The sequence below is a fragment of the Pempheris klunzingeri genome, chromosome 12 (assembly GCF_042242105.1).
Source record: "Pempheris klunzingeri isolate RE-2024b chromosome 12, fPemKlu1.hap1, whole genome shotgun sequence".
NCBI lineage: Eukaryota > Metazoa > Chordata > Actinopteri > Acropomatiformes > Pempheridae > Pempheris > Pempheris klunzingeri.
In genome coordinates this window covers 11,430,900-11,502,762 of record NC_092023.1, presented here as the reverse complement: position 1 = coordinate 11,502,762, position 71,863 = coordinate 11,430,900, and the positions used below count along the sequence as shown (strand labels likewise).

The 71,863-nt window shown below is 40.3% G+C and overlaps 3 protein-coding genes and 2 non-coding genes across 5 annotated transcripts; 2 read left to right on the top strand and 3 right to left on the bottom strand.

The window, feature by feature from the left end:
• Positions 1–27,293: 27,293 nt before the first annotated feature.
• Positions 27,294–48,631, top strand: mrps5 (mitochondrial ribosomal protein S5). The gene is made up of 12 exons (XM_070840978.1): positions 27,294–27,350; positions 28,199–28,345; positions 31,040–31,165; positions 31,431–31,544; positions 32,170–32,289; positions 34,121–34,155; positions 43,482–43,572; positions 44,010–44,056; positions 44,887–44,944; positions 47,563–47,625; positions 47,819–47,955; positions 48,155–48,631. Exons 1-12 carry the CDS (start codon positions 27,302–27,304, stop codon positions 48,377–48,379), a joined length of 1,212 nt encoding a protein of 403 aa, XP_070697079.1. The 5' UTR covers positions 27,294–27,301; the 3' UTR covers positions 48,380–48,631.
• Positions 48,632–49,086: 455 nt separating this feature from the next.
• On the bottom strand, positions 49,087–49,180 carry trnai-uau (transfer RNA isoleucine (anticodon UAU)). The gene is made up of 2 exons: positions 49,143–49,180; positions 49,087–49,122 (listed from the first exon to the last, which is right to left on the bottom strand). It is a non-coding gene; the product is annotated as a tRNA-Ile (tRNA).
• Positions 49,181–49,496: 316 nt separating this feature from the next.
• trnai-uau (transfer RNA isoleucine (anticodon UAU)) lies at positions 49,497–49,590 on the top strand. Its single transcript has 2 exons — positions 49,497–49,534; positions 49,555–49,590. It is a non-coding gene; the product is annotated as a tRNA-Ile (tRNA).
• Positions 49,591–50,259: 669 nt separating this feature from the next.
• Positions 50,260–55,078, bottom strand: LOC139211211 (myelin and lymphocyte protein-like). The gene is made up of 4 exons (XM_070841493.1): positions 54,944–55,078; positions 52,169–52,336; positions 51,872–51,994; positions 50,260–51,539 (listed from the first exon to the last, which is right to left on the bottom strand). Exons 1-4 carry the CDS (start codon positions 55,034–55,036, stop codon positions 51,465–51,467), a joined length of 459 nt encoding a protein of 152 aa, XP_070697594.1. The 5' UTR covers positions 55,037–55,078; the 3' UTR covers positions 50,260–51,464.
• Positions 55,079–57,729: 2,651 nt separating this feature from the next.
• Positions 57,730–63,797, bottom strand: LOC139210660 (myelin and lymphocyte protein-like). The gene is made up of 4 exons (XM_070840750.1): positions 63,689–63,797; positions 58,830–58,994; positions 58,214–58,360; positions 57,730–58,013 (listed from the first exon to the last, which is right to left on the bottom strand). The coding sequence occupies exons 1-4, from the start codon at positions 63,773–63,775 to the stop codon at positions 57,939–57,941; spliced, it is 474 nt and encodes a 157-aa protein (XP_070696851.1). The 5' UTR covers positions 63,776–63,797; the 3' UTR covers positions 57,730–57,938.
• Positions 63,798–71,863: the final 8,066 nt, after the last annotated feature.

The following is a 71,863-nucleotide window of genomic DNA, read 5'->3' as shown; positions in this document are numbered from 1 at the left end:
AAAGCACACAGGTTTAACCTAGACCCTAGATCATCTGAGAATGGGTGAGTGTGTGTTGGATAGTCTGGTTTTTCACCTGTGGGACTATGTGTAAGCGTGTCTGTGCGTATCTGCAAGTGTAACTCTTCTGGAGACAGACACCCTGTATCAAACCTGAGTCTGCCTGCTAAATCTGCATGCCATGCACTGAGCCAAGATCGGCCTAATCCTAATCCTCAAATCTTATTTTTGTGGCAATTCCACATTCACCAAGCCGGACAGAGGGTGTGTGTGTGTGTGTGAGAGAGATAGAGAGAGAGAGAGAGTGAGAGAGAGACAGCAAAGACTCCCAACATGCTCCTTATGCACTAATCTCACAACATTAAAAGTAAAACATGCATTCTTCTTAACCTGCAGCATCAGAGGGTACATCACTTAATCCTGATCTTAATCCTGTTCAATTGAACATGGCTGCAGGGAAACATAGACATTTTCTTTACAGCAAATAGACCTCATTTACAACATGACATGTAATTACTTTATATCCATCCTATTAAGGATTTTTGTTGTTGCATTATACAAAGCCTAGAAACATTTAACTGGTTATACTAATCTCTTAATTTCCTGCAGACAACAACACTGACACACACACACACACACACACACACACACACACGTATTAGTTACTTGGCTGACCCTGTAACACCCTTCACATGCTGATTCAGTGATCTTCTTTATGGTTTGCATTTATGGTTGTTTTGATTAATTAAAGCAATGGTTTATGATAAACCACAGCACAGCGTCCATTCAATTTATGGCTTGAACGAGCACACATAAAACCAGTAAAGCAGAAATGCTGGGGAAAAAAAAGACTTTACCTGGCACATCTTGTGTATTATTTTGTGAAGAGGAAAACCATGGAATAGTCTGTGGAAAAGTCAACACACAGAGTTCAGTCCTCATCTCTCTCACAGCGTTTTTCCTCTCCATCAAAACGATGAGGCAATAACGTGGAAGGGGAAAATGAATATTTCACAGCTTATCTTTCTGCAATATATTGAGATTAAATTTTGCTCCCTGCTTCCCTACAGGCACGACTGCTGGATCTGACACAGCGGCAACTGAATTTCCAGAGAAAAACAATACAAAATCAGACATAAAAATACATTTTAAGAACCAAAGCATTAGAACAGTTTGATTTTCTGACATTGTATTAATCACAATGAAGACAAATCTGTTAAAACAGTTGCTTTGTGAAGACTCAACTTGTGTAAAAAAAAAAAACTTCATCAGCTTGTTGATGCGTTATCCAAATACAGAAGGTAGATGTGTGAGATCATTTAATAAGGGGCCAACAGCCATGCTGGAGGCTCTGTGTGGTTGTGCTTAGGTGCTGTGGTGGTGCGGGCTAAACACCAAGAACGAACAATTCACACAATGACAATGCAGACATGCTGATGATTTGCTAGAATGTGCTAAGTCAGTGTTTCTCAACATGGGGTCCCTGAAGAGGTTTCAAGAGGATCCCTAGAAAAGCGGGAGATATTTTAATTACACTATTATTTCATTGACTAGAAGGTGAGCCCAGTGAGGGAATGGATAAGAATGATGGTTCATAGGTTTCACAATAGGGGGGGGTCTTATTAGATGGGGATCTGTGGCCTCATGATAGTGATAGGTGGAAAGTAAAGAAATCACAAAAAGTTATTCCAAATCTTTCATAGCAATCCTTCAGATTGTTCTTGGAATATTTCCTTCAAAACAAGAAAGGCCAGCCTCATAGTGGCACAAGAAGAAAAGCCAGGGGATCACCAAAGTCAGAGAGGATTATCCACCAAACATCAGGGATCTCTGCACCAGATTTCACGGTAGTCAATCCAGTAGCTGTGGAGATATTTCGGTCAAGGCCAAAGTGGAGGACAGATAGACAGACGACATTGCCATGCATGAGCCACGCTGCTAGCAAGGTTTAAAAAAAATCATTTTCATGTAGCACGTTCTTTGTTTTCATTGTCCCTACCCTCAATCTAGCCGTATACTGTATGTCCCTGTCATTTCAAATGAATCAAATTTTTTCTTCCTGCTCTGCTCAATTAATTATCATCTGTTATCCTCACCCACCATCAATGAAGCGTGAGAGTTATTTCAGATTTCATGTATAATTATACTGAACATCTTTTCTCCTGGTCCAACCAGAACATAAACAGCAATAGTGAGCTCACACATACTCCAATGCGTGTGCACACATGAAAATGCACGAGTTGATAAATTCAGACAAAAAAAATACTGGCCCACAGTAACAGAGTAAAGGACTTTATCGATGACAGAATGAGAGCACTTTTCCTGAGCTGTCATGCTTAATAACTACTCAAAATGTCTTGGTTGGCATTGATATCGAAATGGTGGAAAGGCTGTTAGTAATGTACATTAGTCGTACCGAGTACAGATTCCAGCAGGCAGAATCTTTTATCACAAAGTGTGGTGAATGTTCAAAAGTTGACACGCTGTTTCACCTGCCTGACAAAGAGCATATTTTCATGCAAACTAAGATTGACTGATCCCTGAAAGTAGAATGGGAACATCAAATTTTGTGAAATTTCATGAAAGTTCCCTTTAAAGCAGAATATTTTTTGTCAATGTCCAACATAGCCACGCAGATGGATTTGATGATAAACTCTAAAAGAGTCCTATTTTATTTGAACATGAGTGATGATAGACTTTTTTTTTTTTTATTTAGGGAAACGTAATGTATAGAGACCTGTTGTGGCTGTATTTTTGTAGAGACAAATGGTTGATTGGTTTGATAGAGAGTGAACAGATCATTCTGATCTACAATGAAAAGATCATACTTTAACAATACATTACTCAAAAACCTGATGCTGTGCCTCTATACTCTAATAGTTCTGTATAAATGTCACATCGTGTATACTGTGCTGTGCTGCCCACAATAGCTCCACTTATCATTGAGGCGACAGGCACATAATAACATGGCTCTATAGCTAATGGCTCCCACACACTCGGGGCTTAAAATGTATTTCTCTCCGACTATATAACTCCTGCCCCCCCTCCTTCTCAAACATGATGGAATAATACATCTAACAAAGGCAATGATTCATGGGTAATGACTAGCGTCAATGTAGAGAGACTTGCTATTAACGCAGTGTACAAGTACAACACAACCTGATACATTGGCTATACATAGGTGCAAGGGAACAAAATGTAAAGTTAAGGAATAACAGAGGTATCAATCTGGAAAATTAAAAATTATTTACACTGTCGCCCTTTTAAACCACTGGCTATTCTAACAAGGTTAAACAAATGAATCAATGGCTCAATTCCAGCATGCACAATACCACGACCCATGAACTAGATCACCTAAATGGAACTAGATCACTAGAACACGGTCATTTTTAATGTTATCAATTACAACAGTGCATTTCCTGTTGTGACACATTGTCTGCTGTGAAAAAGGTATAAACAACAACACCAGACGGATTTCTACACTTGATCTAAACTGAGTGACTTAACCAAGTTCAACTGTCTGACTAGCTTCCTAAACTGATGAACACTTATAATCTTAGACTTCTAAATGCCTCACAGACTTCTAAATGCCTCACATTCATGTCCAAATATTGTACAGAACAGATTAAGAGTAAACTGTGTAACCTTTGTCATATTGTGGTGGGACACAAAAACCTGACTCATTCCATTCTAAATGCTGAGAATTTGTCATAGTGAAAATCTTCTTTGGCTAAACAAAATATATAAAAAACCAAAAGGCTGAAAACCCTTAACCACATCAACAAGACAAAGAAAGAAGACAAAAGGCAGCACAGTGAATGAATACTTCCTATAACCACAGTTGTGTCAAAGCCTTGATGGTCTGAACGTAAACGATATTCTCACTCTAACATGCTCAAACCACCGTCCGTCCTGCCAGGTAGTTAATGCCATTCACCTGTTGTCCCAGATGGAAATCAGCCTCTGATCAATCAATGAGTAGCTCCACCATTTTGTACCGCTGCATTTTAATGCCAAAAACCCACTAATGAGCTCAGGTAGTGCCAGAACAACAGTTGGCGTTTGGTTATCAGGCAACAATTAGAAGACCATCATGGGTGGCACTGAGCACATGAAAGGATGACACATGACACGATAACACATGACAGAATTACATTTTTAAATCATTTTTAATAATGTAGGCTAAAGCTGTCATTTATTATCCGAATCCCCCACTGATGCATGGCGTCCACTCTGAATGATTGAATTTCAAAAAGCAACTGATTCAGTCTTTTTTGACCCTCCATTCACACAAACACCAACTACCAAGATCTTCTCAAATAGCCAAATTGGACTAATCTAAGAATACCAAATTTTTATGTGTTTGAGCTGATAAAGAACCAAACAGCATCAAAACATTTGGCGTTTTCAAACAGTTTTGAGGTCTCCCTGAGAGGAACTGATCACTGGTGAGCTCCCTCAAGAACTTACATTTATACCGAAAATAAGAATGGTGAAGTGACATAAGCCTGCTGGTGGTCTTTATAGCAACATCACTTCTGTGCAACATACAACAGTAAAGCCTGGGCTTCTCTGTATGTCCATTTGTCTATTTTTTCATTTAATTGTGTTTATTTACAAGCTTTTGTTTGTGTCGTGTTGTCTGTTGTGTGCATGGCAAACGTTTTAAACAGGTTTTTAAAAATGGTGGTTGCCAGTGTTGGCTCATGTGTCCAACTACTCACCAAACACTAATGTTAGAAGGTTTTTCTCATGTAACATGATTCTGTAGGAACTTGTGTCATACATGGTATATATGTTACTCTCAAGTCAGCATACTACTCTTCCGACTCCGCTTTGTCTGGACAACTGGTTGTTCTAAGGAAAGATCAAGTCCATCTTGGGACATGCTCTTATGTTTCTGAAACCAGATACAGTGGGGCAAAAAAGTATTTAGTCAGCCACCAATTGTGCAAGTTCTCCCACTTAAAAAGATGAGAGAGGCCTGTAATTTTCATCATAGGTATACCTCAACTATGAGAGACAAAATGAGAAAAAAAAAATCCAGAAAATCACATTGTCTGATTTTTAAAGAATTTATTTGGAAATTATGGTGGAAAATAAGTATTTGGTCAATAACAAAAGTTCATCTCAATACTTTGTTATATACCCTTTGTTGGCAATGACACAGGTCAAACGTTTTCTGTAAGTCTTCACAAGGTTTTCACACACTGTTGCTGGTATTTTGGCCCATTCCTCCATGCAGATCTCCTCTAGAGCAGTGATGTTTTGGGGCTGTCGCTGGGCAACACGGACTTTCAACTCCCTCCAAAGATTTTCTATGGGGTTGAGATCTGGAGACTGGCTAGGCCACTCCAGGACCTTGAAATGCTTCTTACAAAGCCACTCCTTCGTTGCCCAGGCGGTGTGTTTGGGATCATTGTCATGCTGAAAGACCCAGCCACGTTTCATCTTCAATGCCCTTGCTGATGGAAGGAGGTTTTCACTCAAAATCTCACGATACATGGCCCCATTCATTCTTTCCTTTACATGGATCAGTCGTCCTGGTCCCTTTGCAGAAAAACAGCCCCAAAGCACGATGTTTCCACCCCTATGCTTCACAGTAGGTATGGTGTTCTTTGGATGCAACTCAGCATTCTTTCTCCTCCAAACACAACAAGTTGAGTTTTTACCAAAAAATTCTATTTTGGTTTCATCTGACCATATGACATTCTCCCAATCCTCTTCTGGATCATCCAAATGCTCTCTAGCAAACTTCAGATGGGCCTGGACATGTACTGGCTTAAGCAGGGGGACACATCTGGCACTGCAGGATTTGAGTCCCTGGCGGCGTAGTGTGTTACTGATGGTAGCCTTTGTTACTTTGGTCCCAGCTCTCTGCAGGTCATTCACTAGGTCCCCCCCTGTGGTTCTGGGATTTTTGCTCACCGTTCTTGTGATCATTTTGACCCCATGGGGTGAGATCTTGCGTGGAGCCCCAGATCGAGGGAAATTATCAGTGGTCTTGTATGTTTTCCATTTTCTAATAATTGCTGCCACAGTTGATTTCTTCACACCAAGCTGCTTACCTATTGCAGATTCAGTCTTCCCAGCCTGGTGCAGGTCTACAATTTTGTTTCTGGTGTTCTTTGACAGCTCTTTGGTCTTGGCCATAGTGGAGTTTGGAGTGTGACTGTTTGAGGTTGTGGACAGGTGTCTTTTATACTGATAACGAGTTCAAACAGGTGCCATTAATACAGGTAACGAGTGGAGGACAGAGGAGCCTCTTAAAGAAGAAGTTACAGGTCTGTGAGAGCCAGAAATCTTGCTTGTTTGTAGGTGACCAAATACTTATTTTACCGAGGAATTTAATTAATTCATTAAAAATCCTACGATGTGATTTCCTGGATTCTTTCCCCCCATTCTGTCTCTCATAGTTGAAGTGTACCTATGATGAAAATTACAGGCCTCTCTCATCTTTTTAAGTGGGAGAACTTGCACAATTGGTGGCTGACTAAATACTTTTTTGCCCCACTGTATAGCTTGTAGAATCCTATATTTGTGGTAGCTTTGCTCTGTATTCCTTAGTCTCATCTATGCCTATGATGTTGGACTCCAAGCTCGTACACCTACATAAACTTCTTGAATGAATCTTGGACTCCTCTCTTCATTGCTACAACCACAGAAAAGCATCCCTACAATTAAGATCACTCAAGATTGCTGGGGGGGGGTTCCCATCCTGAAGTGAGAACTACAATCTCGTGTTCGTTCCCAGTTCTTGCAGTGTGGACATAATAAAATGTGGAAGGGAGTGGATTATGAAAATGCTGCTCAGGTCCAAAACTGCCTTTAATCAAATGAAGAGGTTTAACAATTAGGGGCATTTTTCACACCTTAGCTAGAATCAAACAAGCATTAAAAACAAAAATACAACTGTGATTACCACGTGTTTCCACCAAGGATCTCTGCTTGCCAGCCTTTGACCCATTTCATGTGTTTTAATTTATTCATCAAGTACAGTTGTCATATGGTGGTCATAACGCATTACTGAGTAATCTGTTTTAGTAATGTAATTCCCAGTAATGTTGTTTCTTCAATAATAGATCTTTTTCACTGAAGATTTTTTGACATGTCACAGTAGAAAAAGCACAGCTGTAAATAATCAAATTAGTGACAGCTAAATTTAGCTTCTTGTTTCAGGCTCCTGGTATTGTCCACGCTGCTCACCATCACACTGTCATGGACATTTTAATAGAATGCAGCCATCATTCATGTTATTAGTAACACCAGCAGTTTTCCTCCTGTGACAAGTTAAAACTGTACTTACCAAAAAAAGAAATTACTTTTCTTTTTTATGCAGTGATAGTAGCCTCTGTGTTAGTGCTGGTACTGCCTGACAGTGTTGATAGTGCTATTTAATTGGTGTAGATAGTCTGTCTATGAGGGATGGCACTAAAATAGAAATGGCCTACCAGGCAGTTAACCAGCTGGTGGGTGATGTTTCATTGCTTAGCCCCATCCATGACCACAGAACAACAATAGCTACAGGAGCTGTCAATGATTCAGCAGGTTTTAAAATAACATGCATGAAAAATAATGTCTACTGGGACATTTTGCCAGCTTGCTAAGGTTGATAAGGCTTAGATGCCTTTTTCACAAATATGTCCAAAAGTGTTTTTATTGTCTTTTGAACAGTATGTGCAATAGTTGCAGTATCTAGTATTTATTTTCTATATATTAGAAGTGAGAAAAATTCATATTTGAGCTCAGCCTTCAGGCTACTCTGATGGAGCTGGGCCAATGGAAAAAATAATATTATTTTTTGTCTGACAAAAATATTAATTTAGTAATGTAAAAAAGTATTTTCTTTGCAGCAAGACATTGATTTCATTTTTTAAAAGCTTGTCCAATAGTTGTAAAATATTGATTTGATCAAGGGTCTCAATACAGCAGACCAGACGTTACAGTATAACCCTTGATCAAATCACCTAAATAATACTGAGGAACGAAGAAATCGAAGCACTTTTAGCAATTCAGTGTGAGACACTGAAAACATGAATGGCATTTTCAGAATTAATCTGCATTAGTGTGAACACCAACGTATAGGCAGCTTTTATTGACAACATACTGCAGGGCAGAATGGCAAAGAGTTTGATCAATCAGCCAATATCAGCTAAGACAGGCCTGTCCCTGATTGCACGGCTAGAATGAAAACTGCAAATACTGAAACACCGCAGGTCTCTGAACCCTGATCAGCAGAGGAGTGGACACTGAACCGTAGGATTAACAGGGCAACAGGCACTCAAGGTGATTATCAAATCCAATCTTTGATACCTTTTGAAGTGGTGGAGGAAGTTTTGATCTTGCATCTTCCTGTCTTTTGTCTCCCTCATTGTCATTCTTCCCCTCTTTCTGCCGAACATCTCCATATTTTTCGCATTTCATTACTCCGCCTTCATCTGTTCAGGTCTGTCTGTGACAACATAGTGAATGAGTTTGTGTGTGTGTGTGTGATATTAAGTGCAAGGTTTCTAAAAATCAGCCCAATGACGACCTAGTCTCTCCTGCATTATATGGTGTATCTAGAGATAGGAGTGTGTGTGTGTGTGTGTGTGTACACCTTGTGATAGACCTCTTAAATCACTGTCCCAAGTGATGAGTGATCATTCGGCTGTGCTGCTGAGAACTCTGTAAGCCATAAAATCAGGGGGAGAGACCATATTTGCCATGAAATGAACAAGGTATTACAATTTAAAATGAACCATGTCGGTGTACATGAGTGTATATGTGTAAGTGTGTGTGTTTATTGATGTGTCTTTTATAGCCAATGAAGAAGGTTTCATTATAATCCACAAAGTGGATTTAAAGGTGTATGTGCATACATACAATAACTGTGTGTGTAACGGTCCACTAATTCACATCTTGTCATTATTATGGTGTAGTGACCATGAATTTGTAGGTCCTATCATTCTGCATGTAGTGTCTTATCAAAGTATGAGTGTGTGCGTTTGACAGGAGCAAAGGACATCTTGCCATTATCATGCTGCACTGAACTGTGCCAGAGTTGAAAATGGCTCAAAGGTCATATTAGTTCCATCTCAAAAGAAGGAGAAATATGAAAGGCTGTAAGTGTGTGTGTGTGTGTGTGTGTGTGAATGTGAACCGAGAAGGTTTATCACCTTAACGTTAGCTTGACATGTTTTATGGCATCCATAGAGCTTCAGCAGATGGCATGATAGGCGCCTTCCCTGCAGTACGCTGTTTGCTGTCCTGTCGGTTAAAATAGCTCAGACCATAAATGGCCAACTAGAGAAACAGAGAGAGACAGAAAGATCGTTTGTGTGCTACATTTAAAGAAAGAGACAGTCTACTTGACTACGTGTGTGTGCGTGTGTGTGTGTGTGGTGTGTGTGTGTGTGTGTGTGTGTGTGTGTGTGTGTGTGTGTGTGTGTCGAAGTGTGTGGATGTTTACTTAGTTAAGTGAATGAGCTGCTGGGCGCTGTTTCAGCATCATGACATCATTTGCCCTGAGCGGAGTCAAGAACTTCCAAAACAGTTTCCCTTGTCCAACAATGAAATTGTATTTGCAATGTGTTTGTGTGTGTGTGTGTGTGTGTGTGTGTGTGTGTGTGTGTGTGTGTGTGTGTGTGTGTTTGAAGGAACATGTTTTTGTGTACCTGCTAACTATTTAGTCTGGAAGATTGAAAAACTGGACATGACTGCAGACAAATTTCAAGATGTGTGTCTGTGTTTAGGAGAAAGTAAAGTACAGAATGTGCTTAATAGAAGTTATTCAATTGTGGCGGTAGCCAAACCTGCTCCTTAGGAGAAGAGATGGAAACATGTTTTTCAGGCTTTATACTTTTGAGGCCTCAGTTTGAGGCCGCTATTGAAGCTGCTTTCACCCCCTCTCTGATTTACGTTGTTGAATAAAGTCCAAAAAAAGCAAAAGCGGCTCACAGTGTTTCCTTGAGAACAAAGCTATGATTCGGTGTCAGTGAGAGCGCAAAGCAGCAGGTTAGATTTGAAAACGAAAAGAGAAAGACAGTGAATCCAGTGTGGTGATGTCACTGTTTGGTTTAGGGCAGATGATTAATTATCAGGAAACTGAATCAGGGTCATCATTAGAATAATGGGGGGATGATTCAACTTCAGTCTGATTACAGTCGTAGGGATAATAAATATTGCTTTAATTGGCTTGGTAATTCTAGAGTTTGTATTATTTGTAAATAAATATTAGTCTTTTACATAATACAAACCAGCTGGATTAGTGTCTTATTCTGATTGAATTGCCTCATTTTACCTCATTCGTTCAGCCTGACATCATGCTGTCGTTAGTCAAGTCCTGGATGGGAAGTGCACTAACAAATATGTAGCAAGTAGCATGACTTCATTGCTGTGGTAGAGGTTGCAGTTAAGGAGCAGTTCAATTTTTTAACAATGATCTCACAAATATGGTATTTTAAGTGTGTAAGAGCCAATAACTCGATCCAGTACAATATAAAACGTAGCGAAAAGGTCCAATCACACTGGTCCCATTTATCCGTGTCGACTTTGAAGGTTGAGACTGTTGACAAAACTGTTGTTGTTAAAACCACCATGATGGGAAACTTCCAGTATGAGCAAGGCACTGAGGCTTCCAACCCTCAATGTGCCTGCAATGTTCATGACAATATAATGCACAAAATATGGGTTTTCTAATTGAAATATCACTACAAGCCAAATTCAGAATCACAATGTCAGGAGTTGCATGACACGTGCCCTCCCCGGCTTTGACCCTGCCCCAGAGTCTGTTTTAATGATAGGCTGTGAAGCTTTAGCGCCGAGGGAGTGTCAAAGTCCTGCTCAGCTGTCAGAGCTCCTTTGTGAAACTGTAGATGGAGACAGAACATGACTGTAATTACAACACTTGTCATTTATGCAGAAAAAGACCAGAGTCGGAGAATGAGAAGAGGGCTGACATACAGACAGACAGACAGACAGAGAGACCTGAGAGAGGGAAGAGCCACTCAGTTTGTTCGTGTAAAAGACATGGCTGTTTTGGCTTTTGGCGCTGTAATAGAGGTCCATTTAACAATAGCATGAACTGTTATCAGACATGCTGTGGATGAAACTAAGCAGGTGAACCTTAACATTTGTCTGGTTTTAGCCTGACGGCCAGTTTGGGCCATCGTTCATTTCTATGTAGGAACAACTTGGGAACACAGTGACGTCACTAAAAAGAAGTTAGATGAGGCAATGAAAATGAACAATCGCACAGGATGTAAACAAACAACAGTTACAGCCGTAGCAAACATCCATTACAGTTCCAAGACTTTGAAACATTGAAATACTACACTTACTGTAGTTGCATGCTCACATAACCCTTATTCCCCTGTCTACCTTTTTGCAGTGAGGGATTATTACAGACATATGGGGTAGGCTTACTTTTGGTTTCATCCAGGGTCAGACTGGGAACAAACTTCCCTCCCCTATTTCATTCTAGTCTGGCCCCATTTTTCCCCAACATGCACACCATAATATCAGGGTTTTTCTAACATACAGGCTAAGCAATAGATATCAAGTTTGCATTGGTGGGAATGTTTAAGCGGCCGTCAAATCTGGCATCAACGACTCTTAGCCAAGATGCATGTGACTTAGTGTTGTTTCAGAACCACGGACAGCGCTCTGCTGTGTGTAGAGGATGCAACAGCCGTTTCCACATGCCTCACCAACTGCTGAGTTCGTACATTCAAAAATATTTAGCGCTCTGCTGGTGTTATACTCGTGCTCTGATGTGAGTGAATATATTCTCTGATTTTGATTCATTCGTAGGTTGTTGCATGGTTAGACCAATTAATTTTATTTATTGAAAAGATTCCCCTTTGCAATGTAGCCAATAGATTTATTTTAATCTAAATAAAAGTAAGAGGGAGCTAAATAAAGAAATACAAAGTAAATTGCTTGATTGATTAAATAAAAATTAAAAAAAAGAAATCAGTGTTGCTCAGAATCTGTGGCTGAATACTGCTACTCTCAACAAACCCTAGCAGTACAGGAAGCCTATTTCAGACTGTAACTTCCAATTACATGGGCGGTTCCAATGTTAAGTGGGCCATGATCAGCAAATTTTCTTGCAGGTGGCCTTGCAGGCCCATCTGGCACTTGCCAGAGGTTCCAGATTGCCAGTGCGAGCCAGGTTGTTGATGAAAAGGAGCAAAAATGCTCAGTCAACCCTTTCGTTGTAAATAAATGTTTAAAATTATTCTGGCAGAGACAGTGACACTTCCGGCAAAGAGCCATGAATCACATTCAGACTCAGAAGTCACAAGTGCCAATAAGAAAAAAAAGTGATGGAAGATCAGCACTTTTGCAAATTTGACAACAAGATGTGCAGTTTTTCTTCATTATGCTTTTGTAGCTCATAAACAAATGTGTAATTCGCACTGCTTCTTTCCAGCCCCTCTTATTGGTGAAAGCGCATTGTTGGTCTCCGTCGTCTGAAAACATTGCTGGTGGTCCACTGACCTTTAACTGGCTTTGACCTTGAGTGGGGAAAACCAGTGCTTCTAGCCAAGCTAACAGAGAGACAGACAGACAGAGAGAGGATAACAGGATTATTGTATGGTGGTTGTGGTTCACTGATCTTAATTGTAGTGTACATGGTGTGGCTCACAGCTACATCTCTCCATGTCAAAGAGAATTAAAGTTACAGGAGTTCAAAGTAACTTTAATGTTCAGCTGCAATGCCCTCAGCTCTGCATGGTTCCACGCTTATCAGCCTGCAAAATCTCCAGCCTGGTTTCCACTGCGGGCCAGGGCTTACTCATTTCATTGTTTACTATGGGTGGGCTAAGCATATTTAGAAAATGTTTTCAAATACACAGGTGCCTCCAAGCAAAGCTCCGAACTCCCACCTGTTTTACTGAAGATGCTCACTGAAAGAAAAAATATGTAACTAACTATTCATTTTCAACAAGGTTATCGATAACAATGGAGGAAATAAACTGCAACAAATTCATTGAATACAAATGTATGTCAATCTTAAGAAGGATACAGATATCGCAATATCACCTCGTTTCAAGCTGCACAAGGCTGCTGTATTCAGCAACACGCTGTCATAAACCCACTGTACACTACTTGTTCAGCACCAAACTGCTGACAGATAAAGTTAGCAACTAGCCGGAGAGAAAAGTGGAGCCTTTAGCAGCTAAAGAGTCAGTTATATCCCTCAGGAGTTGGTGGAGACCAAAACAAAGCCAGAAGGAGAGTGAACGTGACTCTAAATAAATGCCAGTCTTCCTCTGCGTCTGCTGGATGTGTAAATAGGCAACTTTGTTAACATGTCTGCCATGATAACTATATACAGTAATAACAAGTCAGTATTGTGTTATTAGCTTGTTGTGCTGCCCCCTACTAGCCAAAACTCCAGTAATACTGCTTTAACAAAGTGCTGTGACATCAAAAAGTATAAAAACATTAACAAATGATCATTGGCTATTTCTGCTGGCTCTGGATGAGAGCAGTTTGGCCCCGACTAGCCCAGTTTTGGTCCTTTGGTGCTGAAGCTATTAATGTTTAGGAGAATTTTCATACTTCTGGAGAGAGTTCCATAACAAAAAACTTCTCACTTTATCTGTCTCTGTTTCCATCTTTCCTTTTGTTATCGTTCCTATTCATCTTTTTATTTTCATCCCTCCATTCCCTTTCTTCTTTCCAAAGCCCTCTCCACACAGAGGGAGTATTATCAAGGGCAGTGTTTCCAAATCCTGCTCATGGGGGCCCACTGCCCTGCATGTTTTAGATTCAAATGATCAGCTCGTCATCAAGCTCCGCAGAAGTCTCCATTTGTTTGAATCAGGTGTGTTGGGAGCAGCGAAACATTTAAAACATGCAGAGCAGTGGGCCCCCAGGACCAGGTATGGGAAGCAATGATCTAGGGAATTATCCTATAACCCTGTATAATCAGACATTCAATGAACTTATCAATGACCGTGACACACCAGCGGGCGGTAATGTCATGGTTAAGGTCTTCAAGCAGCAAACCTTGACATTAAGGGCTTTAAAAACTTTCCTCTGTAGATTTCAGGAAGGTGCTTTTAAAAGGAGAAAAATGTGACGAAGATTAATTTTATGTCTGAAATGTAATACTCATGATGATTTGTATAAAAATCAAAGTTATCAAATGAAAACTATGCCTGCTGACTGCCATTCATTTTAGTGAAGACGGAGAGTTATGCTTAAAATGACAGCTTTGCAATTCCTTGGAGGGTTTTTGCAGCTGGCTGAAATAATCAGAGTGTTGAGGAATTGTCTAATGGTTAAAAGCAGTCAAGCTGCAGAGGAGAGAAAATGGAGGGGCAGGGGTGGGGGTGGAGGGCAGGGGAGCATGTTTATGTAATGTGACATCACAAGTACAGCTCTCCTGTGAGGTTAGCCCTAACGGCTATGCTAGAGAGTGTGTGTGTGTGCATGTGCGTGTGTGTGTGTGTGTGTGTGTGTGATATCCCTGATGACATTACAGGATATTGAGGAGTATTACCCTTATGCTGCTGGCCATAGTTAATTCCTATCCTGTTATTGAAGATGCTAACGGTTTAGATAAAGCTGATGCAGAGAGACGGATTTGATAAGTGTTCCCTCTCAGTTCCCACTGCAGTGATATTACCTGAAGACATGAAACAATTTGTAGAAATAATGGAGATCATTTGTGATTTTACTCCTCTCCTGAAAGGTAAACAGCAGTGGCATGAGCTAAATGCTAACATCAACATGCTAGCATGCCCACATTGGCAATGCTAACCTGCTGATGTTTGGCAGTTATAATGTTGATCATGTTAACCATCTTAGTTGGAATCTGATGCAGGTATTTAAAGGGAAACGTGAATGATTTTCAGCTCTGTATCATTTTAACAACAAAATGAACTTCACATCAGGAGCTCTCAATGTCAGTGTCACATTTGCCTTGATAAAACAACCTCCATGTCAATTGAACTTAAAATGACATTTATTACTTCTCCCTCATACCTCTCAAAGATCCAACTTTCCTCCTATCAGACGGAGTCACTAATGGAATCCATGGAGGAAGATTTTAAATGCATTTTCCAAACAGCAGGAAAGGAGAAACAGTAAAATCTTGACCTTATACAAATGCATCTGCAGCAGTGATGAGCTCAGTGAATTTCATTATCCTTCCTGAAATGGAAAAGGTTGCTGGGGATTAAGTGGATTAAACGTCTCTCCAGCATAACATTAGTGTGTTATAAAGAGGTTCAACAGTTTTCCATTTTTCTGAAGGATTCTTTGATACACGGACACCATTCCTCGACTGATGGTTTAAATTTACTTGTTACATCTGTAGAAGTTGCTAGAGGAATCCACGCCCTTAATCCACAGTTAAATTAGTGTAATTTTAATTACCATAATCACAAGCTAAATTCATATGGATGCTGCAGAGAGGGATCACTTTGAACATTTCCTTCCTCAGCTTTGAGCCCTCATTCTTGTACAATACAACATTCAGTCAGCTCAGAAGGACTGTCCTAATTCAAGGAAGGGAGCGTATGTCATCTGAGGGGGGAATGCACTGAGGACGCAGTATCTCTCCCGAGGACAAAGCGCTTCTACTGGACACGGAAAGTGTTTCTGCTAAAGGAAATGATGATGGCTGTAAAACATTCTCTCCTGTAGCTCAGCGACCATTAGCTGTTGGATTTAAGCCATGCATCACAAACAGGATGTTTGCAAAGACTGCTGCTTTATGAGTCATTTGGGATGGATAGAGAAATATGACGTGTTCTCACTGCGTTCGGTATTGATCTGGTTTGGCCATGACCGGATTAAAAATATCGCCTGGTTGCAGTGTTTGTTAGAGCTGTTATGAGTGTTTGAGTGTGTGAAATAATTCCAATTCAAGTGTGTGTGTGTTTCTCTCTATCTCTTTGTGTTCAATGTAAGGACTCACTGCTGGCAGTGTTTTACTGCAGCTGTATCAACTTCCACTGCAGTCCAGTTTGTTAGTCTGAGATTTTCACATTTTTCTGTGCCCTCATCACTTGCATTGCCTCAAACTATTATACTGATTCCTCTGATTTGTTGTCATGGTCATGATACTGTAATTTATAAATAAATGTGAGGGGCTGTGTTAGAGGGGGGCATGCTGCTTCAGGTCCCAGTGACATAAAAAATGGCGCACTACTTATATGAGAGGAAACTCAGGAAAATGACACAGTTAAACATTAGAAATACACCAACCACATTACATTTTTGTGTTGAATGGTGTTTACATTACTTGTTTGAGCACTGCATTTTACGTGCTGAAGTCTGAGGAAGGTTCTGAAATGACCAAACGTATCAAAGAGAGTCTCCAAATCTTCAGATTGTTTTCTTCAATTTTGAAAATATATGTAGGATTTAAGCACTCAAAAGACCTGAATACCTGCGACTGGCACTGGTTTCTCTTTTATGTTACATTTTTAAAGAAATCTTGCACATTTTTCCAAGTTTAATAACATTTTCATATTAATTCCACAGCAAATTAATCTCACGCTCATTCCAATTGCTAATAGAACATTTGAAATGAAATGAGATTCAATTTACAGAAGCCCTGTCAAATATGTACATAGCCCCCTATTAGCAGACAGCACATTCAGGTCACATCATTTTCTCGACAAGACCGTCAAGTGGTGATGTTTCAGAAAACCTGGATGTAGACCAATACATGAGACGCTCAGCCTTGGGCTAATACGTACTTAGATTAAACTTTCCAACAGCAGTAAAATGTCGGTGCTGAACACTTTGACTCTGCACACAGAGTGAGCTGTCAGCTCTGTCTCTTTTTCACATTCACTCATCCAGATTTCCTCTAAAGCTTTCTCTCTTTCACTTTGTCTCTGTCACTGTCATTAAAAACCAACCTTTATCACAACCTTGTTATTTTGCATTGTCAAATCCTTAGTTTGCCTGCTAATTTTTAACAGGTCTCTCTGTCTCTCTCTCTTTTGCTCTCTTCTCTCGCATTGTCTCTCGCTCACTCTCACTTACTCTCGGCTAATTGTGGGCCCGCTGTTAAAACTGGAGCCATTTTTATCTTATAGTAAATTATTTATCAGCTTACATTATTCAGCGAGCGTAATAAGTGCAGAATGCTGGTTAAATGAATAATGGAATGGCAATCATTTAAAAAACACATTTGGCAACAGCTTTTGCATGACTGCGGGGTATTCAGGCTGCCTTCCAGAGCTGTGTTAGCTTATGCTCTAACTTACTGTGTGATGCTGCACAGATGCCTGTCATATACTATAACATTTGGTGTGGGTACTGGCAACGGAAGTTTGACCGATGCAGGTTTTTCTTGTGAACGAGGACTTATGTATACTTTTGGGTTGAAGCTAACAATCATAGCAGGGCAGATACTAAGTATATCTAATTTAACTAATGTTACATTTTCAAATGTTCTCCTTTGAGAAACAAAAACCAGGAATTTATATCTCATATTTTTTGTTTTCATGATGGTGTCCCCTAGTTTTGCGTTAGTACAACAGAATACTTTTTTCATAAAGCCAATCAAATCGCTTCATTTACCATCATGTACCATCAGTGAGGAATTCCTTAGTTGTTTCTGACCTGTCCACAAGAGGATATGTTTCAGCACATGAACGGAAGGAAGCAGGTTAAGAATAATGAATTTCATTCATGTTTACTGAAAGAAAGCTAAAGTTAACTAGACTATGATGTTACTGTAATAAGTAAGAGCTTTCATGTGAGCCCCGGCAGTGTCTCACTGTGTGATCGCAGTATCAGGCGGAGTGAGTAATAAAGAATGAATAATCCCAGTCATGGCCGCCTCATCATCACTGCAGGTGAAAAAGTGATGCTGTCCTCAGGTGTGGCTGCTCGGCATTCCTCCCGCTACCACTGTGAAAGATGACACAGTGGATCTGATACTAAGAGGATTTGGCAGAAAAAGACAAATAGCAGATAATGATCAAATGTCCAGAGGGAAGGCAGGAGGTTGAGGGTTCAGGGGAGGTTAAATGTTAAATGTACTTAAATGTCAAGCTTTATTGTGACTTAAACTCTACCGCTGTGATGAAGATGATTCAGGCTAAATCATCCAGAATGACGCCAAAGCACTAAATTATAAAAGATGATCATCAAAAGGGAACGAAGGCAACTCACCACCAATGACATTTGTATATACCAGTCTTCTGTTATACCTTATTCACCTATAGGTCTCCAAATCTCTCTCCCTTTCCCCACAAGTCGCTTCTTTTCTGCCTCACTGGGTGCCTGTATAACTAAAGTCTCGTCTCACAGGCTGATAAGGCTCGTTTGTTTAGAAAAGGGTGAGTGTCATATGGTTCTCCTTGAGTTAAAACATTGGAAAACAACAACCAAAGCCTTTCATTGACTTTAATTGAAAAAATAACTGACTTGAGATATAATCCTCAATGTTGTTCTTTCTGTAGGACACAATATGATCTAACATTAAACCACTTCTCTCCCGACCTCCTCCTCTGTAGGTTTCTTGCTCTTTTTGTTTCATGTTTTTATCTGTTCTGCGTTAATGATTCTTTCTTTTGCTTTCATCCATCCTTTGTTCTCCGTGGGTGACCATGTATTTATCCCTATGTTTTCACTCTCTCTCAATTTTTCTTCCTTTCTGTCTCATTAGCCTTCGTTTCTGCTGCCTGGCATCCACATACTCACACAAACACACACTCACACACACACACACACACACACACACACACACACACACTTTTTGGTTTTCTGCTTCTTTGTATTTCTTTTCATCATTCTGTCATTCACCCCTCTCTTCTGCTGCTTTCTTTTTTTTTGAGGACTATTTAATTGACATTTAATCTCTGTTTCTCTTTAGGTGGTCGGGTCACCCCTGCCTAATGACACTGCCGGCTCTCTGAAGCTCGGCCTCTGCGACTAACAATATGCTTATGTACTTACAATTCCCTTGTTTCCCCCATGCCCTTTCTCCCTTTTCATCCTCTTCTCTTCTCCTCCTTCATCCCCCTTTCCTCTTAAATTGCTCTAACCCTTTATTTCCCTCTATTTTTTCAACCTCCTATCCTCCTTCATTCTCTTCGTCACTCCTTCATCCTTCCATTCTTTCTCCTCATTTTCTTTTAACCTCACAATCCTTTCCCTTCATCCTCCACTCCCTTCACCCCCCCCCCACTGTGTCCTTCCCTATTTGCTGTCTGCTTTCTTCCTCTTATTCTTACTGTACATGTCCTTGTCGTTGTTGCTCCCTCCTCTCCTCCTTCATGCTTCCTCTCCTCTGTACTTTCCTAATTCTTTTGCTCTTTAAGTTCTTCATTTATCCCACAATCTCCTCCTCCTTCCTTATTTCCCATTCCTTCCCCTCCCTCAAGTTTCTAGCCTCCCATTTCCCTTCTTTTCTTGTCGACTCTCTTTTCTACCTCCTTCACTCTTTTGCTTCCATTCATTTCCACACACCCCCACCCCGACTCTTCTGCCCCACACATTTCCATTTTAAACTCATTTTATCCCCTGCTTTCTTCCCACTTTCTTCCCACCTCCTTTGTTCATGTCAAATAAAGACACATATAGGCCGGTGTGCACACTCATGTACACACACATAGCCCGCACACATCTCTCGCTGACTTTAAGAGCACTTTCTCGCCGCTTTGACTAACTATATATTTTTTTCCTTTCCACTCCCTCAGTTCTCTCCTTTGTGTCTTTGTCTCTCTCCAACTCTTTTCCCCTTCCAATCTCCCTCACTCTATTACAATTTTTGTCTTTCTCTTCACCCCCCCCCCTCACTCCCTCCCTCAAGGCCAAATGTTCAAGTACAACTGAATTTCATCAGATTCCTCCTCCTCCTCTTCCTCCTCCTCCTCCTCCTCCTTCTTTTCCTTATTCCTTTCGCCTACTACTTTTTGGCAGCAGCAATGTTTTTTCTACCCTGGACCAATTCCCTCCTCAATAACAACTTTATCAGATAGCCAGTCATTGTCATATACTTAAAGAGAAAAAAACAACAGTCCTCTTTATCGGTTTTTAATTTGTCTTATCGACTTCTAAATAAGTTGAGGATTGCCTTCATTGACTAAAATGCTTTCTTGTATCTGATATGAGGAAAATGTATCTTTGGGTTACATTGGTTGCAGTATATAAGCCTTCTGTGAAGGTTTTGTGGTTGCGGTGCATTTTCTGACACTTGTGGAAGTAGAAAATGGTCTCTGGACTTTTTGTACAATGAATTTCACCCTTGTGGTTGCTGAATGATGGTGGTGATTTATGAAACGTCAAGTGTTATTGTATCTGTAGGAAGTACCTGCAAAAGATGTCACGTTGTCTAAATTTGGCCAGATAACAGCATGGACCAAACTGGTAGCTGGGCATCACTGAGGAGATTTCTTTTGTTCTTATGTTCAATCTCATGTTAGCAACCGTAACTACATGTAGGAGGCCTGTCAAGCTTTCTCGCTAGTCTTGCTCAGGCCATACGGCAAAAATGCAGAAATGGTGTGCATGTGACCCTTGCAAGTCTGACAGCAGGTATTCTCAATGTTTAGAGGCGAGTGTCATCTTTTTTACTTTTCTGAAGCCAGAGATGCAAGAGTAAAGATGTTGGATATGGATTAAATAGTGTGACCTGATTTACACCTGAATCCATCAACAAACACACCTTTGTTTGCTCCAATATAAGACGATAACTAACATGAGTTAGTAATTTAAACAGGTACCTATCTTGAAGTTAAAACATAGTAGCATCATGTGATCTGAAATTATAATGTTTTCAATTAATTCAATATTGGCAAAGTAAAGTCTAACTTCTTACCTTTCTAACCAAATAATGTTTTAACCAATAAGTATACTTTAGCTCTGCACATAGATTAACATAGCCAGTGAAGAGAGTTTGGACTGGTTTCAGTATCGTTTGTCAGGCCCCCTGCTCAACTAATCCTCTCAAATATCTGCTGAAATAAGGAAATTACAACGATGCCAGGAACAACATGGCGACAATTATTGGTTTCTACAGTTAAAGCAGGTGTGGTGTCACCTCCTCTCGCTGCCTGTCCCGTCCCATCTGTGTGAGGAGAGAAGAGGAGGAGGAAGAGAGGAAGAGGAGGTGTCAGAGAGGGGACAGCAGGGAGTTACAGTATCGACCCACGTCAGGTTAAGATGACCTGGACATCTCCGCTGGGAAAAGCCTTCAAGTCACTCTCTAACTATCTGCCTCTCTGCTTCGCTCACTCTGCAGGTGGATCACAGCTTCATTTCAAGTTGAATTCATGGTGCTTTTGAAATAAAGCACAAGCACATTTGGTTTTAAGCCACCGACAAATGTCATTATAGTGAGGATTATATATATTATTTAATTGCTGATGTTAAAACAATTATAATACTGTTAGTGCATTCTGAAGTGGACTGCATCGGGTATTTGGCCATTTAAGTGAGATTCAAAACCACAGAGAGCAAAAAAAAATTCAGTGAACTGTGTATCAACGAGCCAGACGTAGAAGGATTGGATTTACATGCACAGAAGACAGAAAAGTTGTGGAGAGGCACGTAGCTCTGGAGCTATTGGGGGCTGTTGCAGAATGCAGGAAAAAACATACAATAATAATCAACATCTTCATAGCATTTAGGTTGATAAATAGCGAATATTAGTGCTTAAAAATATATTCTGCAAGTAGTTTGGGTAATTCTAAATGAGTCTTGATAGCCACAAGAGTTTTTTCTTGATGTTTTGCAGGAGCTTAAGCACCCACTAACTGGGTCAGAAGTCGTGTGTGGCGATGTATTGAGTTTATGCCAGGATGATGTCTCTCTGTTTCATATTTAATGCTGGCAACAGGCTTTATGATTTGTGTTATTTAATAGTATATGAGAAAATGCTTATTATTTATATGAACATATTTCTCAGGAATATGTTGTAATTTAAATGTTCTCCGAACTGCAGAGAGACCAACTGCATGTTTAGGTTTTTTGTGTCACCTACAGTACATTATTAGCATGCTGTTGCAGCATATTGTACCTCTGCTCAGGAGCTGAAATTAAGCTGGATAACACCTTTTCTGCCACATGTCCACATCTTCTTTTATGTTTGAACACAGCCTCGTCCATAATAACTCCTACTCCCAGGCAGCCATTGTGGGGCATTGTACAGGCAGTGACCACCTTGGGGACAATCAGGTGATTCAAGTCTGAAGGATGATGGCTCTCAACTGGGCCTCATGCTGCCAACGGAGGTCTCTTTGATGTGCCTTCCTGTTGAATTGTGCCTGCTGAGGCAAGCTTTATTGGCCTCTGGACTGGCTCCCTATAGGGTGTGATGATGGAAATGGGGTTGTCGATGCAAGAATATCCTCCATCACTAAGCAGTAAGTGGTCAGCAAAAAGTGAACTGCAGCGCAGAACCCTGGCATCATGTGTTGACCCAGGTTATGCTCAGAAGACATCTATATATCTGGTCATAGATGACTTGCAGTACATCCATGTCTATACTGATTATTCTTAAGGGGTACGGGGGGGCTGGAGCCAATCCCAGCTGACATTGGGCGAAAGGCCAGTCAATCGCAGGGCCAACACACAGAGACAGACAACCATTCGTGCCTGCGGGCAATTTAAAGTCACCAATTAACCTAACCTGCTTGTCTTTGGACTGTGGGAGGAAGCCGTAGTACCCAAAGAGAACCCACGCAAGCACATGGAAAGGTTCAAGGTTCAAACCTAGAACCTTTTTTGCTGTGAGGCAACAGTGCTAACCACTGCACCGCCACGTGGTACAACAAGAGTAAACAGTTTTCTGTCTAAGTAACAATTGGCATCATTGAGCTTTGATCTGTATGTGACTGCCATCTATTGCTCCTAAAGTCCTCTGCAAAGCACCATGGTTGGCCAAACTGGCGAAACCTTCACTCACTGACTCACAAAAAGGGAAAGGTCCGGAGTCAGATCCCTCAATAGAAAAAAAGTCCAATTGATTAATTTTGCTATAGGCTGAATACTGAATACTGAATGGAAATTTGTATTAATTGAATTGTATGGAATTGTACATTTTAGCGACCAAACACATGATCCTCTCCAAGCTTATGCCTGGCAGAGATCTTAACCCCCACATTTAAAACTGTTTGTCTGATTTGTGTCCATACATGCTACAAAGCGGTTCTTAACTCCATTCCTCAGTATGGAGTTAATGAAACCTGACAGGCTGAATTTGTTTTCAACAACGCAATTTTAACCACTGAGAGCTCTGACTGCTTGAATCAAGTATGTGATTTTCTGCTTACAACAAAAAACCCTTCTTTTGGGGAGCTAGCTAGCAACAAAAACAAACTATAAGTTAAAATTTGCTTGTTCAAGGGTCAAGGCAATCATTGCCAATAGTCTTCTCATAAAAGTTGCTACCTTCAACAGGTTTTTTCATATTGTTGGCGTTATATAAAGAGGTATGCTGGGTTAAAAGCAGTAAGATGGAGTCGAAGCTCCAGAATTTTTGCTTCTCTTATCTTGTAAGTATAAGGCTGACAATGGTAACAACAGGGTGTATGAGCAGACTGGAGGACTTTGCCTTCAAGGCTTCCTGATGGAAATCATTTCTAACAGAAGTCCATGGCTGCGGTCAGGGTTACCCGAGAGGTTTGAAGGCAAACTTCACAGGTGCTGACATTAATTTCATGCACCATTCATAATTATGAACAACATGCATATGTAATAATGACCTGTAATATCAACATATAATATTACATAACATTCTTTAAATATAATCTTTTTAGAAATAGTTGTTGAAAGAGAAACCGTAAAATAGTGGTCTGTAGAACAGTGATCAATAAATAAAACAGTCAAATTCCATCCAGAGAAAATCAGAGAAGGAGGGTGTCACAGTACGACCCATGTTTTCTGACTGACCGATAATCTGTGAAAATGGACAGCAGCTATTAGCTGAACAAAGACAAAATTAAAATGATGAGAATCACATATCAGTGTCCTCTCCTCATTGTCAATACAATCCTATTCTCTCCTTCTCACATTTCTCCCACTCATTCCCATACATTTCTGATCTTTTAACTCCATATACAACATCAGCACTTCTCAGATCTGCTGACCAACATTTGTTAAATGTTCTGTGGTTAAGGCTCAAAACAAAACTGTGCTTTTACAGTTTTAGCTCTAGCCTCGTGGAACAGCCTCCTCCACAGGTCAGCCGAGTCAGTACTTCATTTAAAAAAGCTTTTAAAAAACCATTTCAATAGATTGTTATATTTATAATGTGTTGCTCTGTTACACTTTTTTTTGTTTTATTGAGATTTTGCAGTTTTCGCTGTATTCAGTTGTTTAACTGTGAATTAAGCTTAATTAGATGCTCATTCATTGTCTCTCACACAAACACAAACAGACTAAAATCACTATACACACACTGTCCAACTCCTGAGAGAGAGAGAGAGGAGAGATAGTCCCTGGATGGCAGTGTGATAGATGGGTACCTTTAATCTATAAAGCCATCTGGAGAATACAGATGATTGGAGGATTATATCTCCTATCTATCCTGAATTGTTCATTCTTCTCCATAGAGCTGTTCATATTATAACATATTGTAGTGTCAAAAAGTGTGTGTGCGTGCATGTGTCTGAGAACTGTGTTGGAAAGGCATTGGATAGCCTACCATCGACTGCTGTTTCCAAAACTTCTGCGTTGCCTGAAAAGCCCATATAAAAATAGATAAATATATATATGCTGTTACACAGACAAGTGGAGTACAACAGCACAAAAAACAATGGTACAAACAAGGCAGAGAAGGGTCGGAGGTACATTTAAAAAAACAGTAGATCATATCGTCTAATCTGGAGAAGCTAACATGATCTTGTGAGAAAAGGATGTGCTGAAGAAAAGCAATACGAGTTGAGGAGAGAGGTTAAGGTGATGTTGAAGTTCCTGATAAGAGCAAAGTGGAGTATCTAGAGGAGAAAGATTATGATTCCACAGGTAAAGGTGATATGAGGTCTTACTTCAAGCCTTCAGTCTTTGATGGAAAACGTGGAGTTCAAGTTCAAGTCCTATAACAGCTAGAGTACAAAAGTGTGAGTATAAGAAGTTATAACATCAGTAACGTATTTGTGTCTTGTAGAATACCACAATAGGAATTTCTTCTGTTTTTCTCTGACTAAAATTTGGCATGTTGCTTTATCTTGGGACAGTGCTTTTTATGGTAACAGTAAAACAGCTTCATTTGGGGACAAAATAACATACACACAAGTACAGCATAGTATTAGGAGTTGCATTTGTCATATCCATACACACCCACTCTCGCTGACTGTATAAGAGAAGTGGACGTAAATTCAAGGTCTGAAATGTGAACCAATGCGGAAGTGCCTTAAACCTGTGTTCTTTCTAATGTCCAGCAGGGAGGCGAAAAGAAGTCAGAATGAATGGAAGTCTACGCAAAAATGAGCCTCAGTTAACACTTTCCTAATGAGTTTATGGTCTTAGTTGCTAGTTTGAAGTCTTCTTCAACACAGCATGACATTCGTAATCATTGGTGTATTACAGAGCTGCTAGTCTTGTTTATGTGCACAGAACAAGATATTGCCTCATGCAGTTGCTCATCTTCTGCACTTCGTGTCTTTCAAAGCCTTCGAAGAGCTCCACCTGCCAGTCACCTAACATTGTTTATACAAAGTTCACTTTTACATCCAGGATCCCGGGCGCCCAAAATGACTCCTCCGACTGTTCTTAACAATGTAATATGATCTGATATTCTGTGTAAAACAAACAGCTGACCCTTCTGGCTTGAAACAGCCCACTCAGACGATGCAGAAACCAACACGCATCACCAACAGTTTCTCACTGAGCTGCACTTGTGTTTCTCCGAGACAAACTTCTCTTACTTTGACTTGAGTGGCGCTGAACTCCAGCAACACTGTGTTTACCTCAAAAAATATTTTCCCACTCTTCACTCCTCCGCCACTGTACAAAGCCGAGAAAAGTGACTCATTCTTTTTACATAAAACCCTGGATGAAGCTGTCATTATGGGGCAATTATTGTGCAGAAAAGTTTCTGCAGAAAGGCAGTGATTCTTTCAACAGCAGCTCCCACCTCCTCCTGTCACACAGCTGAGCGGCTGTTCTTTCTCGAGCAGCTCTTTGATTGCAGCTCTCCACCGCATTGACAAGAAAAGGGCTGTAATGTTGAGGAAATTATCTTGAACAAGGTGAAATTGAGACGAATACAATGAGTAATCACCAGTCACTCTGCAGCATGTCTAAAGGCCAGTTGTGCTGATTGGTGGCCTGCTGCATGTATTTATTGTCACAATATCAGACTGTATGTCTACAATCCCATCCAGCAGATTCCTTCCTGTTCCCAATGCAGCTCATGCTGTGTGGATGATTAACACGCACTTATTACCTTATTTTAAATAACACTTCATTCCCCAACTGTCTCTCCTCCTTCTCGTCTCTCATCCTTCACCTTCCTCCTGCCTCTCCTCCCCAGTTTCTCCACATTATAATCATCTTGTTTCCTCTCCTCTCGATGTGATAATTAATATCAGGAGAAACCAGAAAAACCAAGGATCTGTGGCGTTTTTACATACGCAGCCAATCAACAGACAGCCTCCTGGAAATGAAAATCTCTGTAATTTGTTTTTCCTCTCCTCCCAGAACCGAGAGCTCATCAGAAAGGCACAAACATGCCATTCATGTTGAAATTATTCACAGGGAGTGTTTCATACGAATGATCCAACTCATCGTGCTTGCAAACACAGTTTAATAAGCAGCAAAGACGGTTTAGTTTTGATACATTAATCTTAATCTTAATCTAACCAATCAAGATAAAATGTAGAAACACAAATTGTAAACGCCACGGAGATGAAGGTGAAAAGACTATTCTATTCTATCCTTGTCCATTCTAGTCCTTATATTGGCAAGATCCAAAGGGTTCACAATAAAGTTGATAACACAGATTTTCTAATTTATTGAATTTCTTTATATTTTTTTTTTATTAAGTAAACCCTTTCATGGTCTCTACAGGCCTACTTCCTTAAGCCTGTCTAATTTTTATTCTGTATTTTTGATATTGTCATTTTCTGTTTGTACTGTGTAATGAACTCTAACTTTCATGTTGTTGTCAAACAGGACAATATGCTGGTACCAATTCTAATTCTACTACTACCACCACCACTACTATTACTACTGCTCACAACAGTAATAATAATGATAATAATAATAATAATAATAATAATAATACAGATCAGATTCAGATCTTATAGATGATCTGCCTTTTCTAATTTTTCAACAGGCATACTTCAGACACCTTGTTATCCGCTGAAGGACCTCTCATAATTCCAAAATGGCGGCGTCCTTGCGGATGTGCTGTGCCCTCCGCATCACACTCGGAGGTGAAGTGTTTTTCTTTATTACCTTCTCCAGCTCCGTTAAAACACTTCATCTTATATATCGGAGTGTGTTTGCTGTGTTTGCGGCTGTTTGGCCGGTTCCGTTTTCAGGTGCTGTTAAGTCGCAGGCTTTGCGTGTGTTCTGCAGGTTGAGTGTTCCTCACGTGTGTACGCGCTCTGTAATCGTTATTTTATTCTTTATATGAAGTATTGGTGTAATACAAAGATATACGAGTCTAAAGCTACTGCTGGTAATTCATACGTCAGTGTATGTTTAATAGAAATGTTCCTCAAGTAGCCTTGAGATGATGTATGTATTTTCGCCCACCAAACTTAAGTCAGAATTGTTTAAATTTACACATTAGTAAATGTAAACGCCTCTGAGAAGATAACATAAGACTTGTTATGCAATGGTTTAGACCGTGCTTTATTTCGGCATACTCACAACAAACTTATGATCTTATAGAACTGAACTCAGTTTATTTCAGTTAAATTTCAACCTTCATCACTGTCCTATCCCCTCTGTCTCCCTCCTTAGTAGTGTGTGGATGGGTAGGGAATAGAGGAACCTGGGAACCGGCTGATGCTGCTCAGCTTATACTCTTTGAAAGTAAATATCAGCATGGTGTGTCAATGTCAGATGAACAGCCTACTCCTGGCGTTTATTATTTTTCAAGATGAAGTTCCAGCACAATGGCTGACCTTGATGTTTACTGTCAGAGTAATGTCATGGGTTTTCTGTGAATGTATATTCACAGCAGCGTCTCTGCATGTTAGACCCACTTGGCATTATCCACCAAAAAAAAAAAGGTAGATGCACCTAAGCTGTATTGCATATATGCTTCCTTCAGGTGCAGCACCACTGCGCGCCATAGGGGCAACAATCCAGGTGTCCCATTTGGCGAGTCGACCCTTAGCTGCCTCTCTCCAAAGAAACCACGCACTTCCACCTGCAACAGCATGGCAGCAAACCAGGCATGGCAGCTTCTTCAACAAGTGTAAGTATAAGAAAAAAAATATTTCCAAGATCCCCTGTCAGCACTTTGGATCATTTGTCACCTATATCCACATCTTCACTTTGCTTCTTCACGTGGAGGCTTTCCAAGCTGATCCAATGTGACAGAACACACTCAACTTATAATATATGATGAGAAATCTAATTAAATTGGCCACTAGCATTGCTGTTCCTTATTTTCATCAAAACAGTGGATCACCTTATTCTTAAAGGAAAATCAAAGTTCTTAAACCTGCCATGCAACACCTGAAAAGCTCACTAATTTACTTTATGTATGATCTTTATTTAGACCGTAAACAAAAAACAACGAAAAGCATTGGTCTGAAAACTCTTTCAACCTTTATTAATTGAGCTCAGGTTAGTTTGCTAAGGCGTAATAAACATTCTTGGACTGACGCTGCCATCAAAACGCCCCTTTTTTCTGATATAAAAATGTATTTTGCAACATTTGTTTACGTTATGGAATTTAATATGTTTGTGGTATTGATTAAAATTCTTAAACCGCTGGAGCAATTGAGAGACTATGGCTGGGTGATATGGCTTATGATGAATCCACAGTGAAATATTACTTGTTGGTGCTCTCTCGCTGAGACTCCTTAGAATACATATTCATCAGTTCTAAGGCGCTAAATGTTTCCATAAATACTCTCATCAGCTTTTCTCTTGCCAAGCTTAATTTTTGATATTTGCAGTGATGAGATTCTGCTCACTAAACGGGAAATTTACCTGCATTTGGTGCTTGCTTAGTGTTGATTTTGGACCCTGTGTGTGTGGCAGGGTTTTAAATCACAATGTTACAATGGTAGAGGGCTCAGTGGTTGATAACCTCCAGTATGTTGCGTTGTGAGTTCCAGTGCTCGTGTGTTCTTCCTGTCACAGACATTTTTCCCATCCTTCTCTTTTTTTAATGGTCTGGAGCTGTTTGTCATGGTTTGGACTTGGACCCTTAGTTTCACTGAATGGGGATCTTAATGTTAGAGCATGCAATACTATTGTATACTAGTATATAATAAAATAAATGTTTTAAAAATGGTGTTTCAGAGGGTTGCAACTTATTTTGATTTGCAGAATGTTGTCCTGTTTTGGTGACAATGCCCATGTGCACAAAGCCATAAAGTCAATAAAAAAAAGCAATAGTTTTCCTCATTTGGTTTGGAAGAACTGGACTGACCTTATTCAACACCTTTATGACGTACTGGTGAACGCTCAGTGAGATCCAGGCCTGGTCACTCACCATCAGTTCCCAGCCCCTCTGAGGCTCTTGTGGCTGAATTCTTGCAGCCAAGGTCCAACGTATGATGTAAGGGCTGAAACCAGAAGAGTGGAGGCTGTTACAGCAGCATACTATGGATGTAATGTCAGAGTGTATGTTGGATCTAATCAGCAGATGTAGGTGTGTGCTAGAGCTTGTTTGGCCAACATGTCAGTTTGATGGCAGTCTTTAAAATGGGAATAATATATGGAGCTGTCAAACAGTCCCTCTGTCTGTCTCCGCCTCGCTCGCTCACCGACTGCATAACTGCTCTTTTTTCTGTCTTATAACTATGCAGTCAGTGCTTTAGCATTTCTCAGACAAATTACATGTGTTGTGCCTGTCAACATGTCTGCATTGTGATCATAGGAATAGACACAAACACAGACACACACACACCCTTTTCAGACACTTTTTATACACCCTCAGCATCACGTTCCATTGACTTTGATTCTGGGCTCATATTTCTTCATGAAGCGTCCTAAAATATTTATTACTCAGGAGAGTTTTGGTTATATTAATTTTCTTTTATTGTCCAGTTCTTTCCTTGATGTGCAGCGTTTTTAGATGGGTCTCAGTCAGTGGACTATACTGCGGATCTTGAACTGGACCTGTTATACTGTGAATCCACATTGGGTGTGAGTTCTTGCCAACACTAAGAGTTTATTGTATTTTAAGTACAGTCCCCCAGGCGTTTCCATATGTCACACATTGGACATCTTTACGTATGGCCCTTACAGCCCCCTGAGTCCATACATCCTCAGAACAGCTGCCTTAATGGTGTCGTAAGTCAACTTCATTATGCCAAAGAGATTACATTCACAGGCCTCTTGAATTGTAGTGTGTTTTGTCTCAGTGACTGGAGCGAAAGTCAGTGCTGTGACGGTGAAGCGGGAGAGAAAATGGACACAGGTGAAAAGGAGGGCACCCTGTGAAGTTCTAAATCTGCTCTGTTGTCAGCATTTTCACTTTTCAGTGAAGGAGGAAACAGCAACTGCATCACTGTGCTGCCTACTTAAACTATCACTATGTTATAATACTGTTCTATACTTTAATATTAAAATTTGAAATGTTTTTTAAAAAAGTAGCAGTTGCCTGTTATTACTATTATTAGGCTGGGATTCATAGTCGTCGTTAGAGCTACAATCAGGATATAGAAACACTTCTGCTTGACTTATTCTGGTTGTGAATCAGTACAGTTTGACTTCATGAATCTTCTCTGTAGTTTTTTGGGTACTTTGATGTGTTTTGTTTGATCAGCACTGTCAACTGATGAAGTCCCTGAGTTTTATTGTATTTGACTGCCAAGGCTGGATGGTGCGCACATGTCTCTCAATTGTTCCTTTTCCCGCTTGTTTTCTTTTCTCATACAGACAAAGAATAGAAAAGATAAAAAAAAATGTGACTCTGTGTGTGCACTTACAGTGACGGCTGAGCAGTTGTGGAAAGGTGTGTTGGCGGAGTCGGGTGCAGGATCCAGGAAGGGCAGAGGGAAGAGAACCAAACGCAAACTGAGGAGAGACCTGAACCGAGGACAGAACATTGGGGAAGGTGAGATATCGCCCGTCTGTCTCTCTCTTGGTCCGTCTGCCGTCCATCTGTCTTTGTTTTAGTACACATGTAAATTTCATTTACATCTTTTGATGTAATTTCATTAAATCTCTTTTGAGAACAGACAAGTGTAAAGTTTTCTGTAGGTATGTTTTATACTTTCCTGATCTAAAAATTGGCTGGACTTTGTTCAGGCCAAAATCCGTTTCCAGATAGGAAGTTTTAAACTCCTCTGTTAATAGTTCTTCCTCTGTTAACTTCACAGGTCGTGGTGGTTTCCTGTGGCCTGGTCTGAACACTCCTGTTGTGAAGGCCGGGGCTGTGCAGAGCATGGCGCGAAGAGGCGAAACTGAGCAGCAGGAGGTGCAAACTGAACTCGGTAATAATTGCACAGTGCACCAAACACTAACAAACACAATACAGTTTCTGGATATATAGACATGAACATTAATGATAAATCGCACATACTACTTTAACGTGACCTCTATAAATCCAGGAACATGTTCTCTGGTTTGATCAGAGGGTTAGGGTTAGAAGCTGTTTCCAAATTTTACCACTTCTGTCATTTTCCACTGGGAGCCGCTTAGTCAGATTTGGAGATTTTACTTGAAAAGAGTCTTTTGAATAGCTACTCACAAAAAGTCGTTATGTGTATCCTTGAGGTCTACCTAATGCGTGGAGTGCATTTCCTTCCTCGTGAAATAAGTATTTTGAATCCAGCATTGTTTACATCCATGCTTGCTCACTTTGCAGTCTTCCACTTCTGGCACTCTGCAGCATATCTTGGCATGTCACTGCCACCTGTTGATCAGTGGAATAGTGTGAAACCGTGAGCAATAACGTGTATCATGTCGAGACAATCAAAGTAGGCACCCACTGATAGAAAAACAGCTCTGCAGCGCTGCTAGACGTCGAAAACGCCACAGGGAACCTTTAATGTTCCTCAAAACGGAAGCACAGACAGCAGTTTTGGAGCTGAGTTTGCTGGTCGTGTCTTTCTGCAGTGCGTCAGAGGGATGAGTGGGAGAGGAGGAGGAAGATGAAGGTGAAGAGGGAAAGAGGATGGACGGGAAACTCCTGGGGAGGCATTAGCCTGGGCCCCCCTGACCCTGGACCCAATGGAGGTAAACCACACACTCAAACACACACGCACACACACCAGCGCAGCATAGTAACATGTAAACGCTGTAAACCTTGAGTGTGCGTTAAGCTGGATCTACATATCTCGGTCAAGATGTTCCATCAGTGCAGCCGCAGATGACTGCATGATGGAAAAAGAAGAGATGGATGGAGCAGTAGAGGAATAATAAGGGTTATGAGCTGCCCTGAGTGTGTGAGAGAGGAAGAGAGTGACGGGCCAGTATGGTGGCCCATTAGGAGTGATGAAGAAGAGAATGTGAGCAAAGTGTCAAGTGTTTCCTAATTTAGAAAGACATCTCTCTGTCTCATTCTCCCCTTTTCTTGCCTTCTCTTCGTTTTTTTTTCTCTCCTCCATTCCCCTCTCCTTCACCTCCTGTATTTATCTCTTTCCTCCTACACGCGCTTGTCTTTTTTTCTCTTCTCTGCCTAAATGACCGCTCTGAGGACGTCCGTGTCGGTCAGTCCACCACTTTGTTCCAGACTGAAATATTGCGACAGCTGTTGGATGATTGTTAGGAAATTTCATCAAGAACAATTTCCTCGTGTACAAATTTTGTTTTTAGAACCAAATGCCTGCGAAATGAATGACATTCCCATCAGCGTAATGACTAATTGTGACTGCTAATGACCAATAGTGAAGGCTTCATTCCATTCAGGTGTGCCAGTGAGCACTTGATCCCTGGCATCGGTTACACAAGGGGGTTTTCCTGTTATTACATGACATCACATGTCATCATATCTCCTGTGTCCTGTTTTTTATGCTCCTGATCTTTTTTTTATCTAATTGGCTGCCCGCTGTTGACCTTCAGGGACAATGAAGACTTACAGTTTAATTCTCGTAGGTTTCACTGGAGACACTAAATATAAATGGTCAAGTTGGAGCAGAAGAAAAGCAGAAAATCAATACTACAGACCCAAAATAATACGTTTTCCCTCACCCCGCCTCCTGTAACAGGAAGGTGTATATCTGGACTTTGGGTTGGAGGTCGATTGTAACGTGTGTTGTAAACGGCCCCTGCAGCCCATAAAGGTGCATCTCCAGCTGAATCAACTCTTAATTCCCCCGGATTCTCTGATCGAGCCGCAAGCCTCATATTCCCAGCCTTATTACTTGTTTAAATCTTGGTCTACGCTGTCGGAATTGAGTTTAGCCCATTTCCCTGAAACCGCTGACAGAAGAAGGACGAGCCTCTTAACTCAAAGCGCAGTTTCTTGCCTCTTGCTCCCTCTTTTTGTCTTCAGTCTCATATTCGCTCGCTGTTTCTTTCGCATCGTCCTCTGCTTTTCCTCTTATTTCCTCTCTTTTGTCGCCATGCTAACAAGCTCTCACATTGTGAAATAGACTCGCAGTCTCTCCTCGACACGCTCAAACACTTAGTTTTGCACACACACACACACTCAATACACAGTGGGCCTGGTGAATGTGCTGTGCAGAGAGCTGTAACTAGGTTGCTTACCTCTGATCAGGTTTAGTTTCTAAGAGCTGGTGAGCTAACATCCCAGCTGAGGTGTGTGTGTGCGTGCGTGCGTGCGTGCATGTGTGTGTGTGTGTTTTCTCTCTCTCCTTAGAGCTTTTGAATCTCTCTCCTTTGTTTGTTGTTAATTGGTTCGAAGTGAACAGGCTGCTGTTGGGAGAGTAACATCCTTCTGAGGTCACTGACAATGAAAAGTGTCAACTCATTACACTGCTGTAAGGGCCTCTGGGTATTTGTTACGCTAGCAGGAGCCGGGTTTAATGTGTTCAAAGTGTCTGAGCGTGTGAGGCTGGGCACAAATGACGGTTCTTTCTTTGTCTCCCTTTCATTGTCTCCACAGAAACCTACGAGGACTTTGATTCACGTGTCATTGAGGTGAGTGCTTCTCACTTTCTGTCCGCCGACTGAATAAACCACAAACTGACACCGAAGCTTTCAGAAACTTTCAGCAACTGTTTCTGTAAATGCTAGTCAACATTGTTCTATTTGTAGGAGTTTCATTGCAACCTTGTAGAACGGGGATCAAGGTTTCTATATTGATTTATATAATTCATGTTTCTACCATATATTCATTCCATTTATGTGTAATTATTATTTCCTGATGATATTTTCAGTAACACTCTGCTCGGCTTGAAAAAAAACCCAGTTGATTCTGTTCCTAATAATCACCTCAAATTAGCAGCCAATTATACTGCTACATTGAAAACCCCTTGAAATATAAAAAAAAGCACTGAATCTTGAAGAAAAGAGTATCATACTGTGCACAAGCAAATTAAACTGTCTAATGTGCTACATTAGTTACATTTGAATTGAGCAGTAAGATTAAATTAATTTTAGGGTGAGCTTTTCACTCAATACTGATTCTAAAATGAACTGTAGCTCCACAATTTAAAGCTTAAGGATTAAAAAAATAAAATAAAAAATAAAAATCTTCCTGGGGGTGTATGACCCCGGTCCTCTCTAGGAGGTTCACATCGTTTGCACCCTTTTCACTCCTCATGAGTTTGCATCCCTGCACTGAGACTCTAACTAGATCAGACTGTACAGAACAACAACGCAGAAAGCCTCAAAGGAGGAAACTGTTTTCAAGAAACTCAAAATGGTGGAAAATCCAGTGTGGTCTGCACACATGGATGGCGTTGGAGGCAAGTTTGCTGAGCGAGGATAGCTGCAGTAGAGCATTAAATTTAATGTCATTGGCAGGATGTTTTTTTTTCCTTTGCTTAGGAAGGCTTTTAGGTTTTTTTTATGTACAGTTGTGACCTGTATTTTTAGTGTTTCCTGAGACCAAGCTGTAACTTCTAAAAGTCACATTTGCATGTGTGTTTGATAGAAATCATCAACCCAGCAGTGTTTACTCGTGTGTTTATAGGAAGACACTGCACCTAACTGCAAAACTCTTCAGTTTTGTCCAGATGCTAGAACTGAAGAAAAATCAGCAGGTTTAAAAAGTTAGAAAAATTTAATTTGAAGGCAGAGAACTCACCTCTTTAGATCTGACTAAAATTTAGAAGAGCCGTGCTTAAAAAAGCGTCATCACGATGGACGAGTAGTTGAATCAGCAACTGTCCAGCCTAGTTGAGCCACACATGCTTCAGTCCCTTACTGAAAAAGATTAAATACAAAGCGTTTGTGTGTGTGTGTGTGTGTGTGTGTGTGTGTGTGTGTGTGTGTGCGTGCGTGTGTGCTTGTGTGCGTGCATGTGTGCGTGCATGTGTATGAGAGATAAGATAAGCTGTATGGACAGACCCAGCTCATTTAGATTCTCTCTCTCTCTGTCGTACTGTATTTTACCTAAATTCAATTAGCACTAATGGACCCTACTAAACTAATGGGGGTAATGCCACAAGGTCAGACACGCGCGCACACACACACACACACACACACACACACACACACACACACACACACACACACACACACACACACACACACACACACACACACACACACACACACACACACACACACACACACACACACACACACACACACACACACACACAGACATTGAGTTGCACAGTCATCTAGTCAAATACACATTCTGACTGACTGTCACACAGTGTGTGTGAGAGAGTCATTGATAGTCTTCCCCAGCCTTCCTACCTGCATAAATAAGGGTGGTGTCACAGACATTAGGCTTCCCCCTGGAAACTGACGAACGCTTTTATGGTGCCATCTCCCTCTATAAAATAGACTGTGTGTGTGTGTGTGTGTGTGTGTGTGTGCGCATGTGTGTATCTGGCTGTGTGTCTGCTACTATAAATTCAGGCCTAATGAAATGAAAAAGGCTTACTGGAATAAAAGGCTTGTCTCTCAAGGACGATGACGCTGGCGTGACATTAGTGAAAACAATCAACAGGAGAAGAGGAGGAAGAGCCTGGCAGGAAGGGAGAAGGGTGGAGAAAAAGTTGTGAGAGTGAGTTAGGAAGTCGGTAGCGGAGAGAGAGACAGAAGAGAGTAAAGAGAAAAGTAAGCAGTAGAGCAAGAGAAGCAATAAGTCATTAATCTCTATAAACAGATATCTGCATATGAATGCAGAATCTGTAGGAACAAAGAACAATATTTTGGCATCTGCAGCGTTCTGGTTTGTATTTGTCTGTTTACAGAGATTAGCCGAAATGTTGAAGAGAGGAAAGAGGACGTCGTGGCCCAGATATGTTATCCAAAACACTGAAACGTTGGGCCTTGCCCCCAGAGGCTGAGTCGGCATCAGACAATAGCCGATGTTTGATTATTAATTAATTCTTCACACATTACACACAGTCGTTTGACCCATTGTTCATAATGACAACAGTGGGTGAAATGTGTAATGTTAAAATAATCCCTTGTAGTGACGAAGACCCAGAGAATTATCACTGGATTCTGTGGCTCTACGGAGCTTTTTAGCCTGTTTTAAATTCATTTTTTGTTTTCCAGCCTACGACTTTACTGTTTAGGTCCAACGCCACCGCTCTCGTCAGTATTGTGTGAAAGCTCTGATGAACCTCTGCACATTACCTGCCCAGCATCAGACAGCAGGAAGACAAAGTTAGAGATTAGCTGGTGAAGATGGCAGATACAGCCGATATTTCCACCAGGAGTTGGTGGAAACCAAAATAGAGCTAAAAAGAGAGAGAGTGTAGGACTTAACTTGGATTTATACTCCTGCATTAAGGGAGCACAATCTTTGATCTGTACGTATGTCGTCTATAAAACCACCTTTTTATTGGCCAGAAATCTAAATGCCAATGTTACTCCTTGTCTGCTGGATTTTTAAATATAAAGCTGATGGCTAACATGGTAGCCCCCTGGTGGCTGCCTGTAGTATAGACCATAAACCCTCTATATCAGCATATGGCTGTTGTGCAAACCCTGGCTCCAAAGTTGTTATATGCAGGATATCTCGGCTTCTTTTTTTGCTCAGCAGAAGCAAGTAGAGACCCGTCACCCGTCTTTCTTCATATGGTAAAACTACGACACCTTTGTGTTTAAACCTTACTGTGCTGCCCTCAAGAGGTGAAAAATGAATAATTTATGCAGGTTTAGGTAGAGATGTGTGAAGACTAGTGCACAAGTAGAATACAGAGAAACATCAAACAAAAAACAAGCACCATAATGAAGGATATGAATTAATCCAGTTAGATGACGTGCTGCAAACTGCTGCCTGAAAAACGGCCATCAAGTTGCATGCGCGTGTCTGGCACTGTATCAGTAATAACTGCAATCAACTGGGCCTTTAGAGAGATGAAAAGGAGAGCGAGGGGCGACTGAGAGCAGAGGTAACAATAAAAAAAAAAAGGGGGGGGCGACTGGAGAGTTGGAGCGACAGAGAGAAAAGTGATGTTCATGGCCTCTCTCCAGGTATAGCAGCCACTTGGAGAGGACTCAGTGATTTCATTAACAGAGATGGAACGTAGTCAGTGTCAGAGCAGGGGCTTTTGTCTTTCTTTTTTTTTTCTCTCTCTCCCTGAAGTCAACAACCTTGAAAGTTTTGTTGAAAGTAAACAGGAGGTGGGCTGGATGAAAGCAGTTTTGCAAGAACTTTCAACTGGATTAAATTTTGTTTTTTTAACAGTCAAGCGGAGCTCACCGAGGCACGTACAAAACTCAATATCTAAAGTGAAATTCACATCAGTAGCACCTAAAAGCATTAGTTGCATTTATTTTGATGGTGGATTGTCGGTGCAGAAGAAGCGATCGTCATACACATGCACATTTTAGCGAACAGTGAAGATGTTTTCAATCAAAGCAATGTTGAGTTGTTGAAATTAGAAGATCTAATTGATCACAAAGCCTGTATATCCACATAAATTCACTCTTAAACTGCAGACAAACACAGCAGTTTCAATTAAATGTGAGAAAATGCATCTCTCTGTAACTCTTCCCACACCGTGTGGGAGAAGTTAAAGACAAAATAAGGTCAGTTAAATGTGTTTGTGTCTTATTTTCTCTTGTTTGCTCACACATATGCTTCTGAGTCATTTGCATGATTGATAAATGGCTTCCTGAGCCAACATGATAATTGTTTTTTCTGCTCAGTGGCTATAATAAGCTTCCTTTGGACTGCTGTTTGTCATGTAATTTAAACCAACAAAACCTCCTTGACACAAATGTGTTTTCGCTCTTTTGTTCTCCCTCTGAATTGTCCTTCATATAATGACATGTCATACATGCTCAGTAATTACCTAAGGACCTCAGAATTTAAAAATAAAAAACCTTACTGTGACTATTTTACAGTGCAATCAAATTCAATCAATTATTGATCTAACAGTTTTACTGCCATTGGTGCTGTCAGTCAGCAGGATTTCTCAAAAGCTTCTGATCAGACTTTTATTTCAGTGGTGATCTGGTAATATCGTAGCCATAGCTTTGATATGAACATGCACTTGATTCCAAATCCTAAAGACAGACCTGCAGCATTCAAATGTCACTGCTCACCAGATTTCTAAAACAAGCAGAGGCACAGTGTCACACACCGAAGGCCACATGTTTAATGAGTGAGTACGCTATTGGGTGTCACAAATAGTAATAATAGCATAATAATGGTAATAAGATGTCTGCATAACTTCCAACAGAAAGTCAGAGAAATGTTTTGCCGTCGGTGGAGGTCTGTGCTTTGGCTGGGCCTTGTGCTTCCATGTGGTGAAAACTCCACCCCTGCACTGCAGCGTATAGACAGATACAGATCGGGAGGCAAGCAGCAACAGATTGAGGAAAATCAGAGATGAAACAGAAGTGAGAGTGAGCTAGTAGCATCCTCCCACCGCCATGCTGTCGCTCATCCGGCGGAGGAAAACTCAGCCCATCTGCTCTGCTGCTAAAGCTCCGCCAAAACTACTGCATCTTTGCCTAAAATGACGAATGTAAAGCCAAAGACTCAACATCACTGGAGACATTTACATGCACTTCTAACAGAAATTGGCTGTAAGCAGCTACAAGTTGCATTGAAACACGAGAATTAATAACTTGTTGAATTTGGATTTACGAGACCCGTGTTTGAGATCCCATCTGGTTTGCAGAGGCGGAAACTTACGCACTAGAACATGTGAGAAACGATATGTTGCTACAGCATGCAAGCAGAACTTTGCATGTACATATATTTTGCATTGAAGCTATGAAAACACCTAGTAAATACTGTATATGCTTCATGTCTGTTAAAGTTAAGATGTGTCAACTATGTGTCAGTATTGGGAGCAGAGACACATGACTGTGTGTTTGTGTGTGTGTGCTGCAGGGCTGTGTTTTCAGCGTTTTGGTGTTTACTGCTACCCTGACCCCAATCCTTCTGCTCCGGCCCTGGAGTCAAATTATAAATCCTTTTACAGAGATGTGTGTTACATAACTCGCGAAGCTGACGGCAGATCTTGACTTTGAAGTTCCCTCAGCAAAAATTCAACACTATTCTGTCACTTCCGCTCTCTGATGGGGATGAAAGCGTCGAGGTGAACAGTGTGGGGTTTTTTTTTTTTTTTTGGCCCAGATAAGTCCCCCGATAGGCTCGTGGTCGTCCCTGGACATAGAAAAACACGGGGCAGCAGATCCAGACACACCTGGATCCAGGCCATGTGGTGGGGTGTGCTTTTGGTTCACAGGATGAGATGCTGGCACATTTCATTTTTGTCACTTTCGGAAGTCATGGTTTCAGGGTTCTGAAAAAAGACTTCCTGTGCATGTTCTAGTACATTTCCTGACTATTTAACAACCAGAGTGAGGACAGTTCCCATACAGAGGCTGCAGCAGCAGAGTTAAATATGCCTTATCAGACATATTTAGCCTTAAATTGACTTTTGGAGAAGTTGCTGATGGAAATGTAGTTTTGAGCTGCTGATGCTGGTTTAGTTTCTTGTTGGTTTTATCATCAGCGTGTACAATAGATGTGTCTGTGCTTCACTGTGGACCCTTTAAGTAGGGCTGGGCGCCATAGTTTTGACAGTTTTAATCATGATGTATAGTTTGATGATCAGTATCCTGATAAGCAGAAGCCTAAAGAAACCATCGGTTAAACTTTATTAACATACAAAATAGAACGGCATAAAGTAAACATTTAACTGTTGAACGGTGAAGAATTTATTTTGTGATATTTTTGAATAATATTTCAATGTAAACATTTCAACAACAGTTCCACCGGTTTTTCCTCCTCTTTTCCAGAGAACATCCACTTTAGCATCCGCACTCTTCACCGGTAGCTCAAACAGTGCTTTGCAGGAGGAAATAGGTGTGTACTTTGACATGCGAGTTAAAAAGTACTTGCTGGTTGTTGTTGGCTCATTACTGCTGTGTGATGGGCTGTTAAATCTGTCCGTACCGAGTAAAAATTGCCCAAGTTAAAGTTGATAAAGTTAATCATCCGTAGCAATATCACGTATGGAGATCGTTTTATCGCCCAGCCCTTCCTTTGAGTATTTGTATAGGCAAGTTTTAATTCCTATTCTCCTGCCGTCTGTCTGCTGCCCATTTAGTCTCTCTATCATTCACTCTTCCCCGATCCACTCATTGCTTGTTTCCCTCTCACAGACTCACACACTTTCTGTTCACTATTTCCATCTGTCTTTCTTAGTTTTACACGTTTCTCTTATTTTCTCTCTCCTCCTCTTTCACACACTCACAGCGCAGAAGCTTTAAAATCTCCAAAGTCATAAAAGTCATGCTTGCTTCTGTATGTTTTTTTACAGAATAAATAAATATTGGATGGTGGATGTTATTGAGTGTATTATCACTTCTTTACTTCCCACCTCACTGTTGCAGATAAATATACACTAGATATCCCTGTATTTGTAAATAGATTCATAGATGCGCTGTTGGGTGAATATTACAAACACAGCATCTTCCAGTGGAGCTGAATTCAGTGCAACGCCACCACAAACTGCAGCTTCACAAATAACCACAGCATTTTAAAGGGTTTATTTTCCCCACATCAACAAAACGGATATCAAACACAAGTAAAACCCACCTTCCATCGTACAGCAAAGTCATACCAACACAGCTCCAACTTCACAAAGATTATATTTCATGCGGAGACTCTTTATGGAGTCACATTAGATCGTGCAGCTCTTCATATTTATGTGTCTGCTCCCTGTTTATGTTATGTTAAATATCATTTTGTAATCGGTATTGAAAACTAACTCAATTCCTGTGGCTGTAGATAGCAGATAATTCGGCTATTTTCTGCTTAAAGCTGCACCAATCAATGTTTTTAATGAATGAAATTACTGTGTGTGTGAAAGGGAAGGCATTTCTTGCACAGCATTTAGCATCTAAATATCCAGATATTTCTCTCAGGAGTTGTCAGAGACCAAAACCAAGCAAAAAGTAGAATAAATATGGAAAATGGCATTCTGGTTAATGCAGGTTGATTAAATGCTTAAAACTACTTTTTTTTACGTTTTTACTCGTAACACATTAGGTGAAGAAATGTGCGGCATAAAAATATCTTCTAATTATCGCTCTAATTATCTTAATTAGCTCAACTTAATTAACTCATGAGTAGGACTGGCTAGTTTTATTTGTCAAAGTGACGTTCAGCTGCTCCACTTTGCGCTCTGCTTTGGATTTGTGGTGAATTTGTATCTCAGCAACAAAAACGTTACACTCCACTCACACACAACAGGGAGGTGTGTGTGTGTGTGTGTGTGTGTGTGTGTGTGTGTGTGTGTGTGTGTGTGTGTGTGTGTGTGTGTGTGTGTGTGTGTGTGTGTGTGTGTGTGTGTGTGTGTGTGTGTGTGTGTGTGTGTTACAGTTTTTGCTAAAGTTTTTTGGGGAGTCAGCAGTTTGTTCATCTGTCGTCAAGACACCATACACAGACACTGTGCACACACATATCTGTGTGCTCAATCAAACACACACACATACACACACGCACACACCTCCCTGTTCTCATCACTTCTCACTATACTTCTCTCTGCACCTCTTTTCTCTCATATCCTCCCCTCTTCCTCTCTCTACCCCTCCCTGTCTGTCTTATGTCCCACTCCTCTTTCTCTCTTAGTCCTCTTCTTTTTGACCTTTAGTGTCCCCCCTCATTTGCCCACTCTCCCTCCTCTCCAATCAACTCTCTCCTCACCTTTCCTCCTTTTTCTTATCACTTACTTTCCCCCCCCTCTACTTCCTCCTCCCTGTGGTGTACCAATGCTGCCCCCTGGTGTTTGCAAAGTTATGTTGCACATAGTTGATCAGCTTGCGTGGTAAAACAGGGAAGGACAGGGTGCTCTGTGTGTGTTTGTGTGTCAGAGATGACTGTGTGCTCTGTTTACTAACGGAGCGATGAAAGTCACTCAAATCTGGACAGACAATCTGGTCTGGATGGACAACATACACACACACACACACACACAGTGAAATGCCTTAACAAGTGCCAATATATACAGTACTCACAAAAAGTTAGGGATATTCGGCTTTCAGGTGAAATTTCAGGATGAACCTAAAATGCATTCTAACCTTTCCAGGTGAACTTAATGTGACCATCTCTAAACTTTTGAATGCACATGTCCAACCGTTCAGTGTTTCAGTACTTTTTGCACAAGTTGCTGTTCTCTAACAAGAAGCTTAACAGCAACATTCACAACAGGTTTGATCCATGAATCGACCAATACATTTCCTGCTTCAGTTAGAATTGGTATTTAAACAGTCCTCCTCATCGTGCTGTTCACATTCTGACATCATGAGACCAAGACGACACCTAACAATTGATCAGCAGCACCTCAACACTGGAGGCTTCAAACAGGAAGTCCTCAGACGGAGGTGTTCACTGAGCTTAGAGGGTCACAGAGTGTCATCAGGAGGTTGGAACAGTGATACAGAGACTGGAAGAGTCACAGAAAGGAGAGGAGTGGACGTCCTTTGGCCACATCCCAATTTATTGAGGCACTGAACATGTTTTGTTGTGGTATACCTACCACTGTTGTTAGATTTTCTTCAAATAAATTGTTTAAGATGAATAAAACTACCATTGCATGCTTCTACTTAAATGCCCTACTTTCATGATATAATATCACTGTAGCATTCACTTTTTACATTTTCCATATATTTCACCTGAAAGTCGAATATCCCTAACTTTTTGTGAGTAGTGTATATATTAATTAACTTCTGTCTACAATTACAGGTGTGTATAATGACTAATAGACTAATATCAGTAATAACATATCAGTGGTTATATTCAGACACTGATGCTGTGTGTGTGTGTGTGTGTTGCTGTTAATTGTTATTTCTGGTTGTTTTTGCAGGTGAAGAGTGTGTTCAACATGACGGCCAAGGAGGGCAGGAAGAGGTCCGTCAGCTGTCTGGTCGCCGTGGGCAACGGCAATGGAGCTGCAGGTTTGACCCTCTGAAAATTAAACATTTAAAAACACTTGAGTTCCAAAGAGAAACGGAACAAAAAATATATATTTTGACAGTTTCAGGGTTTTTGCAAAAGTTGAAAAATAACTTCCAGCCTCTGTAGATATGGGGAAGTGCGGGAAATGGTTTTGACAGTTTTCAGGCTCTTCAGGGGCGAGAAGCAAAATAAAACAACAAAAAAAAGAGGCAGAGGAAACCTGCCTTCAACCTCTCCTTAGAGAGTCTGTTAGGGCTGCTTTATTCGAACACCAACATGCTGCAGTGCTCATCTAGGCTCATAGACAGCAACACTAATTCAGCATTTCAAGCAGTAAAATCTGGGCTCAGTTGGCAGCTTCCTTAACAAATGATACCATGAACTTTTCCTAAACTACTTCTTTTCTCTGACACACTGACTCCCCTCTCCCCACCAGGCTTTGCGTTGGGTAAAGCAGCAGACAGAATCACAGCCCTGAGGAAGGTGAGACCACTTGGTGGAAACATTGACAAAAATATCCTACCATAATGTTCATGTAGTAACTATTCTGGTGCTTTTTTATAGAAATGATAAAATACAACTGATGAAACCAGTTGTGAACGATCAAATGACCAACACAAAAATAGTTGAATTACTACGCAGATTAATTAACTGATATTTGTTTCCTTCAGATTTCTAACCAGTATTGAAATAATGGCAGATTTGGACTCTTCCACGTGTTCATTGCCACAATATCCAAAGCAAAAACATGTGCCTGTGTCTGATGAAATCCTGATCCGTTAGATAATCACACAGTAAGCTTAGCAGCAAGCATATAGAACTACAAACCCTCTTCTTCTTCTTTTCTCACAGAACCAGAGTCCCTTGTATTAATAACATAATTGTACTTATTGATGCTAATAGAATCAGAATCAGAATCAGAATTACTTTAATAATCCCCAGGGGGAAATAGCTTTTTGTTACACACAGCTCCAAAAGAATAAGAATAAACTTCAAACACAAAAGTAATAATAATGATAATAATAATAATGATACAAATAATACCACTACTACTAATAATAATATATTACAACATGTACACTCACAGTGAGGAGCTGTATTATATAATACTAATAATACTACTACCACTATTACTACCACCAACAATAACATAACAACATGTACACTCACAGTGAGGAGCTGTATTATATAATTATAATAATAATAATAATTTGCCTAGACTACAGCAGTCACCAAACATCCCAAGTGAAATGCTAATTTGAATAACAAAATGTCCGCTTCTGTGTGGGTGCTTCTGTCATGTGACTCCGCAGGCCAAGAACAGAGCTATCCACTACTTGTACTATATAGAGCGCTTCAACAACCACACCAGTAAGTGTCTTTGTCATTTCATCATCATCATTTTCTTCACTTACTTTTCCTCCTAAATCTTCCCTGTTCATCCACATGTTTTTGTCCCTCAGTGTGCACTATAGTGACCAATTTCTTTCACCCTTAATCCAAAAGTGACCTGATTTAAGCTGCAGACTGTGTTATCCATAGTGACATTACCCTACTGTTTAGCTTTCATTAGCTATTAGCTGCTTACGTAACACAATGTAAAGCTCAGCGATTGGATGTTTCTTTCCGAAATGCACCACTAGTCACAGTGGTCCTCTCATCGTTCATTTTTTACATGCACAGTTTAGAACCAGATATTTTCTTTCGCAGTTGATTGCCGTTTGATTCAGGGTTTTATGCTGATCCAAGCTGAAGAAGTGCTCCAGCTGTGAGCCACGTAACTTTGTCCCAAATTAGCTTCTCCCACTTCACAATTCTGTTACTTCCACTCCTCTGCTCCCCCCAAACCTCCCTCTCTCTCCACCATTCACTCCTCACGCTCTTCCTTCTCCCCTCTTGTCCAGCACTATCTCTTCGTATCACCTGCTTGCACTCATACAAGCGATAAAATGGCAAACGATGGATTTGTGAATAAAAGGTACTAGAGTCAAAATGCACCACTTGTACTTTTCTTATTGCGAAATGCCTTTTGGCGGCTTCTCTTGCTGCTGGAAAGCAAAACCAGAAAGATTAATTTGTGTGAGTCATCAGCTTCCACCGCACCCACCCGAGGAGAAAGTTAGCTTCCTGCTTTGGCCCGAGACCAGACGAGGTGTGTGTGTGTGGGTGGATGGGGGGTATATAGCTGTGGTATATTTAATTTTTGCAGGATCATAGAAAAAAAGAGTCAAATCCTTCCACATGGCAGCTCTCACTGTGTGACCATCTGCAACCTGTCTGGACCGCCATGCGATTGGTTCGCTTGCTTCTTTTTCCCAACACAAAGTTACATTTTGTGACAGTTCAGATAGCGACTAGATCATTTTTTGTTATCATTGCTCTGTCAGCTTTACCGGCAAAGCGTTGTACGATTCTCAGGCCATCTGTTTGTTTGACAAGCAATGAGTTTAAGTAAAAAAAAAAAAAAGTAGAAAACCCAATGGCCAATTTAGCTGCAGGCCGGTAAGCACACTTTTGGCAGTCCAGATCTGGGATTTCTTCTATCAAATGATTGGCTGTTTTTCTTCATAATTGTTCAGCTGTGTCTGTCCAACATCCTGATGAGCCCAACTTGGCCACTGAACATGTTTTATTGATGGAAAAAACAAACCTGATAAAAAACAGAACATGAGTGAGGCTCCCGGTTTGTCAGGCAGATGTTTGAGCTCAACTTTCCAGTTGCTGCTGCTGCTGACGACACCAGTAGTTTCGCTCTCCCAGAACCAGGTTTTACTTTGTGAATTTTCATGTGGCTTCAGTGGTGTTTAGTAGAAATAAATTAGCAATTCAATGCCGAAGTGAATTTGAATAAATTTGAATTTGGCAGCAATTGGTTGCTTCCCTTTTGGGCATTTTCCACCACTGGTGGAAGAGGTAGAATTTTTTAGTCTGTCTGGTTCATCTTTAAGTCAGACAGTGAAAACACTCACAGTTTGTGTAATATAAAAGACTGTGTCAGAGAGGAATTTGCCATTTTTCTATCTGATCTGACTTCACCGCTGTTTTGTGAGTCACACAAAAGACTCATATACACACACACACACACACACACACACACTTCTCCAAATGAACCTGAGCCTCCTGCAGCCACAGCAAATGTTCAGCTCCCTCTGTGGGGTGTGTGTGTGTGTGTGTGTGTGTGTGTGTGTGTGTGTGTGTGTGTGTGTGTGTGTGTGTGTGTGTGTGTGTGTGTGTGTGTGTGTGTGTGTGTGTGTGTGTGTGTGTGTCTCTGTGTGTGTGTCTGTGTCTGTGTCTGTGTGTGTGTGTGTGTGTGTGTGTGTGTGTGTGTGTGTGTGTGTGTGTGTGTGTGTGTGTGTGTGCGTGCGCGTGCGCGCGCGCATGTTTGACATTTAGTTTTGCCTTTTAGATTTCTTCACCCAGCAGGACGTGTCCTCTGAGCACCAAATGCTCCACTTTCTTTTACTGCTTTTCTCTTCTCATCCACCCTCTCTTTTAATAGTTTCCATCCATAACTTCCTGCTGTGCATTGTTTCACATTCAGGTACAGAACGTAATTCATTAAGTGTATTAAAATCCAAATGGATGTTGGAGGATGCAGGGGCGACAGCCAGTGCAGTGTTTGAACCGCAGCCTATGGAACTGCGCAGTTTTCTCAGGCGTCCTTCAGCGGCTCACAACTCCTGCTCAGGGACTGTGTGTCTGAATAACTAATGAGCCACAGCTGCTGCTGTGAGCAGGAGTCGCTGGCATGTGGAAGGACATCTGGTGGGCATGTAGAGAAACACAAGACCTGAGGGAGAACAGGAGAAAAGATGCAGAACCAAAACACAAGTGCCTCCACTTGGAAATGGCACAAAACACGTTAAAATGACGAGATGTTTTGGAATGATTCTGTGGGTTTATCATGCATCAGTTCAGTCTTTTTGCTCTCTTTGTCTCCGACTATATCCGGCTAGTGTAAGTCAGCTGCTGTCTTTCTCTCCCAACAGTTTATCATGACATTGAGACGAAGTTCAAGAGGACGAGGCTCTGCATGAAGAAACAAAACGAAGGTACGTCTCACTGCATTCAGCAATTAGTCCGCACGATAAAACTTGATGTCAGTGTTGAGGGAAGTTAGTTTTACTCAGTACGGTTGGTATGTATTCCACAATAAAGGTGTTGTATTGTCCACTCCCAGTGCTCAGTCATGGTGATATCATTGTGTGCTTGTTTGTGCTTGATTCTCTCTCTCTGGCTCTGCAGGTTCTGGTCTGCGCTGCCACCGCGCGGTCATCACGCTCTCTAAGCTCATCGGCATTCAGGACATGTACTGCAAAGTAGAGGGATCTGTCAATCTCCTCAACATCACTAGGGCCCTCTTCACTGGATTAGCTAATCAGGTGAGGCCACATCGGCACCGTGGGAGAAATTTCTGAAATTATTATAGTATTAATTGCGACTGGAAAAGTATTTAACATTTTTTTTAAAACTGAAAAGGCAGTAAGCTGTGGAGCTGTTGATGGAAAATAAACTCTTTCTCTGTCCACCACCAGACACGCCAAACTAACACCTATCTCTTTTTCTTGTTCCACCCTGCAGGAAACCCACCAGGCGCTGGCCGAGAGGAAGCGGCTCCATGTCATCGAGTTCCAGTCGCAGCGGGGCCTGCTGCCCATGTTGGTGGCATCTCCTAAAGACGGGGTGCGATCCGACCCTGAGCCCGAGGAGGAGATCCCCAACACTAGGCTGCACTGGGACGACGTACGAGCTGTGCAGGGTAGCAAGCGCTCGATCTGGGCAGGTGTGAAACGCACCATCTGGTAAGCGTGGGAGTGGGCTGATGACGGAATCGGGCCACAAGACACACGACAGGACTGACAGAAGCCGGGAATATCTGATGGAAGTTCTGACTTTTGGCTTTTCGTTTCATCAACTGAGGACTAAAGTTACATGTTTGTCAAACTTAAGACGTCATTTACCAGATACACCCAGTAAAGGAAACGTTTCCTTTATAACTGTATAATCGTTGCAAAATAAATTACATGTTCCAATAAAATAAAGTATGAATCTGTAAAAGCATTGTGATATGACATGTCTGCCTCTGAGGCATTACATCATGTGATCTATGACTGCGGAGATTCTTTGTTTTTCTTCTTTCATAATAATGATCATAATAATGCAGCTTTATTCATCAAAAGTGATTTTTTTTTTTCCCCTGACCACATGAACTCCACAGCTAAGCTACTGCTTGTGTGGAGAAATAATGAATTGAGTCACTGAAGTTAAATCCTTCAGGAGGCTGAAAAGTATCTTTTACAGCTTTTTTTGTGCCTGTTTTAAAGGAACAGTTACAAAGCATTGGGCATTGAACTTATTTACATTAATGCATCTCATTACGTCAGCGTTTGTTTTCACTGTTGATGGACACAATGAGCTGAGTGATGCCAGTTTTAACACCCTGGATATGTTTCTACAACACATGCAGCCAGCAGCACCAAGTTTAGAAATGCAAGTAATAATGTACAACCAAATGCTCCAGGTGAGGCTCGAACTCACAACCTCGGCATTGCTCCACAGCGTACTGTCTTATAAGTACCGCGCGCTGACCGATTGCGCCACTGGAGCCTGTGTGATGTCTTTGTTCAATATATATAATAGTTTATCAAAGCTGTGAACACATTTTTAGCAGAAATGCTACAGATAGACAGGCAATTTTGGATGTGTTCTTTGCACCCACTTCAAAGTCAGACATCACAAACAAATGTACATCAACACTGACAACATCTGGAATAAGATCAATATATATACCTGGACTGCAGATCTACAAATGTTCCTCTACCTACTATTTTTGTCACTTTGATGCTCAAGCATGAGTGTGTCATTGCAGAAGCGCTGCACAGATACTGCGCTCAGCTACGTGTTCATCTCTCTGAAGCTTTCAGCTCCAGTGGCGCAATCGGTCAGCGCGCGGTACTTATAAGACAGTACGCTGTGGAGCAATGCCGAGGTTGTGAGTTCGAGCCTCACCTGGAGCATGTTAGTACACTGACCTGTGTATTTATATCACCTGTGCTGCTCATCACACATGCTGTTTTAACTATTCATCAGACAGATGAATACATAGAACATGTCTTTACAAAGATCAATGCTGAAAAGTATATCTTGTCATATACCATACTTAAGTTTGAGGTACTTCTATTCCACTATAATTCAATTTCACTACATTTAACAGGGAATCAGTATATTTTTCACATCAGTCACCAAAGTCATTCTCTGGGCACCATGAATATTGGTACCAAATGTCATGTCAATGCATCGAATAGTTGTTGAGATATTTAACTAAAAGCCAAAACCGTCAACCTCACTGTGGCGAGACAGAAAAAGTCAGAGAAATGTCAAATTTAGAAGGATTCATTCTGTGAGAACTATGACAACCTGCATTAACCTGCTACTGTATCAGTTCCAGGACTGTTATCCTGCTTTCAACTTTGAACAATGAATAGAAATTGGTAAATATTTACTTGGTTATGTGTGTGACGAGACTAGCAATGACGCCGCAGGCTACAGCAGTTAAGTTAAGTGTCTGAACTAAAGCTTCACATCTGATGGGCTGCAATGGAAACTAAAAATAAGTGGATCAGTTTGGAATGAGTTTGTTCAAACGTTTCAAGGGGGAAGTGGAACTAATAAAGCAAGGACTCATGTTTCCATCTACATCTTGTTTTAATCTTGAGAATACAAAAATGGCAAAACTATACAACTTTCAGCCAGAGGTCTAAAAAAATACACGTCACCATCCTTTAAGTACTGATGATTTGTTGGCATTAATTCCTTATGACAAAGGGGTTCTTGGAGAAAAAATCTTATCTAATAATCACTGAGAAGCATTTTGTAACTTACTCTTTAGAGGCAACTGTTTGGATTTACGAACATACCGTGTAATACAGGTTCCAAAAAAGGTTTTAAATTTCATTTATATCATATAAATCACCCAAATCAAAAAAGAAAGATATTCCTCACCCACTTGTTACCACTGCACATAGTTTAGATTTTTTGTTTTGATTTTTTTTTTTTTTTTCCAGAGATTTGAGATGTCCACTTTTCACATGTCTGCCACCACAGCAATATAATAGAGGGAAATGGAATTGCATCTATGGTGCTCAATGACATGTTTAAGAATCCAACAGCAGATGTTCTTTCCACATAATCCACACATGTACGAAAACCCAGGAATGTATAAATCTATCTGCATGTTTTGTGTTTGGTTATTTTGGTGGACTGCCCCTTTAAAGCAAAATTGTTTGACATTTTGGGAAATGCATGTTTTGGCCTCTTGCCAGAGGCTCGATGAGAAGAGTGATACCACTCTCATGTCTGTCTGTTCGATCTGAAGCTACAGCCAGCAGCCCGTTAGCTTAGCTTAGTTTAGAAGGCTCAACATGGCCTGCACATGGATGATAATATGAAGAAACATGAAATTGTATATTCCATAATCCCATTCACACTATATTCCTTGGTTCTCTAGAAAGACTAACATAATAAATGATCAGTGGTTTCAAGAAAAATCCAATCCTAATTTTCACATTGTAACAAAATGATCAAGACCATATGACGACACTTTTTTTCATTATGTCCTTTTTACTGCATGGCTTCAAATTTCTAAGCCGCTTCTTCGCCGATCTCCCTCCCCGCTCCACCTCCACTTTACATCATTAAATGTCCCAAAATGAGGTTTAAAACCTTCACCAGGTTGTCACTTGTGGGTAATCCTGCGGTACACATGTACCAACACACACTTGTTCTCTTTCTCGCTCTCTCTCTCTCTCTCTCTCTCTCTCTCTCTCTTTCACACACACACACGTTGTACAGTTCTTCCTGGACATGCAGGTCTGTGATTCAGCGTCACTCTTCAGAAGTTCTTCCATCGGATGGCGGAGAGGATAGTGTGGATGAAGTAGAGGAGTGTGGCCACGTAGGCGAACACCTGCCACACACACACACACACAAATAAACACAGAGCACAGGCTTAAAGGAAAAACTTGTCTGAGGATCAGTCTGTTGTTTAATATTCCTCAGTAGTTATTTTATGATGTGCTTTAGTTTGGTGTTTATTAACGGAGTAGTAGTGGTTAATGGTTGGGAGTAACCTTGTGTATTTGGCATGTCAGCAGTTTGATGTGAACCATTTTTCAAAGAAAAAACAAGTCATAAATGTACAGAACATCACGCTCTAGTTACTATAGCTGCTTGTCATTATCCAGTAAATATTGTTCACATGAACAGCCGTTAATATTCTGTCCTCAGATCAGTTCTCACCACAGCAGCGATGTCAATCTGGTATATTCTTAATTCTCCTGTTCTCTTAGAGAAGGTGATGTAAGCCAAATCCACCCCCGCACTGAGGAAGAAGAACGCTGCCAGGCCGTGGTAAGCAAAGTCCTGGACACACATTAAGATTAACTTATGTTACAACATGCAAACAACCCTCTGTGTCTCACTTTTATTTCATTCATTCTTTTTTTTATTCTGATCGGTCTCTCTCTCTCTCTCTCTCTCTCTCTCTCTCTCTCTCTCTCTCTCTCTCTCTCTCTCTCTCTCTCTCTCAGGTCTTACAGCAGCAGCCCAGCCAGAGTTGTTCTTGTGCCCTCCAGCAGCAAAGATGATCATCCAGAGGAAGGTCATGACGAAGCAGAAGACAGAGACAAACATCACCCAGCCCAGAGGGTTCGGTGGGTCCACGTGGGTCGACGCCACCAGGATCCACACTAAACCCCCAAACACCTGCAAAGATGGACATGGATTGGACAGATGGTTGTTCTGGTTTGTGAGATTTAGGATATTTCTTTGTGCTAGAGTGACCTTAAAGCTACCAACATTAATGAGGTGTGCATGGACATCTGAACCATCATGGCAATGTTTCCGACAGTTGTTAAAACATTTCAAGTCCACTTCATGAGATTATCTACGGTTGATAAGAGAATCATCAAAGTGTACAAAGCAAAATTTCAGACTCAGATATTTACTGTATTTGCCTGAACTCTCTGTTTTTAGCCGTTGATCATTCAAACCAAATTTCACCATCCTGGTACACCAGATATATTAAAACAAAGTATAAACAATATTTTAGAAACTAATTACCTGTTAATGCTCTTTTCTTCATAGTTCTATTTGTCCATCTTTAATCTCTCCTTGTCATTCTCCCACTGTGACAGCAGCTACAATAATCCTGAATCCTGCAATCTGTCTGAAATGAAAATTTTTTGCTGTGGAGTAATTGCCTGAAGACATGAAATCCTACCTCCAGCAGAAATTATACTTTTGATACTGCTAGTTTCTGCTCCTTAGGCAGGCTGTTTTCTTCCCAAATGACCTCTGACCTACCTGTATTATTTATTAAACATTAAGCGGATCCAGGCTGATTTGCAGTGACACATGGATCAGATATTATTGGTTATTAATAGTAGAAGCTTACAAAGATCAAAGCAAAAGTATAAAATCAAAATTCTATGTTGATCAAAACCAGGAAATGTGAAAGTAAAGTCATGAAAAGCAAACACTTTACTGTCTATATGCCTCTCTGCACAGTGTGGGTGGTGTTTAGTCTGCCACGTTACTGTAGATAAAGTGTTAACCACATCCGTCTAAACTCTTTGGAATTCACAGTGTTGTACTGCGTCATACCCAACTGTTGTCTCAGGTGTCTAAAATGCACAAAAATTTACTCTGTGATCCACATCTGACCGCAGCTTCATTTTAAAAAGCCTTTTTGACAATTTAACCACAAGTCATCATTGATTCAGACCACTGACCCAACATCGGTACAGAACATGATAAGCACGGATTCCTATTTCAAATATGACAAATAGAGTTTGTATGCTAGTCACAGATAAAAGTCATACCAGGAGAATACTGCACACCTGAACTATTCAGCATCAAATCAGTGCAGAAAAATATGAACTAATTCAGTAGATTGAACTCTCTTTTTCCTAAGACAAACTTCTGTAATAAAGTGGAGATCATTTCACTTCTTCTCCAAATCATGATTGAAAGACAATGTGATAAATTAAAATATGATTGCTTACATTGAAAACAGCAGATTTAGATTCACTTCTTAATTTTTTTACTTTCTTAAGCAGATGCAATAGTTTTAGACATCCAGCCAGTGGCCAACAGAAGAGGCTGTGGTCCTACTGCCCTTTGAAACATAGAGATCTGCATGCACAGTGATATGCAAAACAAGACAATGCATTTGACATTTGACACCTCATCTTCTGTCTCAATTCAGCTGATATCTGAACTTGTTCACACACTGTGGTGTGCAGAATAACCTTTTAAAAAATCCTTACAGATGAATTTAGCCATTTCACCGTGTGCAGATTTGTTGCCTGTTTTCATGCCGATCTGAGTGGAAGCGTGGCTTGCTGCACAGATGAAGCAGTACATTAGTGTATCCTCGTCACCATCCATCCATTAACTATACCGCTTATCCTTAAGGGTCGCTTAGGGGGATGGAGCCAATCCCAGCCAACACTGGGCGAGAGGTGGGGTACACCCTGGAGCACTCGCCAGTCATTCACAGGGCCGACACATAGAGACAGACAACCATTCATGCTAACACTCACGCCTACGGGCAATTTAGAGTCACCAATTAACCTGCATGTCTTTGGACTGTGGGAGGAAGCCTGAGTGCCCTGAGAAAAGCCACACAAGCAGGGGGAGAACACGCAAACTCCACACAGAAAGACCCCACGTTCAAACTGCAAACCGCATTTTGCAGGCCAGCAGGTTCAAACCCATAACCTTCTTGCTGTGGAACAACTTGCCCACCATCACAATTCCTTCCTGGATAAAAAAAAAAAACAGCCTTGAATATATTTGAGTCTACTTGTTAGACACAAACGCCTTCCTCTTGGCCATTATATGAGCAGTCTCTATCTTTTGTCTTCGTTCAGGCAGAAGAAGAGTTGGCCGCATTCTTTCTTAGATTAGTAGCGCAGATACAGTATGAGTGAAATGTGAGATGTGAAAAGATGAAGGTGCTCCTCCCATATGAGGAGTCTGTTTCACCTCATCCCATCGCTCCAAAATGCACAAAAAACAAAATTTTACGTTTTTTTAAATCAAAGACTTTCTAATCAATCTTTAACTATATAATACATATTTATTTGAAGAATAACCAGGACCAGACTCGGATCTAGGAACAATTTGAACAAAATAGGTGCATTGTTTGTTTCATTCCTTTTCATTTCATTTGTTATATTTCATATACTTAAAATCAGTTTCATCAAAATAAAAACTAAACTAAAACTAAACCATCACCAATTGATCCACAATGGAAAGAATCCCTCCGAGATCAGCCGCTCTTGTCCTCTGTCACTGTCCACTCACCAGTTCAGGCAGGTAAAATATATCCGGGGCCGTGGTGCATATCCCCAGTCCGCTGGGCAGGCTCCCCATAGGCTGAGCAGTAGTTGCAGCCATCTCTGCCTGTGCCTTCTGCTTGTGCCGAGTCAGCAGCGAGCAACCTGGGCTCTCCTCTCAACTAACGGAGCAGCAGCAGGTGTTACTGACTCTTATAGCAAAGCTAAGTTAGCAGACAAACCCGTTCTGCTATTGTGGGTGAGCGATCCCTTCCCACAGCAGCTCCTTGCACTGGTACAAACCAGACACACCCTTTGTCTCACAGCACCTAAGGCCAATGGTGGTTAATGCAAGCTGGTGACCAATGAGAGGATTTTGAAACAACCAGAAGAGGAATTCTGTGCCCCACAGCTACGGTTCAAATGCCTGCATTGTTGATGCTAAGAAAAAAAACACCTCACTGAGTTTTAGGCTATACAAACTTTATGACCCTTTCACTGTGTTAGCTGAGTGCCTGCAGCCTGTATTTGTACTGTACACAGGAGGACTTGCACTGGCTCCAAGGAAAGGAAGACGCCAATGTTAATGTTGTGTAAATAAGCAAATTAAAATGAGTCTGTTCACTAACATGTTAGCAATGCCAACGTACTAAAGGGACAATATGTTGTAGTTTTATTTATGGTTTGCTCTGCTGCCCCCAAGTGGCCATAAAATCAGTAAATGCTGATTTAAATTCTGGCCAAAATCCTAGATTTTCCAAACGTAACAAATTATGTAGAATAAGGTATATCGGCCAAAACCAAACCACCAAATACATGTAGGTAGATTTAACTTGTATCCCGGGGCAGTGTAATACTGACACCACTTACCTGATAACACACTGCAGGTTAAGTCAGGTGAGACAATAACCCATTCTGCAGGTTCATTAACCCTTCACATGTCTTAAAGGCTCCACATCATTCAGTCTACTGTCGCTCAGGAAAAGATTAGAGTTCTTTAGTTTTACACATAAAAGTATCTTAAAATTCAAAATTTGTTCTTTGGCCTTACACGACCTTTTTATTCTGTGATGTAAATGAAATCTAATATAAAATGGAGAGACACAACTTTTGAAATGGCTGAAGCCAACTGTAATCATTAGCTAATGTTTTCACATAATCTCTCCACGGAGCAGAAAGGTAATGCTGAAATTGTGGGAATGTGTTGATTGTCTCACCTCGACTTTGTTTGAACAAACACACAAGCCACCACGTAGTTTGTAGTTCCAGTTAATTTATTTCACGTCATAGATTCCAAAAATACCTGTAAAGTGAAATCACTGAAATGTTTACATCCTCAAATTTGTCTTAAGTTTCTTACACAAATGCAAACAATAGATCATGTTGAAACATCCTTCCATACATCAAAAACGAGCCTTTCAAGAAAGAAAAGGTAACACTTAAGCTATTGTGTTAAAATTGAATGAAAAGACTTGCGATGGTCAAGGGGGAAAAATCATTATTGACTTATATTCAAGCGTTTATATCAATCATTTTTTGTAAACGTGGAGAAAAAATGTAGGAAATAAAGGGCATTCCTCTCTCCAATCAGTCTTTTGGGTGTGGAAGGTTTCAGGTTTTGAATGGTACGAGCCTCAAGGATGAATGAGCTATATACATTTCCACAAAGCTCTGCTGGTGAGTGTGAAATGCTTTAATGTCTCTTTGATTTGTAGAAATATTCACTGCAAGCCAATGTCAAATTTCTGGTATTAATTATCACTCTGTAAGTACCAATCCTCTCTTACTGTACTTAGTTGAGTTTTCAGGTGTCTGTACTTCACTTGAGTATTTATATTTATATTTATATCACAACTTCTTACTTTTATTCACTATACTATACAGATGTGTCTATAATCTCTACTCCTTTTTGTGCATTTGTGGAGAATTATCACTTTTGTTTTATTATTTTGCATCATTGCACACCTTCCCAACATCAAAACTGATTTCATGAGCATGTACTTTTTCACTTCAGTGAAGAAGTCGAATTTAGTACCACATTTTCAGGTCATTCATCGTTCTACCTGCAGAATGAAGTCACCACTGACACCTTAATTACACTCTGCTGAGTGATGATAGACCACTGTCTTCTTCTGTGCTCTGTAGTTTAACAGCAAACAAATTTGCTATTTTATCTAGTTCCCTATCAGGTGCTAAAACTGTGGGTGTGGAGTTTTCCAGGGATGGCCTAATGAAAGTTGCATTATGGGAAGTGTAGGATCTAGTATTAGTTAGTTAGTTAGTGTTAGTTATTAAGTTACAATAGGGACTGAAATAAGGGGTATTTCAGCCTTGGCTGTTTTCAATTAACCTTTAAAATGTGACTAAAAGATAGTTTTTTGTTTTATTTGTCCAGGTTTTGAGATAAAGCTCTTAAAAATCTGCCTTCAATACAATAGAGATTACTTTTGTGGCACTCACAGCATTAAAATCTTAGCATTGAAAAATTCAGCAACATTATCACAGTCACAGTCTTCAGAAAAAGCATCAAGATCAACTTTTATGGGAACTACTTTCTACCTCACAATTAGAAATAAAGCACAAACAAATTTTTTGGATGTCCTCAGAAATGTATCTTAGATATCATAATACCTGCCCCTAAATATTTAATTCCGTCTGTGGTTTCATTAGTTATTTACACTCCTCCACCTTCCTTACACAACATTTCTTTCTGACAAACAAAATTTAACTTCATCAGCTTCATTTCACTTGCAGCCTCTTTGATTAAGAAAAGAGTAAATTGTGGGTCAATAATTTGCAGGCCTGCCTCACAAATCAAACCAATGAAAAAGTAATTTATTAATAACGTGTTTGTTTTTCCACTCATTCATTCATGATTTGTGACTTCCGTTTAAAAGCAAATTACTAGAATCTAAATTGAAAAAAGTAAAAAAAAAACAAATGACAGGTCAGCTGGTTACTTCTTTTCTTTTCTTTTTGGTCTTCTTGTTCTTGGTTTGTTGCTGGGTCGGTGTTTTGATTTATTAGGAACTTTTCCATCTGATGGCTGAGAAAATGGCATGGAGGAAGTAGAAAAAAGTGGCCACATAGGACATCACCTGAAAACACACACAGACACACAAGGCAGAGAGACACAAAGATGCATTTTGATTTGAATATCCACAGATGATTGCATTAGGGCTGCAAAATGAGATTATACCCTCAATCCTCTTAGTCAAATTGGTAGGATCTGTGTGTGTGTGTGTGTGTGTGTGTGTGTGTGTGTGTGTGTGTGTGTGTGTATGTGTGTTTAACATACCACTGCAGAAATGTCCAGTCGGTACACTTTGAGTATATCAGCAGAAGGATCTAGTTTCAGAAATGAAGCTGCCTGTATGGTTACAAACGCCAGATCCACCGAAGCGCTGAGGTAGAAAAGCACCGCCAAAAAATGATAACCCACATCCTGCAGGCAGAGGGACGGGGGGAGGAGGGGGAGTTAGTGAGGGTGGGACAGAAAAGACAAGTGGGCAGAAAGACTTCCAGCATGAGGACTAACTGATGTCTTTGGTAAACATTACGTTGTTTCTGGTAACGTTTGCTGGAATACTGGCTCTACCTTTCTGTTTGTCGGTCAGTCGTTTTTTTTTTTCTTTCTTTCTTTCTGCATTTATTTTTCTATTTACACAACATATCCAAAAGTATGTGGACACCCCTGCATGCATACATAACAGTTTTGGTGTGGAAGACAATGTACAGAGCCCTAACCTCAAGCATTCAACATGAGACTATCTATCTATCTATCTATCTATCTATCTATCTATCTATCTATCTATCTATCTATCTATCTATCTATCTATCTATCTATCTATCTATCTATCTATCTATCTATCCATCTGTCTATCCACTGTTAACCATTGATGGGTATGTCTAACCAGGGAGGGCCAGATGCTGCTCTGATTGGCTCCGCAGAGGAAAATGAAGAACCAGAGCGTTGTCACCACGAAGCAGAAGACGGACACGAACATCACCCAGCCCAGAGGGTTTTGTGGAATGACATGAGTCGATGCCACCAGGATCCACACCAAACCTCCAAAAATCTGCAGGGGTGGGAGGGAGTGGGGAGAGAGAAGTGAGGGGAAATAGCCAACGATTATTTTCAAAATTGATTAATCTATCAATCATTTTCTGGATTGATTAATTAATTCATTGTTTGATATTTGAAATGTCAGAAAGTGGCAATTAATGTTGGTCAGTGTTTCCCAAAGCCCAAGGTAATGTCCTCAAATGTCTCAACTCAAAGAAATTCAGTTTACCGTCACAGAGAATTAAAGAATCAAATAAGAGATTTTTTTTCTTCAAAATTACTAAAGATGATGAATTGATTATCAAAATATTTGGCCATTAATTTATCGGTGGACAACTACTCCAACAATGTACTAATTGTTGTAGCTCTACTATAAAGCTCCATAAAGCTAGTGACACCTGTCACATTGTCATTTGATGGATTGTTATTAGAAAAATGAATTAGCATTACATTTAGGGGAGTTAGGGGACTTGCAAGAGACAGTTTTACAAAAAAAAAAAAAAAAAAGAAAAAGTTGAATCCCACACTTCCCATAATGCAGCTCCACTTTCTGTTATAAATGTGTAGTCTCCAAGCTCATTGGCTAATTTTCACATTATAGAGAGAGCTCCTCCAGTGCCCCTTTAGAATAAGGGTCAGCCATAAGGACAACCATTTGAAAACACACACACACACACAGACATAGTGTTGCCACTCTTGAGTGTACTTACAGTCTTTCTCTCTCCTCCTTTGACAAACATTCTGCTTGAAAGAGTCTTTGGTATTTAGATAGAACATGAACCTCCAACATTTGTTTCCTGATAAGACGCACTTTGAAATGCTTTAGTGTAGATACTGTGTACAGGAAAGCCATTTTTCTTTTAGTTCCCTTTAATTCTTATTGTGCATTAAGACTTTCTCTTTTGTGCCTGTGATTGGCCTTTTTTTGTGGACCGTCACAGCTTACTGAGACCCTTAAGTTGAGCAGAGCCATTATAAATGTTGTCAGTACCACCTGTGCTTTCCTTACAATGACAAGTGGGAATGTCTGCTGTGAAAAGAAGCTTTTGTGTCCAAGCTTTCATTTTCTCTAGTTGGACAGTTAAGGTGTTTCTGCAGCTCAGTCACTCAGCATTAAGCCCTCAAGTATCAGGTGTGCAGGAGGAGAGCTTGGTTGACTGCTGTGGAATCTAACTCCACGCCCTCAGTCACTTTAACCAGCCGATATCCAACAATCATTTTGGAAATGTAACCATTTTGTGGTTAATAGTCTCACAAATGCAGTGAATGCAGGTTTCCCTCAGCTGTGTAAACACATCAAGTTCAAAGCCAGGACAGTCTATTCATAATGTAGCTGTAGCTTTCTTTTTTTTTTTTTTTTTTTGCTCAACAGCGAACATTCACTCTGGCCACATGTAAAGAATGTGCCATGCCCTGAATTGAACAATACATCTGCAGGTAGTTCAAATATTTCTCCATGCTGATGTATGTATTTAATCAAGTTAAACATGTTGCCTTTCTGTATGACAATATCACCCGTTCCAGCGCTTCACTGAAGCTATATGACGCTCACACTGACAGCTGATTTTCATGCACAATTATCTGATAGAGAAGTATTTTATTTTGTAAACTATGTAATCTTGATTGGAAGTAAAAATACTTCCTTTTCATATGATTAATACACTATTTTATGTAAGAAATAACGCTGATCTCACTTTGAAATATGCATGTTTCAGCATAACAAAAAAAATCTGTCTTCATATAATGCAGAAAACACTGTTTTATTTAAGTGATAGTTTCATTACTTTTGAAGTGGCATATGTAAGGTATTTTACCCCCTCCAAAACATCCAACTGTGGTCAAATAGCTCTTAAAGAGAAAAAAAATCCTAAATTGCCTGTAAAGACAGGGTACCTACATTCTCTGTCATTTTATGACAGCAGGTCAAATTGGTGATATCACATTAAGTGATGAAACTGAAAAATGTAACGCCTCAGCCTGTAACAAATCATTTTATGTCTCGGTTTAATTCAAACCTTTGATGGGATGAAGCCGCATTAGTCAAACACCCGATAGAGCTCAAAACCAGCATGCTGAGAGAAGCAGAGGTGAGAAAAAGTTCTGAAACCACAGTTCATTACTGTAAAAACACTGCATGACTTCACACAAGCACTACTTTAAGCTAACACATGCAGTGGTATCAGCAAATATTGCATAAGCCTTATCTCCACCGCTCCGTATCACACATATCTATAGAGGGACATTATCCACTCGTATCCATTCCATTCCAGGTAAAAAGGGAATTGGCATGCAGCCTGTTTAACGTCCACTAAAAATCTGTCTTTGAAGTTATCACATTTTCTCCTCCGTGTAGCTTGGCTCCATGTGTTTGCAGGTTGTTCCCATCCAATCACGGAGATGGCTTCTTTAGTCAGCCTGGATTCACAGCGTATTGAAATCTTTTAGAGAGTTGCAGCAAAAAGACATTTCAAAATGTGTCAAAATGTCCAGAAACATCTGAAACCACTCTCCTGCTAAATAATCCACCTCCTCACTGTTGATTCAAACATCACCAGTCAATAGATAGATTAGTGTACCATGCTGCTGCTGGAGTGGTTTGCTTTTGTGGATATTTTGATTTTGGGAAAAAAAAAAGTAATCTCTTTTTCATCTTTTCAGTATCTGACTGCAGTTTGCCGTCTCCCTTGTCGGAGCCTCTTTTCATGCCCTCAAGGTGTGAGGATTTTACAGTCAAGAGATAAGATTTTCAGTGGAGTATTCCTTTAAATCAGTTGACCTACAATTACCAACATGACCTCAGCTTATTTTTAAATGTTTGTTTGAAATCATTGCCACCTGAAGCAACACTTGCACATAATGTACTGCTGGTGTTTGGAGTCTTGTTCATTTCATTAATTCATGAATTTATTTTTTACACACGTTTCTCACAGATGGAAGATGGGATTTCTGTGTGATTTCATCAGTATTTTAGCATAATTTAGATTGTCTTTGCATGCTCTGAATTAACTAAAATACATCCAAAACATGAAAAGTTGCCATAAATGCCACATTTTTATCAGCGTCCTCCTTGCTGGTGTCACCCTCTCTCTCTCTTTTCTTGTTTGAAAATTGCTCCATCATTCAGTTTCATTCCGTCTCTGATTTAACACTGAACTGCAGCCATAAAAAGCTGCCAATCCCCTCCCCTTCCCTGCCCTTTTCATATCCGTAAAGGTTTCGATTTGTCGTGCCAACTCTGACCACAGCAGAAAATGGCACCTGTACATTTCCATACCTGAGCAGCAGATTATTTCTAGAAAAGGTACGTTGGCCAGAAGCAAGGAAAAAGACCCAAGCCAGCAAGTTAGCCACATGAGATGGTGGTTGGTTTAGATTTACGCCTCCCTCTGCAACTACAGCTGTTTTTTCCACCTGTGTCACACAGATTTAATCTTAGGTTCCCTGTTAAGAAACAGCAGATACAGTCTGTAATTGTTATAAACAGTAGCTAAACATGTTATATCCCTTCAGTAAAACTTTGACCTTTAATTGACACAAGTAGAGAAATTCTCGTATTCCAACTCCAGTCCAGAATATATTTTAAGGGAATTAAATTCCCAGATTAGATTAGATTAATTAAAATTATTAGAATATTAAAATTTAAACACTTTATTGTAGTTTTAAGGATTACAGATAACTCTAAAATGCTTCTCCAAACTGCTATGAATGGCAAAACTACAAAGAAAAACCCTAAAACTGTAGAAAATGTAGTAAAAATGTAGAAAGTTGTAACATTATTGTAAATTAATGTTTTGTTAATTAATAATTGTATCACATTCCTCCTGTAGACCAACAGAGTAGTTTAAACACACGGCTAAAAAACTACAGTGTCCAAAGGTTGTGTGGCGTTTTGGATTTTTAATTTGATATTTTGCTTTTTGTTGTGACAACATGATGAAGTTGCTGTCTTGCTGTTGCCATGGCAACATGTGCTTTACACCAGAAACAATTTGCCCAGTGGGGACAAATTACACTGTTGCCCATAAAGTTGGAATAAAATGTTTTTTGCCTCTTCTCATGAAATGATTGTGACGATGTGATTTATTCTTGATAAATAAAGTCTATATCTCTTCCAAACATATCACAGTGAAACTTAAACCACAATTAACCTTTGCAAACTGTGTATTCAGGCTTTAACAAAATTGGGGGTATTGAACAATTATTCCAACTTAATCCAACAGTGTAGTATAAACTCAGCTGGCTGTCAAGATTTCTGGGTAATAATACTTTCTCATTAAACCAGTTTAGATGTGTCGGCTTCTCCTTGTATACTTTTAGACCAGAGCAAACCTAACAACCCATCTGGTCTTTGCGCTCAGTTTGCTGGTCACTCTCCTCTGTGTTGGCTCCACTGATCAAACACTGATGCCTGCTGACCAACATAACAAGATGAGACAGATTCCTATCTGAAACTGAGACTTGCCCGAGGGGAGCAATGGTGAGGAGGCAGATAGAGAGTGAAGGAAACAAGATTAAAATCAAAAATGATGCTGACCCGAGGAATGATAGAGGACAATGGGTGGAAGAGGAAGGAAACAGATTAAAGAGAGAGTCTACGACTCACTTGGGTGAGCAGAGTGAAGACGGAGGGATAATGTTTCAAACAGAAAAGAGCAAAAGAAGAAGAGGAATCTCATAAACAGCAAAATGATAAGATGAGAAACTCACAAACTCAGGGATAAATAACGCGTCAGGAAAGGAGATGAAGATCCTGCCTCCTGAGGGCAGAACATCACCCGAGGTGGTGGAAGCCATAGTCCAAAACACTGTGTGTGTATGTGTGTGATTTCCTCTAAAATGAGATGCGTTTTAATCTCCTTTTAAAGAAGATTCCCCTCCCTGTTCTCCAGCACCTCCTCTCTTCCACTCCACATACCCATCCATTGCTCAACCAGTTTGACAGGTGCTTTTTGACTTTGTTTGTGCAGTGGGAGGATGTCTCAGGTGTGTGTGTGTGTGTGTGTGTGTGTGTGTGTGTGTGTGTGTGTGCAGTTTTTATGCGTTTGTGTCTGCCCTCATTTGTTTATACTGTTTGTGTGTGTCTCTATAAATGGCAGCGACCCGTTTACATGCACACAAAAAAGTGATTGTGAAGCAACTAATGCAGCGTTCACGTGGGCTGTAAAAGGAGTTGCAGGTGCTGCTGTGGTCATGGTTAACAAATGAAATCATTAGATTAGATTAGATATTGGTCTATTTCATTATGGACATCCAAATAAAGGTTTAATGCACCATCTTCCTAAATAATGTTTTGGATTTATCAAGGATGTAATGGGATGGTCATTGATAACGGATGTGTAGATGTGTTATGAGAATTGCCATCCAAGGACTTGCTCACGAATTGCCAGACAGAGTGGCAATCGAGGGTGCGCTCTGCAACGGTGGGATGCCTCATATCTACAAGGACAAGAAGAAGTTCTCACGCCAGTAGATGATCACATGATGTGTGAGAACTACACCCACAACGCCCATTATAAAACCTAACTGTAGATGCTCACCAGATGAGCCTTTTACTCTGTAACCTCTATGGTGTTGTTGCACTGTTGAACGCTCCTCTTGCATGCAAGATTAAAATTTTGTTAAAATTCACAAGCTGGCTCCAATCTCCTCTATCTAAAGAAGAAGTCTTTTGACAAGATGTGTAGATTTAAGTAATTTCCTTCAGGATTAATAAAGTTGATCTTATCTCTTATCTTATCTTAGATCTTGTAAGATGCTGTTGTTAGTTGTTATAATGAAGGCTGGATGTTATTTAGATTGCGCTGGATCCGTGGTAGTGGAATCAATCAATCAATCTTTATTCATATAGCGTCAATTCATAACAGCATTATCTCAAGACGCTTTCCAAAAAGAGCAGGTCTAGACTAAATTCTTTAATTAAGAGAGAGATCCAACGATTCAAGAATTCAAAATTTAGGATTCAAGAATCCCAACATGAGCAGCATCAGGTAAAAAACTCCCCTTTAAGTGGAAGAAACCTCGAACAGAACCAGGTTCAGAGGTGGGCGGTTTTCTGTCGGGGGCTGTAAGATTGATTGAAACTGGGATACAGTGATCCGCCGCTTAAAACCAGTGTGACCTGGGAGCGGGTCACATTGGGGGGACCAATGAAGTCTGAACTTGGGTCTCATTTTAATCTTAACTACACACCTGGAAAGTTTCTTGACTGCATTGAAATGGTTGTGATGCAATCGTGTTGACAAAATCTGCCCACAGTGGTAGTTCCTGCTACAATAGGTGTCTCCAGGACCACATTTTACACACACACACACACACACACACACACACACACACTCACAAAGTGACAGCTGGTAATAAAAGCAGTCTTTCTATCTTCAGGGTTATTAGAATTTAGAATAAATGATAATTTCCTTGTGCTACACTATGTACTGCTGTGGATTTTAAAACTTTGAGGATTGAATATTTAGTCCTTTTCAGGATATTACCATCCATTCATTTATTCATTACAGCATTTAACACCAAGCTGCATGCCTGAGCTTTGATCTCAGCAACTTAACTGAAGTTTATGTTCATTTTTGAGTATGTGTGTCTGCATGTGTTTGTATGGGTACCCACCGAACTACATTCCTGCAAAGTAACTAATCATTTGTGCTAGATTTACTTCAAGGCTGAATAAATGAATGGAGGGAGGGACAGAGGGAGAGAGAGAGGGAAGGTGAGTTTGGTTTGTTTAGGTAGAACTTACATGTGGCCGAGCAAGAAAGAATGACAGATCAGGACGGCAAGAGGAGGACGAGGAAAGACAAAGAGGGACAAACATGTAGAGTAAGTGGTTTGGAGTGAAACATGAGAGCAAGCCAAAGAGCAAACAGAGAGAGAGAGAGAGAGAGAGAGAGAGAGAGAGAGAGAGAGAAGGGTTGTGAGCAGTTGGGATTTTAAGTCATCACCTGTAGTTTCCTGAAACTACAGTCTCTGCAGGCTGCAGGAAGTTACTGGTCCCAAAAAAAGCAACAGTCCAGCACATAACCCCTCATCAGTCTTCTCATCTAAATCTCAGTATAAAAGCAGATGCATGTACTTCCCAAAATGTCAAACTGGTCCATTTAAGATGAAAGTGGATTTAGATTTTGTTTATTGCTGGTGAGAGACGATGTCAAATGTCGCAGTGTGTGTTCTTTGTCTCCGAGTGTGTCACCTGGTCAAACTGCCAAACACAGCGAGATGGTTTCCAAGATGAGGGATTAAAATTCACCACAATACTCAAAACCTATTGTGTTGGACGACTCTACAATGTTTTTTTTTTTTTATTGCTGTCTGAATTAAATATCAATCTGCAGCGTTGTCACAAAATGAATAACAACATCCACACGCGTGTTTGAAATTTCATCTCTGCCGCTGGATGCTTATCACAAAGTTTTATGCTTTGTGCCGCGCAGAGATCACCGACTCTGTTGGGACAGAAATGAAATCAGTGGGATGTTAAGAACGAGCTACTGTTGGAGCGATTCCAACTAGACATACAGGTTGTGATGACCCGGCTCTACATTGAAGCTTATGTTTGCTTTTGTGAACAATAAACTAAATTTTTTTTTGAGTTTTTCATAAGTGAAAAGTTCGAGGTTCAAGGTATTGCTTAAGGACACAAGTCCGCTGCAAGGACTGAACCATCTAATTGTTTATTTAACATACATCAGTGTTGTGTTGACAGATTTCATACTAACAATAAAGCATGTGACATTGTGCTCTAGAGGTTTCTTTTTTTTGTCCAAGTTGTGGTTTCGAGTGTGTGAGTCACAAATTAGGGAGTACCAGAAACAATGTGCCTACGGGCTCAAATTGCAAATAATCTTAATGGTAAAGAATGTCTCATTCACTTCAATGTCATGTTTAACCTCCGAGTGTGTGTTTCAGTCCACTGCGTAACCAGCTAACTGCACTACAATAGATATTTCATAATACAACATTTCTTAGGAAATCTGGTGTTTTGTGCTAATGACACACTCTAACGCTAACTAGACTTTTTAAAGGTGCCGCAGTTTTGCCTGTTTTGTTCTGTAGATGCTGACACACCCTGAGTCAACCTGTTGTCATCTGATTCCTCTGTTAGCCGCTGCTAAGGTCACTCAAGTATGTTTGGTGACCCTCCTCTGTTGCTATCAAAGGGCAGTGACACCAAGAAGTCTGAATGGAGTGAGGGCTACTCCTTCTGATGATGTGATCCAGTCCTCCTTATATCGATTACAGTTGCTGTTTTAACACTTAAAAACAAGAACATGACGTCTTTCTTGTGTCTGGCAGCAGCAACAGAGTTTGGTTCGTCTTGAAAGAAGTTAGTTCAGGGTTTGAGTTACTTTATTCTTTTATTTGGAAGGATAACCTAGCAGTCACCTCAGCCGATGCTTCCTTGGTCATACAATCAGTGTAACCTCAAGGGCCTTTTGAATGTGGTTTGGTCTTCTGATGCAGTTTTCATGCGTTGTCTTAGATAAGGTAGTCTTCACAAATGAGCCCAATACCAAGGACGTGTTGTTTGTAACAAACCACTGCAGATATTCATGGTCCTCCATTAACAAGCATCTTGAGTTTAATGAGCTCAAAACCTCAATCTGTATCTATAATAAATATACTACTAGTGATATATATACTAATGTGTAAGGCAATATCATTAAAGCTGCATTAAGAATTCATAAGATCACAATTTGTCAAATGTTTGTTTTGTTTACAGTTTGCTAGTGAGAGCAGTTAGAGTAGTTCAAAGCTGTGAAGTTGCAGGCCATAAAAGCAGAAGAAGATAAAATACTCCATAGAGCTGATGGGAGCAGCAGAGCTGTCCCTTTAACACACGTCATTTGATCCATTGTTATTATAAAAGTACTGATAAGAGCAGCTTTAAATTCTTCCCCTGCAACATAGGATGGACACTTTCTACACCCCTTCAATTATGCTTTTAATCACAACCTGTTAAAGTCCATGCCTCCCGTGGCTACTTTATTACAGAAATCTGACCATCTTAGATTTTATGATAGCAATGTTTTACAGATGTTTTATATGCAAAGGGAGACATCTTCCAGATCACCTCAAACTTTCTTTTCTAACTAGTCCAGTCTTCATCCTAGAAAACGTCTCACAGGAAGTGATACATTTTCACATACTGTGATAGTTCCTCAACAGTTTACTTTAGCAAGCTTCTGAATTCATCAAGGGGATGTTAAATTGTTTATTTTATCTTCTTATATAATGAAATGTGAAACTATCTCAGGCTTGTCTTAACCACCAGGCAAACGGCACACACACAGGAAACGGCAGGTTTCACTCGCCAGTGTTTAGCCAGTGAGAGAGACACGCCTTGAACTAGCTCCACCGTTATGGATATGGTTACAAGTCGTAACCCTCCACACACACACACACACACACACACACACACACACACACACACACACACACACACACACACACACACAAATACTTCCATGGGAACCCTTGCCAGGTCTGTGAAAATACAATGGCCATTTGTCAGTGGTAGGTGTAGTTACACACTGTAACACACATACGCAAACAATGATAAAGAATGCATTGTGTTCCTGATAGAACCACACATTTTTCATCCATTAAAAAAAGAGAAAACATTTAATTATCTCAGGACCTCATTCCACCTCGCTGTGACCTGGATGGGAGCAGGGCGGCCTGATGGTCTGACACATTGAGCTCTAACTTGAGGAGCCAGATTCTTTTTGTTTGTGTCTGCTCTGCTAGCTCCAGGGGATCTGCTCTGTAGCTGAACCTGAACTCTGACCTCCCAGGAGGATGGCAAAACAAATGCTTAACCAGAATTAAACGCCTTACATGTCCAAACATATTCCTCACTGCCTCGTGTATTACTGAGCAAAGGGAAATGGATGGGCAGATGGAGATTTAGTTGAGAGGTCAGCAAGGTCTCCATAATTTTGTGTCTGTAAAGCTGCAGTAAGAATATGTTTGAATTAACAATGTAATCAGGGTGTGTAATGTGAAAGGGGTCGCTCATAGTGATGAACCCATAGAGTTTCATAGAGTATCACCAACTCTACAGTTCCCCTCAGCTCTACGCAGCGGTTTTCTTTTTGCACCCAGCAGCATGTAAGCGACAAGCTAGTGAACATAGTGAACAAAGAATCAGATATTTCCCTCATTAGTTGGTAGAGACCAAAACAAAGCTAACAAACTGTGTTCGATTTTTGTATTATTATTTTTTTTTTTACATATGAGATAAATTCAATTCTTCTATCAATTATTATGTTTGTGGACTTATGTGTAACCTTTTAGCTGAGGTTGTACACATTTTAGGGATATGAAGTATTTGAAGACAGTCCAAGAAATGATGTCACAACAAGCAAAAATACCAACGTGGGCATAGGCAGACTATTTAAATTCAGTCCAGAACTCAAACCATACAACCAACAACATAACATGTTGCAGATGCATTAAAATTAATGAGTTATTGGTTGGAATCACTTTTAAGTATTTTGAATAGATGTGATAGTTGTGACCAGCTAAAAAAAATGTGTCCAGTCATCAAGGCAGTTCTAGATAATTTCAAATCAGGGGCCACATGCTGTTGTAAGTATTGTGTTTTATTATTGGTTCATTATGCAGAAAATGTGCACTGTGTCATATTTCCTGGGTTTTAAAAACTCATTCAAACTGTCTCCTGTATTTGTTTTGTTTTTCTCTCATAATGACTCTTGTAATGCAAAGATGTTTGCTTATTCAGACAAGGAGAAAAAAACATCACTTAGTTTCCGGGATCGTCTTTCCACATCCAGCCTGTAACTATTCCCTGGAAATTCCCATTTTCCTGCTCAACTGGTCCGGACCCGCTCTTACTCCCTCTCCTCTTCTTCTTCCTCAGACACAATAGTCCTCATGGGGCACAAAGAGAACGTCTCAACGTTTCCAGGTGATAATAGCAGTCACGTTTACAATGAGCTGTTCTGTCTGTGTTTGAGTATCATTCCACTACACACAATGATTTATATTCAATGATTAGCAGATGGATCACGTTTGCCTTGAAGTTAAGCTAATTCAGGTTCTCCCTATTATACTTACTTAAGTTTCTCAAGTTTCCTGCTCATTCTTTAGTCTTAAAGAGGCATTAAGTAATTCATATTTGTTTTTATGTTTGTAGGAATGGCAGCATGAACGAAGATTACGTTCAGTTTATACAGGCTTTGAACTCATGCAAACTATTACCTTTCCATTAACAATACAGATGAATAACGAATAATGCCCTCTGGTCACCACGGGCACCGTCACCATGGCAACGACGCTGGAATGTGGAAATACAGGATATGCATTATGCACCAGCTAACACTGCACCAAATAATGGTGTTTCTGTGTGTGTGTGTGTGTTTATACACACTTAGGAAGACAACTTAAGATCTGGACATGAGATTTGGAAGTTTCTTTAGAGGCTTGAGGGCATTTTAGTCAGTCCTCAGTTGAGCAAGAGGCCGTTTGATGGTTGGAGTTGTGGGTTAAATGTGTGTTAGTTTTAGAGTTACAGTAAGAGGGTTTGGCTTGTAATGTTGAAGCCTGAAGGGATGTGAGGGAATGAATGCTGTTAGTGGGTCCAGATAAGCGCTGCAAACGTGGATGGATATGATCCAGTGTTCTGCATGACTGCATGCTTAAAGGAATAGTTCGGCATTTTGCAAACTACAGTTAATCAGTTTCTTTCTCAAGAGTTTGAAGATCGATACTGTTTTAATATCTTTATGACAAATCTGAAGCTACAGCGAGCAGCTTAGCTTAGGAAACAAGGGGGAACCACTTGCCTGCCCACCAGCACCTCTACTCATTAATCAACATTAAAACCAAAGGGTAAACGCAAGAAATTGTGGTGTGTTGAATTTTCTTTAAGGGTCTGGATGTGTTGTGGGGGTGTGTGTTGAGTTCAAAGCAACATTTCTTGCCGTCTCTATATCATAAAGGCCACAGAGGAAATAAACTGCCAATTTCAAAAATGTTTTTTATTCTAATTTCCATGAAATAATGCTAATGACAAGCGTTGTTATATGTTGAACTGTTGTATCATTGTTATTATTAATCCTCATAATCAATGTTACTTTAGATGTGAAACCACAACTGATGAATGACCGGAGCCTGCCTGCGCCCAGACTGATCCAACCTCTCACTGCTCTTGTCCTTTTATACCAGGCTATAAAAAGACGACAGCGGGCTAATTATTAACTGTGAACACTGCTCTTGTGCTCTGTAACTCTACACTACACACACACACAGCTTATGTTGAACTAATGGGTGGAGATGACCAGTCAGATGACAGGGCTGAAAAAAAAAAAACAGCTTGGTACACAAAAACAAGTCTGTGACAAATTAACACTTTGATAAAAAGTTTTAATAGAAAGCTTATTAAAAATACAACAACATTAGGTGATAAATAACAGTATAAAACATGCTAAAAGTGTAACTATCGGTTCAGTTATTCCAGAAATCTGTTTTGGTGTGAGTACAAAGTGTTCTGCCCTTAAGAGGTGCAGAGTGAACTTCATATTTTGATTCAAGAGATCTTTAATGATAATCTTAGCACTCTTCACATTTGCTCAACCTTTTATTTCACACCTACTCAGGCAATTAACAGGCTCATTAGCCATAATCAGTGTCTCCTGGAAACACAAAGCACACAAAGATGTCATTGTGGAAGTACTATATTATCTATTTGTTAGCATTTAGCTAGCATTTCTCAGTTATATTCACATTAACTTAAAGACTGTTTTTATTATTGTGCTAACAAAAGCCCACAAAAATAATGAACTGGTGCTACTAACAAATATTTTCTGTATAGCCAAAGCTGATAGAATTAGGGCTCTATTGTTTGAAACTATT

Excerpts from the sequence above, each read along its gene's own strand:
- LOC139210660 (XM_070840750.1), bottom strand. The coding sequence starts at position 63,775 with ATGGCTTCCACCACCTCGGGTGATGTTCTGCCCTCAGGAGGCAGGATC. Across the intron at positions 58,361-58,829 it reads GCAGCATCTGGCCCTCCCTG|GATGTGGGTTATCATTTTTT; the intron begins GTTAGACATACC and ends CTCTGCCTGCAG. Across the intron at positions 58,014-58,213 it reads GACTGGACATTTCTGCAGTG|GTGATGTCCTATGTGGCCAC; the intron begins GTATGTTAAACA and ends GTGTGTTTTCAG.
- LOC139211211 (XM_070841493.1), bottom strand. The coding sequence starts at position 55,036 with ATGGCTGCAACTACTGCTCAGCCTATGGGGAGCCTGCCCAGCGGACTG. Across the intron at positions 51,995-52,168 it reads ACTCTGGCTGGGCTGCTGCT|GACTTTGCTTACCACGGCCT; the intron begins GTAAGACCTGAG and ends ATGTGTGTCCAG. Across the intron at positions 51,540-51,871 it reads AGATTGACATCGCTGCTGTG|GTGTTCGCCTACGTGGCCAC; the intron begins GTGAGAACTGAT and ends TGTGTGTGGCAG.
- mrps5 (XM_070840978.1), top strand. The coding sequence starts at position 27,302 with ATGGCGGCGTCCTTGCGGATGTGCTGTGCCCTCCGCATCACACTCGGA. Across the intron at positions 32,290-34,120 it reads TGACCCTGGACCCAATGGAG|AAACCTACGAGGACTTTGAT; the intron begins GTAAACCACACA and ends TTGTCTCCACAG. Across the intron at positions 34,156-43,481 it reads TTGATTCACGTGTCATTGAG|GTGAAGAGTGTGTTCAACAT; the intron begins GTGAGTGCTTCT and ends TTGTTTTTGCAG.